The 72,089-nt window shown below is 34.2% G+C and overlaps 2 pseudogenes; both read right to left on the reverse strand.

The window, feature by feature from the left end:
• Positions 1-23,251: 23,251 nt before the first annotated feature.
• On the reverse strand, positions 23,252-24,175 carry LOC119520813 (annotated as a pseudogene).
• Positions 24,176-27,386: 3,211 nt separating this feature from the next.
• On the reverse strand, positions 27,387-28,301 carry LOC119520773 (annotated as a pseudogene).
• Positions 28,302-72,089: the final 43,788 nt, after the last annotated feature.

Here is a 72,089-nt window from a genome sequence, read left to right on the forward strand (position 1 = left end):
GACTTACTATTTGGGCAGGTCAAGTCAAGAGCAGAACTAGGAGAGCTCTGAGACAAAACGCAATAATCCAGTGGCTGAGAAAATTCACTAAACACCACAACTTCCCAAGAAAAGGGGGGTGTCCGCTCACAGCCATCATCCTGGTGGACAGGAAACACTCCTGCCCATCGCCAGCCCCATAGCCCAGAACTGCCCCAGACAACCCAGTGTGACGGAAGTGCTTCAAATAACAGGCACACACCACAAAACTGGGCGTGGACATTAGCCTTCCCTGTAACCTCAGCTGATTGTCCCAGAGTTGGGAAGGTAGAGCAGTGTGAATTAACAAAGCCCCATTCAGCCATCATTTCAGCAGACTGGGAGCCTCCCTACACAGCCCAGCAGCCCAGAACTGCCCTAGGGGGACGGCACTCACCGGTGACATAGCACAGTCATCCCTCAACAGAGGACCCGGGGTGCACGGCCTGGAAGAGGGGCCCACTTGCAAGTCTCAGGAGCCATACGCCAATAACAAGGACTTGTGGGTCAGCGGCAGAGACAAACTGCGGCAGGACTGAACTGAAGGATTAGACTATCGCAGCAGCTTTAAAACTCTAGGATCACCAGGGAGATTTGATTGTTAGAGCCACCCCCCCTCCCTAACTGCCCAGAAACACGCCCCATATACAGGGCAGGCAACACCAACTACACACACAAGCTTGGTACACCAATTGGACCCCACAAGACTCACTCCCCCACTCACCAAAAAGGCTAAGCAGGGGAGAACTGGCATGTGGAGAACAGGTGGCTCCTGGACGCCACCTGCTGGTTAGATAGAGAAAGTGTACTCCACGAAGCTGTAGATCTGATAAATTAGAGATAAGGACTTCAATTGGTCTACAAATCCTAAAAGAACCCTATCAAGTTCAGCAAATGCCACGAGGCCAAAAACAACAGAAAATTATAAAGCATATGAAAAAACCAGACGATATGGATAACCCAAGCCCAAGCACCCAAATCAAAAGACCAGAAGAGACACAGCACCTAGAGCAGCTACTCAAAGAACTAAAGATGAACAATGAGACCATAGTACGGGAGATAAAGGAAATCAAGAAGACCCTAGAAGAGCATAAAGAAGACATTGCAAGACTAAATAAAAAAATGGATGATCTTATGGAAATTAAAGAAACTGTTGACCAAATTAAAAAGATTCTGGACACTCATAGTACAAGACTAGAGGAAGTTGAACAACGAATCAGTGACCTCGAAGATGACAGAATGGAAAATGAAAGCATAAAAGAAAGAATGGGGAAAAAATTTGAAAAAAATCGAAATGGACCTCAGGGATATGATAGATAATATGAAACGTCCGAATATAAGACTCATTGGTGTCCCAGAAGGGGAAGAAAAGGGTAAAGGTCTAGGAAGAGTATTCAAAGAAATTGTTGGGCAAAACTTCCCAAATCTTCTAAACAACATAAATACACAAATCATAAATGCACAGCGAACTCCAAATAGAATAAATCCAAATAAACCCACTCCGAGACATATACTGATCACACTATCAAACACAGAAGAGAAGGAGCAAGTTCTGAAAGCAGCAAGAGAAAAGCAATTCACCACATACAAAGGAAACAGCAGAAGACTAAGTAGTGACTACTCAGCAGCCACCATGGAGGCAAGAAGAAAGTGGCACGATATATTTAAAATTCTGAGTGAGAAAAATTTCCAGCCAAGAATACCTTATCCAGCAAAGCTCTCCTTCAAATTTGAGGGAGAGCTTAAATTTTTCACAGACAAACAAATGCTGAGAGAATTTGCTAACAAGAGACCTGCCCTACTGGAGATACTCAAGGGAGCCCTACAGACAGAGAAACAAAGACAGGACAGAGAGACTTGGAGAAAGGTTCAGTACTAAAGAGATTCGGTATGGGTACAATAAAGGATATTAATAGACAGAGGGGAAAAATATGACAAACATAAACCAAAGGATAAGATGGCTGATTCAAGAAATGCCTTCACGGTTATAACGTTGAATGTAAATGGATTAAACTCCCCAATTAAAAGATATAGATTCACAGAATGGATCAAAAAAAAATGAACCATCAATATGTTACATACAAGAGACTCATCTTAGACACAGGGACACAAAGAAACTGAAAGTGAAAGGATGGAAAAAAAATATTTCATGCAAGCTACAGCCAAAAGAAAGCAGGTGTAGCAATATTAATCTCAGATAAAATAGACTTCAAATGCAGGGATGTTTTGAGAGACAAAGAAGGCCACTACGTACTAATAAAAGGGGCAATTCAGCAAGAAGAAATAACAATCGTAAATGTCTATGCACCCAACCAAGGTGCCACAAAATACATGAGAGAAACACTGGCAAAACTAAAGGAAGCAATTGATGTTTCCACAATAATTGTGGGAGACTTCAACACATCACTCTCTCCTATAGATAGATCAACCAGACAGAAGACCAATAAGCAAATTGAAAACCTAAACAATCTGATAAATGAATTAGATTTAACAGACATATACAGGACATTACATCCCAAATCACCAGGATACACATACTTTTCTAGTGCTCATGGAACTTTCTCCAGAATAGATCATATGCTGGGACATAAAACAAGCCTCAATAAATTTAAAAAGATTGAAATTATTCAAAGCACACTCTCTGACCACAATGGAATACAATTAGAAGTCAATAACCATCAGAGACTTAGAAAATTCACAAATACCTGGAGGTTAAACAACACACTCCTAAACAATCAGTGGGTTAAAGAAGAAATAGCAAGAGAAATTGCTAAATATATAGAGACGAATGAAAATGAGAACACAACATACCAAAACCTATGGGATGCAGCAAAAGCAGTGCTAAGGGGGAAATTTATAGCACTAAACGCATATATTAAAAAGGAAGAAAGAGCCAAAATCAAAGAACTAATGGATCAACTGAAGAAGCTAGAAAATGAACAGCAAACCAATCCTAAACCAAATACAAGAAAAGAAATAACGAGGATTAAAGCAGAAATAAATGACATAGAGAACAAAAAAACAATAGAGAGGATAAATATCACCAAAAGTTGGTTCTTTGAGAAGATCAACAAGATTGACAAGCCCCTAGCTACACTGACAAAATCAAAAAGAGAGAAGACCCATATAAACAAAATAATGAATGAAAAAGGTGACATAACTGCAGATCCTGAAGAAATTAAAAAAATTATAAGAGGATTCTATGAACAACTGTATGGCAACAAACTGGATAATGTAGAGGAAATGGACAATTTCCTGGAAACATATGAACAACCTAGACTGACCAGAGAAGAAATAGAAGACCTCAACCAACCCATCACAAGCAAAGAGATCCAATCAGTCATCAAAAATCTTCCCACAAATAAATGCCCAGGGCCAGATGGCTTCACAGGGGAATTCTACCAAACTTTCCAGAAAGAACTGACACCAATCTTACTCAAACTCTTTCAAAACATTGAAGAAAATGGAACACTACCTAACTCATTTTATGAAGCTAACATCAATCTGATACCAAAACCAGGCAAAGACGCTAGAAAAAAGGAAAACTACCGGCCAATCTCCCTAATGAATATAGATGCAAAAATCCTCAAAAAAATACTTGCAAATCGAATCCAAAGACACATTAAAAAAATCATACACCATGACCAAGTGGGGTTTATTCCAGGCATGCAAGGATGGTTCAACATAAGAAAATCAATCAATGTATTACAACACATTAACAAGTCAAAAGGGAAAAATCAATTGATCATCTCAATAGATGCTGAAAAAGCATTTGACAAAATCCAACATCCCTTTTTGATAAAAACACTTCAAAAGTAAGAATTGAAGGAAACTTTCTCAACATGATAAAGAGCATATATGAGAAACCAACAGCCAGCATAGTACTCAATGGTGAGAGACTGAAAGCCTTCCCTCTAAGATCAGGAACAAGACAAGGATGCCCGCTATCACCACTGTTATTCAACATTGTGCTGGAAGTGCTAGCCAGGGCAATCCGGCAAGACAAAGAAATAAAAGGCATCCAAATTGGAAAAGAAGAAGTAAAACTGTCATTGTTTGCAGATGATATGATCTTATATCTAGAAAACCCTGAGAAATCAACGATACAGCTACTAGAGCTAATAAACAAATTTAGCAAAGTAGCGGGATACAAGGTCAATGCACATAAGTCAGTAATGTTTCTATATGCTAGAAATGAACAAACTGAAGAGACACTCAAGAAAAAGATACCATTTTCAACAGCAACTAAAAAAATCAAGTACCTAGGAATAAACTTAACCAAAGATGTAAAAGACCTATACAAAGAAAACTACATAACTCTACTAAAAGAAATAGAAGGGGACCTTAAAAGATGGAAAAATATTCCATGTTCATGGATAGGAAGACTAAATGTCATTAAGATGTCAATTCTACCCAAACTCATCTACAGATTCAATGCAATCCCAATCAAAATTCCAACAACCTACTTTGCAGACTTGGAAAAGCTAGTTATCAAATTTATTTGGAAAGGGAAGATGCCTCGAATTGCTAAAGACACTCTAAAAAAGAAAAACGAAGTGGGAGGACTTACACTCCCTGACTTTGAAGCTTATTATAAAGCCACAGTTGCCAAAACAGCATGGTACTGGCACAAAGATAGACATATAGATCAATGGAATCGAATTGAGAATTCGGAGATAGACCCTCAGATCTATGGCCGACTGATCTTTGATAAGGCCCCCAAAGTCACTGAACTGAGTCATAATGGTCTTTTCAACAAATGGGGCTGGGAGAGTTGGATATCCATATCCAAAAGAATGAAAGAGGACCCCTACCTCACCCCCTACACAAAAATTAACTCAAAATGGACCAAAGATCTCAATATAAAAGAAAGTACCATAAAACTCCTAGAAGATAATGTAGGAAAACATCTTCAAGACCTTGTATTAGGCAGCCACTTCCGAGACTTTACCCCCAAAGCACAAACAACAAAAGAGAAAATAGATAAATGGGAACTCCTCAAGCTTAGAAGTTTCTGCACCTCAAAGGAATTTCTCAAAAAGGTAAAGAGGCAGCCAACTCAATGGGAAAAAATTTTTGGAAACCATGTATCTGACAAAAGACTGATATCTTGCATATACAAAGAAATCCTACAACTCAATGACAAAAGTACAGTCGGCCCAATTATAAAATGGGCAAAAGATATGAAAAGACAGTTCTCTGAAGAGGAAATACAAATGGCCAAGAAACACATGAAAAAATGTTCAGCTTCACTAGCTATTAGAGAAATGCAAATTAAGACCACAATTAGATACCATCTAACACCGATTAGAATGGCTGCCATTAAACAAACAGGAAACTACAAATGCTGGAGGGGATGTGGAGAAATTGGAACTCTTATTCACTGTTGGTGGGACTGTATAATGGTTCAGCCACTCTGGAAGTCAGTCTGGCAGTTCCTTAGAAAACTAGATATAGAGTTACCATTCGATCCAGCGATTACACTTCTCGGTATATACCCGGAAGATCGGAAAGCAGTGACACGAACAGATATCTGCACGCCAATGTTCATAGCAGCATTATTCACAATTGCCAAAAGATGGAAACAACCCAAATGTCCTTCAACAGATGAGTGGATAAATAAAATGTGGTATATACACACGATGGAATACTACACGGCAGTAAGAAGGAACGATCTCGTGAAACATATGACAACATGGATGAACCTTGAAGACATAATGCTGAGCGAAATAAGCCAGGCACAAAAAGAGAAATATTATATGCTACCACTAATGTGAACTTTGAAAAATGTAAAACCAATGGTTTATAATGTAGAATGTAGGGGAACTAGCAATAGAGAGCAATTAAGGAAGGGGGAACAATAATCCAAGAAGAACAGATAAGCTATTTAACGTTCTGGGGATGCCCAGGAATGACTATGGTCTGTTAATTTAATTTCTGATGGATACAGTAGGAGCAAGTTCACAGAAATGTTGCTATATTAGGTAACTTTCTTGGGGTAAAGTAGGAACATGTTGGAAGTTCAGCAGTTATCTTAGGTTAGTTGTCTTTTTCTTACTCCCTTGTTATGGTCTCTTTGAAATGTTCTTTTATCGTATGTTTGTTTTCTTTTTAACTTTTTTTTTCATACAGTTGATTTAAAAAAGAAGGGAAAGTTAAAAAAAAAAAAAAGAAAAACAAGGAAAAAAAAAAGATGCAGTGCTCCCTTGAGGAGCCTGTGGACAATGCAGGGGTATTCGCCTACCCCACCTCAATGGTTGCTAACATGACCACAGACATAGGGGACTGGTGGTTTGATGGGTTCAGCCCTCTACCACAGGTTTTACCCTTGGGAGGACGGTTGCTGCAAAGGAGAGGCTAGGCCTCCCTATGGTTGTGCCTAAGAGCATCCTCCCGAATGCCTCTTTGTTGCTCAGATGTGGCCCTGTCTCTCTAGCTAAGCCAACTTGAAAGATGAAATCACTGCCCTCCCCCCTACGTGGGATCAGACACCCAGGGAAGTGAATCTCCCTGGCAACGTGGAATATGACTCCCGGGGAGGAATGTAGACCCGGCATCGTGGGACGGAGAACATCTTCTTGACCAAAAGGGGGATGTGAAAGGAAATGAAATAAGCTTCAGTGGCAGAGAGAATCCAAAAAGAGCCGAGAGGTCACTCTGGTGGACACTCTTACGCACACTTTAGACAACCCTTTTTAGGTTCTAAAGAATTGGGGTAGCTGGTGGTGGATACCTGTAACTATCAAACAACAACCCAGAACCCATGAATCTCGAAGACAGTTGTATAAAAATGTAGCTTATGAGGGGTGACAATGGGATTGGGAAAGCCATAAGGACCAAACTCCACTTTGTCTAGTTTATGGATGGATGAGTAGAAAAATAGGGAAAGGAAACAAACAGACAAAGGTACCCAGTGTTCTTTTTTTACTTCAATTGCTCTTTTTCACTCTAATTATTATTCTTGTTATTCTTGTGTGTGTGCTAATGAAGGTGTCAGGGATTGATTTACATGATGAATGTACAACTATGTAATGGTACTGTAAACAATCGAAAGTACAATTTGTTTTGTATGACTGTGTGGTATGTGAATATATCTCAATAAAATGATGATTAAAAAAAAAAAGTAATGATAAAAAAAAAAAAGAAGGGAAAGTTAAAAAAAAAAAAAAGAAAAACAAGGAAAAAATAAAGATGCAGTGCTCCCTTGAGGAGCCTGTGGAGAATGCAGGGGTATTCGCCTACCCCACCTCCATGGTTGCTAACATGACCACAGACATAGGGGACTGGTGGTTTGATGGGTTCAGCCCTCTACCACAGGTTTTACCCTTGGGAGGACGGTTGCTGCAAAGGAGAGGCTAGGCCTCCCTATGGTTGTGCCTAAGAGCCTCCTCCCGAATGCCTCTTTGTTGCTCAGATGTGGCCCTGTCTCTCTAGCTAAGCCAACTTGAAAGGTGAAATCACTGTCCTCCCCCCTACGTGGGATCAGACACCCAGGGGAGTGAATCTCCCTGGCAACGTGGAATATGACTTCCGGGGAGGAATGTAGACCCGGCATCGTGGGACGGAGAACATCTTCTTGACCAAAAGGGGTATGTGAAAGGAAATGAAATAAGCTTCAGTGGCAGAGAGAATCCAAAAGGAACCGAGAGGTCACTCTGTTGGGCACTCTTATGCACACTTTAGACAACTGTTTTTAGGTTCTAAAGAATTGGGGTAGCTGGTGGTGGATACCTGTAACTATCAAACAACAACCCAGAACCCATGAATCTCGAAGACAGTTGTATACAAATGTAGCTTATGAGGGGTGACAATGGGATTGGGAAAGCCATAAGGACCACACTCCACTTTGTCTAGTTTATGGATGGATGAGTAGAAAAATAGGGGAAGCAAACAAACAGACAAAGGTACCCAGTGTTCTTTTTTACTTCAATTGCTCTTTTTCACTCTAATTATTATTCTTGTTATTCTTGTGTGTGTGCTAATGAAGGTGTCAGGGATTGATTTGGGTGATGAATGTACAACTATGTAATGGTACTGTAAACAATCGAAAGTACGATTCGTTTTGTATGACTGCGTGGTATATGAATATATCTCAATAAAATGAAGATTAAAAAAAAAAAGATCTACATGGTGCATTTGACTGATAAATCTATGGTTCTTTCAACAACAACAAAAAAAAATAAAATAAAATAAAATAAAAATAAATGGGCTATGAAACCTTAAAAAGAGATGGAAGAATCTTAAATGTGTATCTGTAAGTGAAAGAAGAAGTTGGAAAAGACTGCATACTATATGATTCTAAGTACATGACTTTCTGGGAAAGGTAAAACTATAGGGACAGGAAAAAGTGGTTGCCAGGCATTCTTTGGTTGAGGAGTTGAAAAGATAGAACACAGGGAATTTTAGGGCATTGAAACTGTTCTGTTTGACACTGTAATGGTGAATACAAGACATTAGGCCTTTGTCAAGGCCAGAAAATAGGACAAAACAAAGAATGGACTCCAATGTAAACTATTGACTTTAGTTAATAATAAGGTATCAATGTTGGTTCATTAATTTTAATAAATGAGCCAAATTAATTCAAGGAGTTGATAACAGGGTAATCTGGTTTGGAGATATGAGAAGTCTCTCTACTTCCTGTACAAGTTTGTTGTAAACCTAAACATGTCCTAAAAATTCAATTGGCCATAAGTATGAGGGTTTATTTTTGAATTCTTAATTATATTCTGTAGGCCTATATGTCTTCCCTTGTGCCAATATTATGCTGTTTTTTTAACTGTCATTTTGAAAGAAGTTTTGAAATCCAGGAAATGTGAGTACTTAAGCATTGTTCTACATTTTCAATATGGTTTTCACAATTAAGGGTCCCTTTCTCTTCAAAATAAATTTGAATATGGACTCTTGCATTTCTGTAAAGGAGGCTATTGAATTTTGAATGGAATTATGCTGAATTCTTAAAATGCTTTGGGTAGAACTGACACTTTAACAATATGTAGTTTTCCAATCCATAAAGACTGAATTTCCTTCTATTTATTCAGTTGTTTGTTTTCACTCAGAAACATTTGGGTTTTTTTTCTATGTATAAGCCTTGTATATCATTGCTTATACTTATTCCTACATATTTGATCTCATAGTTTCTATTGTACATTACATTTTTCTTTATTTACTCTTCAGATTATTTATTGCTAGTTCATAGAAGACAACTGAACATGTTTGTTAGACTTAGTTGTTTTTTTTGTGAATTGTCAAGATATATGTGTGTGTGTGTGTGTGTGTGTGTGTGTGTGTGTGTGTGTGTGTGTAATTGGGAAAGTTTTACATGATTCTTTCAATTGGTATGCCCTTTATTCCATTTTCTTGCCTAATCCTTCTGGCTTATATATTTGGTACAATGTTGAAAAACTGGTTACAGTGGAAATCCTTGTCTAGTTCCTCAGCCTTCAGGGAAATCTTTCAATATTTTACCACTGAATATGATATTAGATGTGAATTTTTCTTATATACCCTTTATCATTTAGAAGAAGTTTACAACTATTTATTTCCTAAGCATTTTTATCAGAAAGGAGTGTTGAATTTCATCAAATACTTTGTCCATGTCAATTGAGATGATTATGTGGGTCTGTTTCTCCCTCATTCTGTTAATGTGGTGAACTGCATTAATTTCTTTTCTTATGCTGAACACTTACCTTAGATAAATTGCACTTGATCATTACATATAATACTGTTCATTGATGTTAGACTCATTTTATTATTTGATTGAAGACTTTTCATTTATATTCACAATGGATATTGCTCTTTAATTTTCTTTACTGCAATATCTTTTTCTGGCTTTTTTTTTTTGTTAGTGTGATGTTGGCCTCATAGAATGAATTAGGAATTGTTCTCTAAACTTGAAATTATTGGAAATTTTTTAGTAGTATTAGTATTAATTGTTCTGAAAATATTTGGTTAAATTTACCAATAAATCAATATGTTCCTGGTTTTTGCTTGGGAAATATTTGTTACTGATTCATTTACTCTATTGTTATTGCTCTGTTGAGGTCTTCTATTTCTTCTAGACCCAGTGAAGGGAGTTTATGTGTTTCTAGGAAATTGTCCATTTCATCTAGAGTTTCTAATTTGTTGTACCTTTCTATAATATCTCCAAATACAAAATTTTATTTCTGTGGGGTTGGTATTTATGTCACCCTTTCATTTCTGAATTTGTTTGTATCCTACCTCTTTTTTGTCAGTGTAGTGAAAGGTTTTTCAATTTTATTGACTTGATGTCTTTGCTGATTTTCTCTGTTGCTGTTTTGTACTTTATTTCACTTATCTCACTTCTACCTTTCGTTATGTCCTTCCTTCTGCCTTTATCATGTAAAATTTTTCTTCTTATTCTAGATCCTCCAGTTGAAAGGCCTCATCTCTGTTTGGAGATGTGTCTTCTTTTTTTCTCTCTCTTTTTATTAATCAGTTTTATTGAGATATATTCACATACCATACAATCCATCCCAGGGGTACAATCAATGTATTTTAGTATAATCAGAGTTGTGCATTCATAACAACAATCAATTTTAGATCATTTTCATTACTCCAAAAACAAAACCTCCCAGCCCCTTAGCAGTCACTTCTCAATCCCTGTGTCCTTCCCCAGCCCTATGCAGCCACTAATCTAATTCTATCTCTGTAGATTTATTTATATATAAAGAACACTAAAATATTACTGTTAACTATAGTCCATAGTTTGCATAGGTATATTTTTCCTATATTCCACCCTATCATTAACTCCTTGTACTAATAACATGCATTTACTATAGGTTCATGAAAGAACATTCTTACATTTGTACTTTTCACCACAGACATTGTCCACCAAAGGGTTCACTCTATTATACAGTCTCATGCTTTATCCTGTAGGTTTCCTTCTAGTAATATACATAGCTTAAAATGACCCCTTCCATCCACATTCACACACATAATTCAGCACTGTTAATTATATCACAGTAATGTGCTACCATCACCTCTATCCATTTCCAAACATTGACAATCAAGCCTAAGTAGAAATTCTACACAAATTAAGCATCAGCTCCCCATTATCTACCCCCATTCTATCTCCTTGTAAACTTTATTCTAGATTCTGACTTTATGAGTTTGCTTATTATACTTAGCTCATATTAGTGAGATCATGCAATGTTTGTCCATTGTGTCTGGCTTATTTCACTCAACATAATGTCCTCCAGGTACACATGTTGTCACATGCATCAGGACTTCATTCCTTTTTAACAGCTGAATAATATTCCATCATATGTGTAGACAACATTTTGTTTATCCATGCATTGATTGATGGACACCTGGGTTGCTTCCATCTTTTGGCAATTGTGAATAATGCCACTATGAACATTGTTATGGTCATGTTCATGTGTCAACTTGGCCAGGTGATAGTACCCAGCTGTCTGGTCAAGCAAACACTCACCTAACAATTGCTGTGAGGATGTTTGAGGATGGTTAATAAACCAACAGGCTGGTTTATTAAATCATCAGTCAATTGACTGCAGCTGTGACTGATTACTCACCAAAGGTCATGCTTTCCACAATGAGAGAGTGCAATTGGCTGGATTTAATTCAATTAATCAGTTGAAGACTTATAAGTAAGACAGGTAGAGGACCTTCACTTCTTCTTTGGCAGCCCAGTGAAGCATTTTCTAAGAAGTTCATTGAAGTTGCTGGTTTTTTTCCTAAGGAGTTCATCAAACAAAGTTATTGAAGATCCCAGTTCATTTCCTGAGGAATTCATCAGACATCTTCCTTGGAGTTGACAGTTTGCTGAATGCTCTACAGAATTTGGACTCATGCATACCCACAGTTGCATGAGTCACTTTTGCAATATGATAGTCAGAAACACCTCTCATTGATTCTGTTTCCCTAGAGAACCCAACTAATACAAACATCAATGTGAAAATGTGTGTTCATGTCACTGCTTTCAGTTCTTCTGGGTATATACTAGAAGCGGGGTTGTCAGTTTATATGGAAATTCTATAGTTAGCTTCCTGAGGAACTGCCAAACTGTCTTCCACAGCAGCTGCACCATTTTACATTCCCACATTTCTTTATATATTCTGGATATTAAACCCTTATCAGATAAGTTATTTCTAAATATTTTCTCCCATTGTGTAGGCTGCATTTTCACTTTCTTGACAAAGTCTTTTGAAGCACAGAAATTTTTATTTTCAGGAGGTCCCATTTATCTATTTTCTTTTGTTGCTTGTGCTTTGGGTGTAAAGTCTAAGAATTCATTCCTTTGGCAATTTCTCAATTGGATTATTTCTCTTTTTATTGTTGAATTGTAGGAGTTCTTTATATGTTCTGAATACAAGTTCCATATCAGATATGTGATTTTCAAATATTTTCTCTCATTCTGTTGGTCATCTTTGCACTTTTTTGATGGTATCCTTTGAAGTGAAAACATTTTTAATTTTGATGAAGTCAAATCTATTTTTTCTTTTGTTTACCATGTTGTTAGAGTCAAATCTAAGAAACCACTAACAAATCTAGGTTCATGAAGATTTGTATCTGTGTTTATTATTTTTTAAATATTCATTTTATTGAGATATATTCACACACCATGCAGTCATACAAAACAAATCATACATTCCATTGTTCACAGTACCATTACATAGATGTACATTCATAACCAAAATCAATCCCTGACACCTTCATCACCACACACACAAAACTAACAAGAATAATAACTAAAGTGAAAAAGTGGAAAAGAACACTGGGTGCCTTTGTCTGTTTGTTTGTTTCCTTCCCCCATTTTTCTACTCATCCATCCATAAACTAGACAAAGGGGAGTGTGGTCCATATGGCTTTCCCAATCCCATTTTCACCCCCCATAAGCTACATTTTTATACAATTGTCTTCAAGATTCATGGGTTCTGGGTTGCAGTTTGATAGTTTCAGGTATCTACCACCAGCTACCCCAACTCATTAGAATCTAAAAAGGGTTGTCTATATTGTGCATAAGAGTGCCCACCAGAGTGACCTCAGCTTCTTTTGGAATCTCTCTGCCATTGAAGCTTATTTCATTTCCTTTCACATCCCCCTTTTGGTCAAGAAGATGTTCTCCATCCCATGATACCAGGTCTACATTCCTCCCTGGGAGTCATATTCCATGTTGCCAGGGTGATTCACTACCCTGGGTGTCTGATCCCACATAGGGGGGAGGGCAGTGCTTTCACCTTTCAAGTTGGCTTAGCTAGAGAGAGATGGCCACATCTGAGCAACAAAGAGGCATTCGGGAGGAGACTCATAGGCACAATTATAGGGAGGCCTAGATTCTCCTTTGCAGCAACAATCTTCCCAAGGGCAAAACCTGTTGTAGAGGACTCAACCCATCAAACCACCAGTCCCCTGTCTGTGGGCATGGTAGCAACCATCAAGATGGGGCATGTATCTTCTTTTTAAATGTAAGCTTTTAAAGCAAAAAAATTCCCTCCCAGAATTGCCTTTCTGCATCCTATAAGTTTTGGCATGTTTTGTTTTCATTTTCATTCACTTCAAGATGTTTTCTTATTTCTTTGTGATTCCATCTTTGGGCAATGGGGTTGTTTACATGTATACTTTTCAGTTTTAATATATTTGTGAATTTTACAGGTTTCCCTCTATTGATTTTTAGCCTTTATTCCACTGTGGTTTGAAAAGGAACATTATAGAATTTCAATATTTTGAAATACATTGACTTTTGTGAAATAATAAATGATCCATTCATGAGAAGGAGCCATGTGCATTACTGAAGAATGTGCATTTTTCTACTGTTAGGGGAATTGTTCTGCACATATTGCTTAGATATTGTTGGTTTAGATAATCATTGAAGTTTTAAGTTTCCTTATTGATAATCTGATTAGATATTCCATCAATTATTTAAAATGATGTATTGAAGTCTCCTATTAATAGAGAACCATTTATTTTCCCTTCATATTTGTTAGTATTTGCTTCATATATTTTGGGGCTCTGCTGTTAGGGTCATATATATTTATTATGGTTATGTATCCATGAATTGTCCCCTTCTTCAGTATATAGTGACCTTCTTTGTCCCTGAGGTTTTGAATTAAGGTCTATTTAAGTAATATTAGTCTAGCTACACCAGCTCTCTTTCTTTCTCTTTGTCTCTTTTTTTGCTATTTGAGTGCACTATTTTTCCATATTGTCACCCTGAAACTACTTGTGTCTTTGAATTTATGGTGAGTTTCCTCTGGACAGCATATATTTAGGACATGTGTTTCCATCCATTCTGCCAATCTGTGTCTTAACTGGGAAATTTAATCCATTTACATTTAAAATAACAGCTGAAAAGGCAAGCATCTTATGCCTTTTTACTGCTTGTTCTTTGAAAGTGTTATGCCTTTTTTGTCCCTAAATTCTTCCATTAATACATACTTCCATATTTATTAGATATTTTTGTACTATTATGAGTCCCTTTTCAATTGATAGCAAATTAGCTTCAATAGCATGAACATTGTCCCAATACTTCTTTGTCCCTCTACCTGTTGGCTGTACTTTTTACACACTATAACTTTAAACACTGTATATCCATAACAATAGATTTATCATTACTTTTTTGTGCATTTGTATCTTAGAAGCTGTAAGAAGTAAAAATTGCTGTTGCATTCAACTCTGGTTCTCTGAGAGTTTATCTTGCTTGGGGTTCATTGGGCTGTGTGAATGTGTATATTCTTGTCTTCCATTTAATTTAGTAAGTGCTGTATCAGTATTTCCTTGCATATCCCTACTATTCCTTTCATTCTTATCCATTTTGGGCTCCCATTATGCATATATTTGTATACATTTTGGGGTCCCACAGGACTTTTGGATTCTGTTCATATTTTGCATTCTTTTTTAGTCTCTACTCCTCAGGTTGAATCATTTCAATTGTCTTGACTTCATTCTGCTAGCTTTAATTTGTTGTTGAAGCCATTTAAGATATGTTCATTTCAATTATTATTGTTGTCAAATCCAGTATTTCTCTTTGGTTTCTTTTTATATTTCTATCTTGTTATTTAGTTTTTTTGGCCATTCATACTTTTGCTAGCATCCTTTAGTTCTTTCTCCTTTTCCTTTCTCTCCTTGAGCATATTGAAGATCATTTTTCAATGCTTTTTTCTTGCAAATCTAAAGTCAGGTGATCTTTCTTCATTGTATCATTTTTTCTTGTTCTTTTGAATGGTCCATAACTTTCTGATTCTTTGTTTATCTTGTAATAATTTCTTGCAATTGTAAGATTTAATATTTTAATTATTAATTCTGGGATTTAGTCCTAGGGCTATCTGTTTCTTAACTTTGTATCCATTAAGTGATATAATAGGGATTTCCTTGAATGCCAGGGTCTCACAAAAACAAGTAACTAAAGCAAAAACATCTTTAAAGTCTTTGAAAATTTTCTCTCACTTGGATTATATTCTCTATCAGAGTTTAACCCCTGTATCTATATGAGTCAGAGGCAAAAGTGAAGAGCAGGGTCCTCATGGTCTTTTGTGAGCCTATGCCATATCTGTGCTTGTGCTGGCTTGTTGCCTTAGAATTCTTCATGTTCAGGAATCCTAACATCCTTTCTACTCCCTATTAAATAGAATTCCCCTCCCAGGAAACTCTATTTTATGTCTTAAGGTCAATAAGTTTTTGCTCCATGCTGCTTTGTCTTAATTGTATCTCACATTAATTTAGCTATGCACAAACTGCTTATGTCTTCCAGGCAAGTGTTTGGAGAAAATTGGGAATATATTTCCTGGTTTAGATTTTCAAGCTTTCCTTGAATCAATTGGCATCAACATATAGACACTTCAGTAGGCAAACAGTGGTTATTCTGTTCTCTCTAGAACAGGGCCAGGAACCCACAATGTGATGCAAAGCCTCCTCCACATTATACTTGTGTAAGAATTGAGGGAGAAGCAGGAAGTATGCCACAAGCTTCTCCAAATATTTTTAGAGCCTCATTTTCTTTTCTTTACTTGCCCAGTTTCTGCAACACTTTTTTGCTAGTTCTTCAAAGATTCCTTCAGACAATAACACTCTGGAGTGTCTTATGACACCATATTGGTTGATTGGAAGTCTAGGGTATTGATTGAGCTCCAACATAAACACAAATAAAATGTATGAAAATATATACAGAAGGAAATGTGAAGGGGCATACAATTATGTGGTACAAATATCAAATAATTATGAAAGTTAGCTTTAGTGGAAAAATTATTGGAAAACAATGATTTATGCCATGCAAAGACCAAATAACAAAATGGTAGAAGAAAGTCTTGCATTTTCAGTGGTTACTTCCAATGTAGGTGTATTAAATTCTGTTCTAGTTTGCTAAAGCTGCCAGAAAGCAAAACACCAGAGACGGATTGGCTTTTATAAAGGGGGGTTTATTTGGTTACACAGTTAGGTGTTAAGGCCATAAAGTATCCAAAGTAACACATCAGCAATTGGGTACCTTCACTGGAGGATGGCCAATGATGTCCAGAAAACCTCTGCTAGTTGGGAAGGCATGCAGCTGGCATCTGCTCCAAAGTTCTGGTTTCAAAATGGCTTTCTCCCAGGACATTCCTCTCTAGGCTGCAGTTCCTCAAAAATATCACTCTTGGTTGCACTTGGGATATTTGTCCTCTCTCAGCTTCTTCAGAGCAAGAGTCTGCTTTCAAAGGCTGTCTTCAAACTGTCTCTCATCTGCAGCTCCTGTGCTTTTTTCAAAGTGTCTCTCTTGGCTGTAGCTCTTCTTCAAAACATCACTCACAGCTGCACTGAGTTCCCTTTGTCAGCTCATTTATATGGCTCCAATGACTCAAGTTAGACCCACCCCAAATGGGCAGAGCAACATCTCCATTGAAATTATCCAGAGTCATAATCCACAGCTGGGTGGGGTGAATCTCCACAGAAACACTCAAAGAATTACAATCTAACCAACACTGATAACATCTGCCCACACAAGATTACATCAAATATAATGGCATTTGGGGGACACAATATGTTCAAACTGGCACAACTTCCATAGTCAAAAGACATGGATTGGCAAAATGGATAAAAACACTTGACCCAGTTTTATGTTATCTAGCAGGTTCTCACCTTAAATTCAAAGATGTGGGTTGGTTAAAAGCCAAAAGAGGGAAAAAAATATTTCATGCATATATTAACCAAAAGAGAACTAGGGTTGCCATACTAACATTTGTTAAAATAGAGTATAAGCTGAAAACTCTTAAATGGGACAAAGAAAAAATATATACTGAGAAAATGTCAATTCTTCAAGAAGAGATAAAATCTATAAATATATATATTCACTTAACAGCAGTGGCCCAAAATATATGAAGCAACTATTTACAGAGTTGAAGAGATCAATAGATGGTTATACATATATAGTAGGAAACTTCATAATCTATTTTCAATATTGTATAGAATGTTTATACATAATCTCTATAAAGAAATAGGAAACTACAAAATCATTATAGAGTAGCCAAAACTAACACATATATAGAGAAAATTTCATCCAATAACCACAGCATACTTTTGGATTATTGGCACAGAATTTCTGTTTGGGATGATGGAAATGTTTCAGTAATGCTTGGTTGTGATAGTAGTGCACACTGTTGCTGTAATAGCACCAGTAAATTCTATATTTTAAAGGGGTTAAAATGGGAATCATTATGTTATATGTATGTTAACAGAATAAAAATTAAGAAAAAATAGTCCAGTGCACAGCATAATGTGGACCCTAATGTAATCTATGGAATACAATTAATAGCTCAATTATGATAATATTTTTCATCAATTGTAACAAAGATACCACACTAATGCATCATGTTAATAAGAGGGTAAGTTGTGTATGATGGGGTGCAGGGTATCTCTCTATTTTCTACATGACTTTTCAGTAAAACCACAATTTCTCTAATGCAAAAAAAAATATGTTTTAATGAAAATAAATAAATTCAGTAATGAATTTATAACTAAGGGTCAAATATCTAAATTTCTCAGCAATCATCAGATTACTATATGTAATGAAATATAAATGTTATGAACACAAAAATTACATCTTGTAAAGTGGTTTTATGCTTGATACATACGAACTTCTCAAATTAATAGAACAAAGATTTATGTGTTTGCATTTCTGTGTGTTTATGTGATTTTAGCTTACAGTAGATATTAATTTGAATTGTACTAGATATTTTCTAATTTTCATACTTTATTTGGCTAATTTTTTATAATATGAGCATAAACTTGTATTCATAACTGGTTAAAATTTGGTTTTGTTGATTTAACATCTAATGCTAACCAGATGACTATTCAACTGGGATTATACAGATTTACAGGAATAAAATAATAATGGAGATGAATAGTGACTGAATTCAAAAGAGATATGAACAAATCCACTATTATAATGAAAATTTAAAACACAATAACTGTAAATTATAGATCATGTGGACAAAAATATTGAGAAAAATAAATTTAGACACTTTTAAAAAACTTACTGTTAGTGCTTTTCTGTATATATTACTCAAAGAAAATATATAAATATCTTTCTTTCATATTTACCTATTCACTATCCCACAAAAACCACAAATGTCAGAGATTTTATAGCATAAAACCATTTTCTCCAAACATAATATGAGTAAGTGAGAGAGCAATAGGAATATAACAAGAAAAAAAAATGTTTATAATTTTAATTAAAAAGTCTAGATGAATCATATGCCAAAGAAAAAATATTAGTGAAAATTGAAAAATATTTATAACTAAGTTAAATGAAAATGCTACTTTTGAATATTAGTGGAAAAAGGTAATTGGGTACACTATGATCCTTCTGTAACAATGACAGAGAAAATAAGAAATATACAAATAAGAAGAAGGAAAGACATTCAGAAGGAAAGAAGCAGAAATAACACAAAGGCAAACTTACCTTATATAGTATTGCCTACTCAAAATATTGTTTCTTTAAAAAAGACTAATTCAATTAACAAATTTCTTGCAAAATTTTTCTAAAGTTACCTTAGTTACTGTAGCAAAATTCATTTAGAAAATAGTTAAATATATAATTAATGTAAATCAACTAAGATATATATGTGATTATTAAAAACTTACTGTCATTAAACATATGTAGGGCCATAGAAAAATGCACAACTTTGTTGCATAAGCTATTATTTAAATAGTGTGTCCCATTTGTCTAGAAATAAACAGCAAATGAGAAATGGAAATTTCCTATATATTTGGAAATTAAATAATTCAATTTTAAATAAATCATGTGTCAACAAAAAACCACTAATGGAATTTTAAAAATATATTGATTGAAATTAAAGTAAAATTAAACATATTAGAATGCTTTTGTGTAAAAGTCCATGGATCGATGAAAGAGAGACAGGTTCAGTTTTACAGTATCACTTATGTTATTTAAATGCACTTAGAGGAGCTAAAGACCTACATGAAAAGAATACACAGTTTATATATATGTACATAGGTATTAAAAGGAAAAAAATGTTGAATCTTCAGGAATTAGGACAGTATCATATTGGGTAGTGATAAACAAATATATAAAAGAAACAGAGCAGAGATTTCAGAAACCAATTTATATTTGATTACTCACAAATATAGAAATATGGAACTGAAGGCCAGTGGAAAAGTATAGCCTTTTCAATAAATGATGCTGGATAAAAGGAAACTTTATCCCTATGTCACACCATGCAAAATTAATGCTAATATTTCAGTTAGGTTGAAAGCAATTTGAAAGTTAAAAAGTAAACAAGTACATAAAATTTGTAGAAGACATCATAGGATAACCTTTTCTTGATTTCATGGAAATAAAGTTTTATACACAGGAAATAAGCCACTAACCATGAAAAAAATACATTAACAATACATTTTAAAAAATAATCAGGACTTTTATTTATCAAAAGACACCAAAATAAAAGGAAAGTTTGGGACACATAGTAAAGTATAGTATATTTGCAAAAAAAATAAATAACAAAAGTCTCCTATCTAGACTACATCAACAACTTCTAGGAACCATGAAGAAAAGACAAACAGCTCATTAGATAAATAGGCAAGAAACTTGCATGGGCAAACCAAAGGAGAGTATCATGGCCAGGACAAATATTAAAAGTATTAACCCTCTTTAGAAATTGGGAGAAGCAAACTAAAACCCCAATGAAATACCACTGCACACAAACATGCAGTCACACATACAGAAGCATTCATGTATACATGCATACATCTCCACAATAGAGTAAATCAAGTGATTGATAATGCCAGGTGTTGAAATTGATGTGGATTATTGGGGACTCTAATGGCTGGTGGGGTTAAGCTTGTGTCACATTTTGGAAAATAGTTTGCAATTATCTACTTATTTTATACACAGAACTACATTCTTTGTGCCCCATAAAATAATGAAACAATTATCTGTTCCATCCTCCTTTCCTCCAAAATACAATGGTGATGAAAGTATAAGATCACCACAGCAAAAATTCAATTTTGGGAAAGAATTAAAGACATACAGTACTCCCTGTCCTTCACAGCTATGGAATATCACTGGGTAGAGGGAATGGAAAACTTAGACTGGTTGATGTGAGACATTTTTTGATTAGCCCCCACTTCTCCTTTCTTGAAAGATCTTCCCTAATGAGCAGTATTCTTGGCAACTTCCATAGTGGGTATTAGGAAGCATGCCCTCCTTGTAGACTTAATTCTTCCAGAATTAAATCCTGCTTGTGGAAGTTTAAGGATCCAATGATTATTTCACATTCAAGCAGTCAATGTTGGCTTCTCTGTCAATACCCATTTTGCTAAATCTTCAAAGGCTACTGAACAGTTTGATTATAATGTGTTATGTATGCAATAATCACATCCAAAATTGTACCCTAAGCACATATCTCAAATGAGATTTTTTCTTCCTTGTCTAAGCACTGTGCCCATTCTATCATCTTAATTTGGGATGCCCCAAGGCCATTCAGTTTGAATGAGAAGTCTACACCACTTATCAGTGCTGTTTTCTGAGTCAATTTATTCACATTATGATTAACTGGTTTTAAAAGAAACTAAAAAATATTTAATTCTATATCTTAGACTTTGCATTTTAAGCACAGCTGTATTTCAATATAAAAAATAAATTTCTGATCTTAATTCTCTTGTAGTCTGCTTAAAAAAAGTCAATTATTTTCTATAAAATTCTGGTTTGCATTTTCTTCCTTTATACCTTCAAGTTTAACAAGCACTCAGACCACTTCTAAGATATCAGAGTCATGGGATATGCCAGATAATTAAGTTTTCAGACCTATGACTAACTATGAAGATGGTAGTGTATTGTAAGAATCGAAATTAAATTACAGCCAGGAATATTGTGTGCCTAAATCTGGGACAGCTCGCACTCTTGAGCTTCAGGGATTTCCCATCTGAATCCTAACATTTTTTTAAATTGTATATAGAAGAATAAAACTCCAAGGTATCCAGGATGTATATGAAAAAGTAATACTTAAAAAAGGAATTATTTTTCTAAGTAAAATATGTAAAAAATTTGAAATCAAATTATGTTAGGAATTTATAAAGGCACTGAAAAAAATCAAAGAAACAGGAAATAAAACATGCAATTAATATTAATATATAATAATATATGTTGATTTAATATAGTAAAAAGTATCAATTCACTAGCTAAGGGAAGAATTTAATTAAATAATTTTTGAAAATTACTATCCATCTAGAATGAACAAATATGGGCCTCTATCTTACACCTAAAAATAAACCGTTTAAAATGGGTTAAATATATAAAACTAAAAACTGCCATTAAGTAAGTAAAATTAAGGAGCTTTGAAAAAATTTATGACATATGTGTTGGAAAAGTAATAATATTAATTCTAAATAAAGATTTCTTATACATGGACAGAAAAGCAAACATCTAAATAGCCATATGAAATAGAAACATGATCAACGTGCACAAGAATGTGCAACTCACAGAGGATTATATCCTTTTCACCAAAAGCCAAATTGAGTGTCTAGATAAGCAAAAAATAAATGACAATGAGCAACATTTATGCCTATGACTGGCAAAATATGAAACTCTCATTTATTGCTATCAAATATGGGGTAAAGGGCATTTATTCAAATGATATTTTTATAAAATGACAGTTTTTTTGTTTGTATCTTTCAACAATACAAACACATGTAATTATAAATACAGTAGTTCTATTCTGTAGACTGAATTAAAAGCCCTAGTATGTTCAAATGGATATGTGAGTATGCTAATTGTTTTCTTCAAATGGCAAAGGAATGTTGTCAGTGTCCACCAAAAATGGAGATACATACATTTATATGTTTAGTTCAATGTAATATTTTTATTATACTAGAATAGAGCATGCATATGATCATAGAAGAAAGTTTAAGGTATCAGAGGTCTCATAGAAAGTCTTTCACTAGCCATCAAAATCAGTATTGAAGATTAAGGAGAGAACTCAAAAATAGCTATAATGAAAGTAATATAAAATAGCACTTTTATTTCAGAATATAGATATGGGTATTTTTTAAATCACACATTTTTATTTTGTATCAAGAAAATATATTTATTATGGTAAAAATAAAACATCACTCTAATTAATATAAATATAATTATCAGATCTGAATTATAGTTTCTCTGTTTCCTTGAGACTCACATAAATTTCTCCAGCAAAATTCATTTAATGCACATTTTCAATTTGTCCTTTGACTGAAAACCCTAAACGATAATACAGGAAAAATCATACCTTACATAAGTATAAAATATTGAGTGGGATCACCATATTTACTTTTCAAACAACTCATCCTCCACAGTGATGTAGAAATAAGCAACCTAATGCAGTGAAGGAATTACATTAAGGTACAGTATTCAGGAATTGTTGAGATCATAAGTAAATACAGGTTTGGTGTAGTTTTTGTTGTTTTTTTTGTTTGTTTGTTTGCTTTGATAAAAGTTGATACAGTGAAGTAACGATTTCTAAGCAATCATATTTCCTGACATATAAAAAACAGGTATAATCCAGGTTCTGAAAGCCATTCAAGAAGGGGATTGTCTATTGGATTCATAATTATAGGGATTACAGAAGCTTATATAATTATAGAAAAGCATAAAAATTTTGTCCAATGAATAATGAAGGAGAAGGTTCTTTTTCAAAATATTTTACTGGTATGTTGGAGTTAAAAATGAAGGCAAGGCAGGTATATATTTGTAGATTATATTTGCTATTAATACAAAAGAAGGAAACTTTTATTTTTTGATGAACTTTCCCTCAATCAACACCCGCATAGTCATTCTCATTGCCTTGTTTCTTAGACTGTATATTATGGGATTCAAGGATAGGGTACCATAGTGTAGAACACAGAAATTACAAGGTCAGAAATAGAAGAACATCCTGAATTTGGCTTTAGATAAGCAATGAAGCCTGTAAAGAGAAATAATACAACAACCACCAGGTATGGAAGGCAAGTGGAGTAGGCTTTTGACTGGCCTTCTGTGGATGGAATCTTCTTGGCAGTGGAGAAGATGTAGAAGTAGGAAACAAGGATGAAAATAAAACAGCAGAAATCCAACACTACATTGATGACAATGGGCACATATTCTCTTATTACATTTTCTGATCAAGAAATAGCTAATAACTGGGGAATGTCACAGAAGAACTGATGAACCACATTGGACTGACAGTAGGATATGGATAAGGTACAAGCTGTGTGCATCACAGAAATCAGACCCACACCCAGCCAAGACACAACTACCATCTGCACATGTGTCCATTTTCATGATGACTTCATAGTGCAGAGGATGGCAGATGGCAGCATAGCAGTCAAAGAACATAAATGTGAGAAGGAACAGCTCAGCAGTTGCTGAAAATATCACCAGAAAGACTTGGATGACACAGCCAAAGAATGAAATTTATTTATTGTGGGTCAAAGAATTGACAATGGATTTTGGGATTGTAACTGAAATGAGGCAGAAATCCAAGAAGGATAAATTCTTCAATAAAAAATACATAGGTGTGTGGAGGTGCTGGTCTATAGATGTGGTCATGATAATGAGGACATTCCCCATCAGGGCACACAAGTAAATAATTGAGAAGAGCACTGAGTGCAAAATGTACACATTTTGATTTGTAGAAAATCCCATTAGAATAAATTCAGTCATAACCGTGAGATTTATCAATCATCTTTGACAGTCTATTTTTAAAAAAAAAATAAAGCATCATCAATAAGAAGTCTTTCAATATTAAATATATACACGGTAATCACAAAATCAACTTACCCAAAATTTCCTTACTTCATTCAGTGTATTGATTCTCAGTCATTCCTAGTTAATTTAGTTTTATTGAGTCAATTTAGCTTCAGTACACATAAATCTGCTGTTATAATACTCTCCAAATATATTCTGTGAAAAATGCTGAATTACTGAAAAGATTCCATGGACCATGCAAAACCTCCCCAATTATGTAGATAAAACCAAATGACAAACTAACAGCTGCTAAATACCCTTGCTGTCCCTACATACTCTCCAATGACTAATGCAACTTCAGATTCTACATACCATCCTAGGCATTCAAAAGTAAACAATTCTGAGAAAAAAATGAAAAAAAATATTTTTGAAATTCCTCATGTACTCTATAAAATCTTTAACTTGATTGTTCTCTACAGAACATTCAGTTTAGAGTGGTTCTCATAATTTGAAATTTTAATGTCTTTTAGATGATTGCTGGCTTTATTTTTTCTCCTTCATCATACCCCATTTTTTTTCATTTATCTATTATACCTCTACTTCTATAAGGCTCATCACCTGGTTGCTGTAGCTATCAAAGTTCCTACAATATATGAGCTGAGACTGTTGGCCTCATATACCACAAATTAATTTTATTTATTAGCTTCCATTTGACATTTCCCTGTATATAATAGGATTAGTAATTATGTTTTCCCCACAAGCTCTTTATTCTCTTTCTATTCACACTTCAATTATTTCAGCTCTTGAATTATCTACTGTACATCTGAAATATTAAAACTATTGTATAACAACTTTCATGTGACTCACACTCCCAATTACCCTGCTTTATGTTTCTTTATCCTCTCATAAGATTAATATAAATATTTTAGCAGGGGAGAAGGGATGACACAAGGTTGTGGCTTAATTCATATGGTCTCAATGTGATGAATTAGTGCAGACAAAGATTCCTTTGCAGTAATAAGTTGATGCCTCTATTTACCAGTTTCTTTTCTTTCTGTAATCTTCATGTGAATTTCACCTTCCCATACTCTCCCTTTTAACTCCCTGTAAAGAGCATGCTCATTCTCTCTCCTTTGTGGAGGGTAGTGAAAAAATTCCAGAATATTTGTTGGTCATTGATTTAAAAATTATAATAATTTATCAGTTTATTAGGGGAAGAAATTCTACATATTTTATTAAAGAGAAAAATAAATAAGGACAAGGATATATTCCAGTCAAATATGTAACAATTTTTGCGTGATTTAAATTTTTAATAATAGTAAAATATGCTGCTGTTCTTCTTTAAAAACTATCATAAATTAATCATAAAGAAATCAACCATAATTCCTGCATATTTGAGTAAAATATTCATGGTCATAGGTGGATTGATTTCTAATTTATCCATACCTATCTGCCTTTTTTGGTGTAAGGAAAGTAAAATGGTCAGAGAAAATTATCTCAAAGATAGGGACTTTAGTGATGCTATCTGACTCAGTAATTGCCAATAATATTTTACAGGCTGAAAATCATACCTCCTTCTGTCAGAAAACAATATCATTATTTTAAATTTCCTTCCTTCATTACTTCTCAGCTATGATTTTTTAATCACTACCATTCCATTTAATATTAAACACACAGCTTATTAAGCTAAATATTAAAATACATAACTAAAATTTTTAAATACTATTGTATTCTTCAGGTTACCTTTATATCTGAAAGTGAATTTACTTCTAAAAATAGTGACATTAGCATTCCTGCAGACCTGGTACATGAAGATTCCATCTGTGTTCTGAGGATTGCTACTAGAAAAACATGTCACTGATCACAAAGACAGAGATTGTCAACTTTCATTACACTACAGGTAATAGAATGTGTTGATTTCTTTGAAAACTCACATGATGCTTCCATAATCTGGATCCATTATGGTCTGTGTTGTCAGAAACTAGGGAGCTCAAAAGTATGATCATTTTGCCTCAGGTTCTGGTATCCCATGAGCTCAAACATTGTTTAAAAATTAAATTTATCAAACTGTTTGATTCCAATGGGAAAATAGTGTTTCCTTTGTCTACATTGACTTTCTTAATTGGTATCAGCTCATAATAAAATCTAACTGAGTAATAAGTGAAAGCATTATGTCATATATTTTTTTTCTGTCACTGGTTTTCATGGCTATGGATTTAACTATAATTAACTGCAGGTTCCAATTATTCATTCATCATAGAGTGACCAAAAGAGGTCAGTGCAGCCCTCTGAAGCAAGTAGATCCTAAAATGTGATGAGTGAAAGAGGAAATTGTGGGCTAATCACACTGTTGATCCTGGGAAATATCTTTTATTTGCATCATTACTGGGAGGAAAACTGCATATTATTTTAATAGAGGAGGGAAATGAATCAACTTATATTTGAACTTGACCACTCTTTCACAGAATTAGACTAAGGAAGCTGACTGTAAAGGAGGGCAGAAAAGCATTTCATGGCTCCTATTGTGAGGTTGTGGAGTTGATTAGGCTTGGACAAAGGAGTTGGTGGCACAGTTTGGAGTGAAGTTCAACTTCTGAGTTTATTTTCTACTGTGAAGCCTAAAATACCTCTTTAGATTTAGCAATAATTTATTCTATTTTTATGCTTAGCATACACTATTGGAATGAAATATTTGTCCAGATAAAGAAATTATTTTGCAACTTTAATTTTTGAGAGAAAATAGGTTTCTTTGTTTCCTTTAGTGTTCCTTTTAATGATTTTATTAGTATGGCCATAGATTTGATATCCACAGTACATTGTTAATGTAAGTGAATAAAAATTATTTAACATAAGTACATGTAAGTGTGGCAAGTTTTAAAATGTCAACTTGGAGGAATCAAGCATTTCTCATGCATTTGCATCTGCATCCTCATGTTGCACAACTCAATCAGTTCTTATCCTCACTGGGTCTCCATATGCACCTCAGCTAGGTTGGGGCAGGAGATGTTGTGCCTTTTCTCAGACCTAGATTTTCCAAGAACAAGGGTGCTGAAATCAGACATTCCATGGACTGGGTATGGCTCTCATTCAGATAAAAATGCATTTGCCAACTACTGCTGTGAGATCCACCTGGTCCCCCAGGACTTAGGCTACCAAAAAGTTTACATTGATATCCTTGCATGAGGCTGGCAGGTAGTTTCTAAACCCACATTTCCCCCCACAGGGCAAGAGTGTAGATGTGAGATGTGCAGTCTTCCAACATGCTGTCAGTGATATAGCTGGAACCAAGATGGGATTTGTAGTAACTTTTTTCTTCAAAGGTATTGACAGTCCAAGCAATGACCTGAATTCCTTTAGTTGATGACTTCTTCCAGTAGGCTGGGGATACAAAATCCTTTTGCATAAGGAAAGCTGAAATTCTCCATAAGTACAAGATATGCATGCTCCAATTGAGCATAATGTCGATTATGACAAGCAGGGACTGCTTCCAGAAACAATCAAAGCAGGATGTCCCATCTCCTGTGTAGCTGAGGCTCCATGGTCAATGAATTAAAACCATTACTACATTCTGATCAGTTTGTCTCATCTTAGAGATAACTTCAGCAAGAAAGAGCAGATGATACTATTATTGTATACTTGAGGAAACTCCATATAAACTTTTTTTTTAGAGCATCAGCAGCCTTAACCTGTGATTAGCTGCAGGATTAAGTTTCCTAATTTGTTCAAATGTCAAATCACAAAACTGACCAGTCCCATCAGTCATCCGGTCTATTGTGCTGTCATGTATTAAGACAGGAATTCCATCAAACATAAACTCAATGTCCAGCTCCACACCAGTTACTCCATTCTTAGCTGCTGAATGGCTGCCAGGGTGTTCTCATGCACATCATGCCCACCACCATGGTGGGCAGTGGTGGGAGATGTGACCTTGGGGCTTGAGCACCAGTAGGGCCCTGTGTGAAGGCACAGGCTCAAAGCTGAAGAAGTGCAGCAGGATGTAGAATCTGCTGGTGAGGAGGCAGGAATTGAAGGGGCTGTGTGTAACCACCAGCACCAACACCAGCAGAAAGGAGAAGGGGCCCAGTAGGCCCCCCTGCTCCTCCCACAGCCACATGCCTGCACCTGCACCAGCATGGATGGGAGTCCCAGACCCACTGAGCTCCCAGGACTGGAGGGTAAAAGTTGAGGGTGAGAGCCTAAGGTGCTCACTGCAGCTAGAAGAATATAGTTTTAAACCTATTATTTTACAACCAACAAAATAATGTTCCAAGTTGAAGGGTCAAAGCAAAAAACAAGCAACCCTATATAGATATGTGGCAATTCTACCCACTAAGCTGCTTTGATTTTGTGAAGAAATTACGTTGGAAATTGATTTTCCTTAGAATATGAATGTCCCCCCCCCCATTCCTTCCCCCAACACAGGTATCTGTGTTTGGGGCTCATCCCAATAAAATTCACCATCATTAGTATTTTCCTTTTATTCCCCCTGTTACTGAATGATCTCATAAAAGTCTCTCTATTTATGAATATTTGGAATTCCACAAAAATGTGCTATAGTGTACTAGTTTTAGATCTGTTTATAACAAAAAGCTTCAGTTTTCACCAGGTGTTTCTTTTTAACTCTTTTCCTATGTTCTGAGGAATGTTCTTATGATTTAGTTCTTTTGATATCTTTCCTCACTTTCCTTTTCCTTTAATTTTATTATCATGTTTTCCTTCATTGATATCATTTTCCAATCTTTCTCATTAGGCTCCAATTTCTTTATTACTTAGCTTTGTTCTTCATGGAGAGTACCTCATCTGTTCTTCCAAAATTCCTATGAAGTGATTTTAACACTGTTACAGTATTTTAGAAGATAAAAGCAGCTCTTGTTTTATCATTTGGACAGAAATTTACCAAATAAGGAGAACTTTGATTCCAATTTGTTCCCCTATTTGTGCTGTTAACCTTGACTACCATTTTAAGATGTTGTCTGCCAGGTTACTCAACTGTAAACTTACTGTTTCTTCTTGTAATTAATAAGTACTTTGTAGAAAGACTTCATATTTTCTTCAAATGCTATGCAATATGCTTGGCAATTTCTTGTAGATCACTTGTAAGGTTCGGCTATTGTTTCCTCAGATTTGTATATTTTCTATATGACTTTCATATTTAATTTTCAACTTCAAATGGTTGTGAATGTTTTCTTCATATGATATAAGTGACCCCCATTCATGTTTAAACTGCAAGGCCACATCTGATTGCCACTGATGACTTCTTAATTGTGCAAGTCATCAAATTACAGATCCAAATTTTAACAGGCACATAGCACTGCCATATGTGAACATTGAGCATGCCAATATCTACCAGTGATTTCATTAGATTTTTTACTTAAGCAACAATCTGTTTGCAGGTAAAGTTCCACATAGTTCTTTTCAAATCTTTATGGCCAATCATTTCTTTAATTATGGCACTTTTTTAGCTTTTGAAATAATTTTAAACAGATAGAATATAGTCCCTTATATTCCAAGTTCAGCAATGCAAAATATGGATTTGCACATTGAAAAACCATTTTAACAAATCTCAACAAAATAGTTGGAAAGCATTAACACTTATAATTAACATGAAATTCCTTATGATCCCATAAAAGAGTCAACAATATAAAACACTGTAATTACTCAAAATAAGAAAAAATCTGAAGTCAATATAATCATATGATTACTATAAAATAAATTTCATTCAACAACACTTTGAGGTATTTAATATTTTACTAAATTACTAGAATATTTTAAAAATTCAATATACAACTGTACTTGACAAAAATGTTTGTTCTGAATATTGTTTCAATAAGTGTTTAAAGCATGGTCTAATATATTTTTTATTCAAAGTATTGGAAAAATTAAAAAATGGATAAAGAAAAAATTTATTCAAGGTATTGGATAAAAAGTGCAACACTTTTGTAAGTTAAATTTGAATAGTGGCATTTATATTAAAAATCATAAATAATTTCAAAGCCAGAAATTTATGAGTTTCAATCTTTTAAAATGAAAAATTACAGTATGGCAAATGTCAATATTTCACAAGATCAATATTTTTTTATTTCCAGTAATTCATAGATGTTTTCCATGTCAAAATCTGTATTTGACAGAAGTCAAGGTCAAAGATGAATATTGCTGTCTTTGGAAAACTGTTTGAGCAAGAGCTAATAGTATCTTAAATATAACTAGAAAAATGTTTTTTTATTCTGATAACTTTATCAGTACCTATTCATGTATTTACTATCACAGAAGGCAAATCAACTCAATTAGCCAAATTAACATCTAGACAGCTTCTTTGTCAACTTAGGTTAGGGAGAAGGGGAGCTATTGTGAGAGTATTTTTCCCAACATTTTATTCTTTCCTCATAGTGTTTACACTTCTTCAAGTGTACATTAAATGATAATGCCATTTTTGGTAGTACATACTTGATTATCTCTGTTGATGTGAGAAATTAGATAATGTGCATTTAATTTATCATCATAAACTTAAGTATACTCTGACAAAACATTTCATTTAAATACTCAGACCTATATGTAATTTAATAACTGAAAGTAATACAAACTTAAAGTATCATGTGATGTTATGAATGCTATTCAACAAATATCTCTGGAAAGATACGTATTATTATATAATCTTATATACATTATTTTGTTTTTATCATTATTAACTAATTTTCTCTTAATTGCACTCAAAATATTTTAATATTTAATAGGTTTTTTAAAGTGTTTAGTGATGCTTTGTTATTGAAATTAGTATCTTTCACAAACATAATTAGCTTATTAGTGGCTTTGCTTTTGCAATAAATATAGTTTTATATATTTAAAGAATGTTAGAATTTCCATATATCATTCATATATATTGTTTTCATGCATGTTATATCTAGAACTATTTTCTATAGAAGAAATTATTATGCAGATGCTAACTACAAATCACAATGCCATGTCTTATATATACTACTGTCATTACTCTCTACTGAAATTCTCATGCTGATTAAACTAGGTGACAATCTCTGTGAAGCCATAATCTTCCATCACACAAATGTTAAGGCTATCAATGATATTGACAAAGAAAGTTACTAGCCTTCAAAGCCTAAAGAAGGTAACTGAAGCCAAATAAAGAATTTTGGTTGAATACTGAAGCTTAAATAATATATTTTTTTCCATCTTGAAAAAGAGCTACTAACTTATGTGCATTAATCTTGTATCCTGCTACTTTGCTAAATTTGTTTATTAGCTCTAGTAGGTGTATCATCGATTTCTCAGGGTTTTCTAGATATAAGATCATATCATCTGCAAACAATGACAGTTTTACTTCTTCTTTTCCAATTTGGATGCCTTTTATTTCTTTGTCTTGCCGGATTGCCCTGGCTAGCACTTCCAGAACAATGTTGAATAACAGTGGTGACAGCGGGCATCCTTGTCTTGTTCCTGATCTTAGAGGGAAGGCTTTCAGTCTCTCACCATTGAGTACTATGCTGGCTGTGGGTTTTTCATATATGCTCTTTATCATGTTGAGGAAGTTTCCTTCAATTCCTACCTTTTGAAGTGTTTTTATCAAAAAGGGATGTTGGATTTTGTCAAATGAAGGGAAAGTTAAAAAAAAAAAAAAGAAAGAAAAAAGACAAACAAGGAAAAAAAAAAAAAAAGATGTAGTGCCCCCTTGAGGAGCCTGTGGAGAATGCAGGGGTATTTGCCTACCCCACCTTCATGGTTGCTAACATGACCACAGACATAGGGGACTGGTGGTTTGATGGGTTGAGCCCTCTACCATAAGTTTTACCCTTGGGAAGACGGTTGCTGCAAAGGAGAGGCTAGGCCTCCCTGTATTTGTGCCTAAGAGTCTCCTCCTGAATGCCTCTTTGTTGCTCAGATGTGGCCCTCTCTCTCCGGCTAAGCCAACTTGAAAGGTGAAATCACTGCCCTCCCCCCTACGTGGGATCAGACACCCAGGGAAGTGAATCTCCCTGGCAACGTGGAATATGACTCCCGGGGAGGAATGTAGACCCGGCATCGTGGGATGGAGAACATCTTCTTGACCTAAAGGGGGATGTGAAAGGAAATGAAATAAGCTTCAGTGGCAGAGAGATTCCAAAACGAGCCGAGAGATCACTCTGGTGGGCACTCTTATGCACACTTTAGACAACCTTTTTTAGGTTCTAAAGAATTGGGGTAGCTGGTGGTGGATACCTGAAACTATTAAACTACAACCCAGAACCCATGAATCTCGAAGACAGTCGTATAAAAATGTAGCTTATGAGGGGTGACAGTGGGATTGGGAATGCCATAAGGACCAAACTCCACTTTGTCTAGTTTATGGATGGATGTGTAGAAAAGTAGGGGAAGCAAAGAAACAGACAAAGGTACCCAGTGTTCTTTTTTACTTCAATTGCTCTTTTTCACTCTAATTATTATTCTTGTTATTTTTGTGTGTGTGCTAATGAAGGTGTCAGGGATTGATTTAGGTGATGAATGTACAACTATGTAATGGTACTGTAAACAATCGAAAGTACAATTTGTTTTGTATGACTGCGTGGTATGTGAATATATCTCAATAAAATGATGATAAAAAAAAATACAAAAAAAAAAAAAAAGAAAAAGAAAAAGAGCTACTAAAATGGGAGTCAGCAGAGGAAAAATCTGGCAGGAAAGTCTATACTCATTTCCATTTGATATACAGAATCAAAAAGAGAGGATATTTTAGAGATATTAGAATATAAAATCAACTATATTCCATTATTATTAAAACTGAATTTAAAAGAAGGTGAATGAGTATATGTAATTATAGAACAACGCACAGGCAAACCTAATGCTAAATTTGAATATTATTGAGATCTTTAATGCTGGTACCTTTTGAAGATAACTGATATCTCTTTTTTTAATTTATTTTAAAAACCCAGGCATGTGTAAGTGATAATAGGGTCTAAAAATATAATATATATCATCCTCAAAAACTGAAGCCAATTATTTCTAAAGAATAAATATTTGGAAAATAATAAAATCTATAGCTTTTTAATATACCAATGGGTAGAATTAGCTGAGAGAAATCACTGAGTTAGTTTCTAACACCTCTACCATCCTTCATTTCCTTGTGCCAGAATTTGAACAAGCAGTGCCTAAAGTAAATTCTGACAAACCACATGTCAAACAATTCTCTATTTGTCAGTTATTTGTAAAACTCAGAGAAAATAGAGAATTAAAAATGGTATCTGTTTTTAACATGTTAGAATTAAAAATAGTATATATATTTTAAATGTTGAGTAAGAAATAGATGGCAAGGATAAATTAAAAAGAATAAGAAACTAATTGCCCGAACCTATTCAAATTTTATAAAAAAGAACAACTTTTTTATGTTTCATTCATATTGAAATGATATAAACAAACTAGAGTAGTAAATGTTAAAATTTATTTAGGGGGAGGAAAACCACATAACTCTTAGGATGAGTAAATTTCCCAATAAGAGGTGCCCCTCCTTTTTTTTTCTCTCCAATGACATTTATTAATATACTTATGAAACAGAAGTAAAATTTTATTGTCCATTGTGCCAATTATGAGATTTAGGTAACAGAAAGAACTCACAAAACTATAAATATATACCCAAAATATTTGTAACAGGAAGATAATATATTGTTTCAGGGTAGAAAGCTTAATGCAACATTTGGGAGGTAGAAACCATCCAGGCACAAGTTTCAGTGACAATTCTCAGTCCCTCAGGACTTCTTTCCTATTGGAGCACAAACCAAGATGCCTGGGAGATATTTAGTCTCAAGGAAGTCACAGTCTCATTCTTTTATGATTCCAGTCATATAGCCAAAACCAGGAAGTGTGAACAGGTTCAAGAAACAGAATCCAAGGTAGCCTAACAGAAAACAGGGACAAAACACCATTATGCACATTTTCTATGCCATTTTCTGAAGCTGTCATGTTTTGGACCCACATATGACTTCATTATTAACTAGTAGATTTCATTCCACTTTGGCCTAAGACTGGCACCATGTTTCCAGGTAACACTGCAGTTAATCACAGAGTTGCAAGAGACCAGCTTAGATTAGCCCTCTACTTAAATAAATGTTAAGAGGTGAATAACTATCCCAGAGAAAATATGTTTATTTTCTTTTCTTAAAAGCTTTCTAGTGATGAACTTCTCCAAACCTGTCTTCATGGCCTTGTTTCTAAGGCTGTATGTGATGGGATTAAGGGAAGGGGACAACATAATATACAAAGCAGATAGAGTGAGAGCAGTGAATGACTTAGATGCTAAAATGACTTTTAGGTAAGTTGTTAAAGCAGTTGTGAAGAAAAGTGAAACAATCAAGTCTGGGACAAGTGGAATAGGATTTTGACTGTCCCTGTGTGGAAGGAATCTTTCTGACAGTAGAGAAGATGGAGATGTATGAGATGGGGATGCAGATAAAGCAGCCAAAATTCACTACTGCAGTAATTAAAAAGAGCAAAATTTCTGAAGCTATATATTCTGAACTTGAAATAGCCAACAACTGGGAATATCACAGAAGAAATGCTGTAATTTGTTGACCCCACAGTAAGAAAAATAAACAGTGTTTGCTATGTGTATAACCAATATTAAGCTGCCACTGAGTCAGCACATGGCTGCCATCTGCACACACATGTCCCTGTTCATGATGACTTCCTAGTGCAAAGGATGGCAGATGGCAGCATAGTGGCTGATGGACATTGCCATGAGAAGGAACAGCCCTGTCACTCCTGAAAAAAGCACCAGAAAGATCTGGACAATACATCCAAGGAATGAGATGTAGTTGCTCTGTGTCAAGGAGTTGACATCAGTTTTGTGCACAGCTGTAGAAATGAGGCAAAGATCAATGACAGACAGATTCCTTAGGCAGAAGTACATGGGTGTGTGGAACCATGGGTCCAGGGAGGTTACAGTGATGATGAAGCCATTTCCCATCAGGGCTGCCAGGTAAATTACTATAAAAACTACAGCTTGTGGTAACTGAAGCTTCCATAGGCTGGCAAAACCCAAGAGAAGAAATTCTGTCACCACTGAGATATTATTCTTACAATATTCTACAATAAAAAAGAAAAAATAAGTTATTATTTATGAGATCAAGACTTCTGAGTGTTCTTATTTAATGTTCATCAGGATCTAATCAATGTTTGCTGCCAAGGTGAATGTGTGTGTTTGCATATATGTGTGTTTGAGAGTATGTATTGGTTTGTGAGTAACTGAGAATGTGTTTGTGGCACAAATATGACATTAACAGTAAATTCCTACATGAAAATCCAGTTTATTACTCATGTTCCATAAGTGCTCTGTTTTATCATGCTTTTTCTTACTATTTATGAACATCTAAATATTTTGATTCTATTCAGCCATACAAAGAAATTAATTATCGTGCTATTCACTCATCACCAGATGGTAATGAAACCTAACCTGTGTGGCAGAAAGAAGGATATTAATTTATGTGTGACAGGGAAGAACAACAGATTTGTACTCTCATGTCTACCCATGGCATAGACTATTCCCATAAGGATTTGCAATTTCTGTTTGTCAATTAATAGTTTATTTGATTTATAAGTATCTTTTATTTTTCATTATTTGTCTTATGAATATATCTAATGAAGTCCTCAACATTCTTCTGACTTTGAATTAAATTTCTTTCTCCTCTATTTTAACTTCTCTTACATCTTCTGAGATTTTTAGAATATCAAATTTTTAGAATATTGTTATATCAGCTAAGTGTCATATTCCAAAAGTCACATCCTTGGGGTCTTAATTCCTCTATGCTCTCTCTTTTCTGTCTGATTCCTTTCAGTTATCTACTTTCACATTTATGTCATAATTTCATACATCCTTAAAATCATATGCATTTCTATAACTATGTGTATCCACATCAGTTTTAATTTGACATAACAGTGCTATTCAATATAAGGAAATGGAAAGGAATATATTTCTAAATACAAATCTGTCTTTATTTACTTTCTCTGTATTCTAATTTCTAATTCTCCTGTTTCTGAATCTCTGATGGACAGTTTACATAACCCATCTGTCAGTTCCCCCAATTTTATTGTCTAAATAAAATTGTATATTAAATGAATAATTCTACACATTTTTCTACTTTATTTACACATGTGAAAACTTTTTGGAAGGGAACATTTGAAAACAGTTTATAAAAGTGTATATATTTATGCTTATATGCTAGCATTATAATTTTCTAATACTACAGTTGAAAATAATTTCTCAATGTCTAAGTCTTTCTCCACAATTAACAATCTTTCTCTACCTATTTAAAAATTCAGTGAATGCAACTTATTGCACAATTATGAAGATTGTGCAAATGTGAAAAATTCACTCTAAAATGTGGAAAGCAGCTCACCCCTGGTCATTTAAAATTACCATGTAAGCAGCAATAAGCTTTTGATATTATTCTTTCTCCCATTCTTTATTGCAAAATTATACTTATATGCTCTTTCATTTAAATCTAACCTCTTTAAGTTGTGTCTTTTGTGTATACTTGCCCCAGCATTCCTATCTTTTCTTCCAATACTTTGCATTCATTTTCTATACATCTTGATTTTATAGTTTAAATAACAGAAATTGATGTAAAATAAATGAACTTATGAACTATTGTGACTGTGTCTTTGGAAGAAAGCAATATTTTTGCTCTCATACTGTATTGGAACAAAATCCATCAAAACCATTTTTTCCTTAAGTATTTCCATTTAAGAATTATCAATCCTTCAAGTATGGGAAAGGATTTATTGCTGAATTTTATAATGGGATATCTTAATTGTCTTTGTACAGGCTCTAAACACAAAGAATTCTTTATGGTTCCCAGATTATTTTGTTTCAAAACAAAAACTATTTTGACAATATCCTAATCATCATATAGATCAATTAGAAGAAGAATTGATCAATGATACTGTACCCTAAAATACAAATATATTAACATTTAAATATCAACATTTTACAAATTAATCATAACTTTTAAGTTCCTAATTCATTTTTTCTTCAAACTTTAATAGATTCTTCTCATAATTAAAATAAACTTTAACATTTTCATCATTTTTATTTATCATTTGCAGTTTGTTAAGCACACTGTTCTTTATTAAAATACAGATACATATTATGGAAATAACTGTTTCAAAGTCTTATACATCCCTGAACAAGACTGTGACAACACAACCCCATAAAATAAATACTTTCTGAGCACATAGAGTATGAACTAAAATAGTATTTTTATTCTATGTATCCCATTTAGAAGAGGCAAATATCCTCTGATTTTAAAACAAATATTTAATCACTCTAGACTTTTTTCTTTCAAACCTATGACTTTATATATGTAATTATAAAAAGCAACCAGAAAAATTAAAAATTAATACTCCCTGAAAAATCAATCTGTCATGTGGAAGTAATCAACAGGTTTATGATTTAGTTTCTGGTACAATTATTAAGCATTAAATCCAGGTGGACAATGTTAAATCTGGCTTTTGAATATTTAGAAACTCATTCCATAAGAAGCACTTTGCCTCTTGGATCTTGATGTTAGCAAAGAGAAATATTTGGTCAGAATAAACTCAACAAGGATAGTGGTGGTTTAATTTATTTAACCTTCCCTAAAATGCTTGAACTCCTAAATATTCCAAATGGAATTATTGGCACTGCAGTTGTAATTGACTTGCCAAATGTCTTCTTATATGTGGAATTCTCTTGCATGTAGGAATGGAGTATCATAATTGGTTGTTACTCATAAGTGACTTTAAACATACACAGATAATTATGATTCTTTATAATTAGTGAGACAACATAAAAATGTATTGTTCCAAACATTCCTCCAATCTTAATGGAGAAAGGGCCACATGTCTGACACACTCTCAAATCCAATTACTTCAATAACAGCACAATTCCATGTTACCAAAATTAGTTGCAACCACAAACTTGATTTCTTCTGTAAAGCTCTACTGGCTACTATGATTCTAATGGGTTTCTAGTCTATCAATAAAATAAGTATCAAAAAAATTTAAAAAAGTCTCCACAACATACACACAGTGAGACATATTAAAGATAATTTAACCAACTAAGCATAAGTTAACTTATACTTTGATATAGATAAACTGCTTAAAAAAGTAGTCAATATTTGTTAAGTGTTCAATACTACAGAGAAGAGTATGCTTACAAATTCCTTGAGACTGATTACAATGTAAACACGTATCAATTTCAGTGTCTGAAAGATTCCAAATGGATAATATGTTGTTGGATAAAGTTTTAAAAAGTTGAAACATATATAAATTGAAACAGTATATACTTGAGTGAAGGTATTTGTTTAATTAAACTGCTACCAACATGAATGCATTTATACTATATTTATCATATATTTTGAAACTTGTAATAATAATGTTTTGTGTCAGGGAGACAATGAAAGATTTGCAAATCCTCTTTTGAAAGACTCAAAATCTGGGTAAAAGTTTATGTGTTAACTTAAAATCATTGAATAGAATTAGAAATTAAAAGCATAAAAAGGTATGAAAAATATATTACTCAAAATGTAATCCATTAGCAAACCAATGAGGATGGAAATTTAATGAAACATTCAGTATAAACTGAACATTCTTTAAACAAAGACATATGAGTTAAGATTGAAATCTTCTAGGAGAATTGACCCCTTTAACATTATTCAATGCCCCCATATATCCCTGAAAATTTTCCTCATCATAAATTCTAATTTCTCAAATTTAATATACCTACTCCAACTTTTTTTTTGGTTAGGGTTAGCCTGGCATATCTTTCTCCATCACATTGCTTTTACTACTCTTTCTCTTTATAATTAAGTTTGGTTTCTTATAGATAACATAGAGATGTGTCTTGTTTCATTGTCCAGACTGAAAATCCCCTTATTTTAACTGGTGTATTTTACCATTGAAATTTAAAGTAGTTATTGATAAACTTAAATTAATATTTACCATTTTTTTGTAAATGTTTTATATTTGTTTCATGTCTTTTTTGTCATCCATTTCACTGTCTTCTCTGGTCTAAGTGAGCCTTGATATGATTTCATTCACTCTCCTTTCTAGCATATAAATTATGCCTTTTAAAAAATATGTACCTTGCCTTAGAGTTTCCAATACACATTTGCAAATAATCTATGCCCACTTTCAAATATTGTTATACATCATCTTGGATAATGTATGCACCATAAAACATAGCAATTCTAATTTCTCTTTCATCCTTTTCACACTATTTCCTAAATTTCAATTATTTATGTGCCATAATTTCATGGTACATTATTATTATTGCTTTTAACAAACACTTATCTTTTAGATCAATTACTAATAAAAAGAATAAAATAATTTTACATTCATTCATGGCTTTTCTGATGTTATTGCTTGGTTTATGTGGATTAAATATTATGAACTATAATATTCTCCTTCACTCTGAATAAGTGTGCCAGTATAATTGCAAAAGTAAAATTATTCACTTTTTTTTGAGAAAAAATATTTATCCTTCACCTGGAAGGTTATTTCACTAAATATGGAATTCTAGGTTGGTTGTTTCATTGTTGTTATTGCTTTCTTACTTTAAACAATTTAAATATTTTGCCTTTCATGGTTTCTGATGAGAAATCCAATGTAATTCTTCACATTTTTTAAGTAATGATTTTGTTCCTATGATATTTCAAAATTGTTGTTTTGTGTTTCTGAAATACAATGTTTAATTGAATATTATTTTGGTAATTATTCTCTGATGTTCTCTGAGATACTTGTATTTTTATTCTGTATTAGCAATTAATTTCAGAAAATGTTTGGTCATTATTATTTCAAATATTTTCTGCTCTGTTCTTTCTTCCTTAACCTTGTATTATTCTGATTACACTCTTTAAAATTGATCCACAATTCTTGGATGTTTCATTACATATTTCTTAAATCACTTTTTTCTGTTTGTATATCAATATGGGGAAACTCAATTGATATATCTCAAGATTACTGATATTTTCCTCAGTCAAATTCAATCTACTGCTGAACCCATCAAAAGCATTCTTCACTCTTTACTCTTAACATTATTTTTGGTTTATAATGTTTTTTGGTTTACTGCATTACTTTTTATTCTTTTTAGAGTTTCAATCTCTATACTTATAAATCCAATCTGTTCTACTTTTCTCATTTTTCCATTAGATCCCTTAATATATTAATCATGATTGTTTTAAATTCTGTCTGATAATACTAACATATGACCTACAAGCATGCTTAAAATATATCTTAAATATAGAAAATCTCAGGTAAAATATAGAGTTTTAGCAAAGAAAGAGAAGACATAAGTAAGAACCAAGTGGAAGTTTTAGAACATAAAACTATACTAAGGAAGCTTAAAATCACTGGAAGGGCTCAACTACAAATGCAAGAGACAGGGTAAAGAATTGGTGAATTTAAGATAAAACAATAAAAATTACCTAATATCACAACACAGAGAAAATAAAGTGATGAAATATATTGAACATCAAGCTTCTCTTAATTGTAAGTAATGGACTAATATTCATAATATTGAGACTTGAAAGAAGAGAAAAAGTGTTAGGCTGAAAACTTATTTGTATAAATAATGGCATGAAGTACCCCCAGATTTGTAGAGACATAAGCCAACAGAAACAAGAATATTAGAAAACATCAAGGAGGATAAATCCAAAGAATTCCACATAGAGGCACATCATAAACAACTTCTCAAAAGTAAAACAAAGAAGCATGAGAGAAATAGCACTTTATCTGTAGGTATAAAGTTATTCAAATGAGAGTGACTCTCATTAAGAATTGTAGAGGCCATAAGACAGTAACACAGCATTTAATAAATGCAAACAAATAATATCTGTCCACCAAGTATTCCATAACCAATGAAAATATCTTTTAAAAATAATGGGAAACAAGACATTCTAATATGAAGACCATTAGAATGCACCACCAACAGGTCTTTAAGAAAATAATCACTAAAGAACAGTATATTAACAGAAAGGAAATGATAAGCAATGTTGGAACATCAGGAAGGAAAAGTAAACTGGCCTGTAAATATTTTAGTATAACAATATAGTTTTCTTCTAATACTTATGTTAAATTACATCAAACATTTGAGACAATAACTGTAAAACTTGTGGTTCTAAAGGGCTTTAGAGTAGATAGTTTAGGTGATTATGCTATAAATGAGGTTAGAGAGATGTATAGGGAGGTAAGACATCTTCATCTCAATTGAACCATTAAAATGTTGGCTCCAGTAGACTATAATAAATAAATTATATATATTAAGTAATGCGTAAAACAACTGCTAAAATAAGTGTACAAAGAGATACATGGAAATACTATAAATGAATCAAAATAGAATATGAAAACTCTTCATATGCTCTACAGGAAGGTGGCACAGAAAAAAATAAATGTAAAATAGAGAGCATAAAGAAAAAATATAACATAAGCTAATGAAATTAAGCCTATATATATAAAAAATTGAATTAAATGTAAATGGTCTAAGTTAATTAAAAGACAGAAGTTGGATCAAAAATATGATGCAAATTCTTGTTCTATACAAGAAACTCACTTCAAATATTATTCAGGTACATTCAAATAAAGGAGGTGTTGTAGTTTACTAGATTGCATAAAGCAGATACCATGAAATGGGGTGGCTTTTTAAAATATTTAATGCAATTTTATTGAGATATATTCACATACCAAATACTTATCCAAAATGTACAATCAGTGGTTCACAGAATCAGTGGTTCACAGAATCATCATATACTCATGCATTCACCACAATCAATATTTTAATTTCATTTTTTGAGATATATTCACATGCTCTACACTCATCCAGAGTATAAAATCAGTTCACAGTACCATCATATTGTTGTGAATTCATCACCAAAATCAATTTTTGAGAGTTGTCATTACTGTAAAAAAATAAAAACAAAAATAAAAATATAAGGAAAGAAGATCACCCAACACCCTATCTCCCTTTATCTTTATTATTCATTTAATTTTTGTTCCATTTTTCTTCTCATCTGTGCAAACATTGAATAAAGAGAGTGTGAGTCACAAGGTTCATACAAACACACTATCACCCCTTAAAAGATACATAGTTAAACAATTGTCTTAAAAAATCAAGGCTACTGGGTTGCAGTTCACTAGTGTCAGGTATTTCCTTCTAGGTATGCCAATACAGTAAAAACTGAAAATTCATACCTATAATACAGATAAGAATAACCTCCAGAATGACCTTTAAAATCTATTTGAAATCTCTCAGCCATGAAACTTTATTTTGTTTCATTTCTCTTCTCCATTTTGGACAAGAGAACTTTCTCAATCTCATGATACTGCAGCCAGATTCATCCCTGGGAGTCATAGCCCGCATTGTCAGGGAGATTTAAACCCATGGAAGTTAAGTCCCACACAGGGAACAAGACAGTGAGTTTACCTGCTGAGTTGACTTAAAGAGAGTGACCATATCTGAGCAACAAAGAGGTTCTCTGGGGGTGAACTTAGGCACAATTAGAAGTAGGCTGAGCCTCTTCTTTGCAGTAGCAAGCTTCATAAGGTCAAGCCCCAAGATCAAGGTCAGAGTTCTAAATTTGAAGTTTCCAATGCTTGTAATAATATAAGTAATACCCCAGGTGGGAAGATTAATATTGTGCATTTTCCCCCAGTCACTCAGGGAGACTTTGCAAATACATTTTTATTTTCTGCACAAATTATTATAGGATGAATCAGGATTTCAACCTAACCTGTAAAAGCCAAGAAGATCTCATTCCCTAATCAAATTTCCAATAAAAATCTTTTTTGAACAATTTCATTACTCCAGACAAATAAAAATAAAAAAGAACACCCAAAACATCACATACCCTTAACCTTCCTATTATATATTTAATTTTTGTTTTTGTTTTATTACTCATCTCTCCATAAACTGGAAAGATGTGCAAGGTCCCGACAATTACTGACTCATACCATAAGAGCTACATAGAAATATAATCATCTTCAAGAATCAAGACTCCTGAATTGCAGTTCAAAAGTTTCAGGTATTTCCTTCTAGCGATTCCAATACCCCTCTCTTGTATCATCCTTTTATAGATATTTAGCTTTTGTATATTGCCTTTGTTACATTTGATGGGATTATACCACAATGTTTTTGTTAACTATTGACTCTAATTTGCATTGATTTTATTTGGCATATAGCCACCCCATTTTTAACACCTGGCAGTGTTGACATTCATTTGTTCTCCTTCATGTAAAAATAGCCTTATATTTCTACATTTAATCACCACCATTGTCCACTCTAGGTTTCATTGAGTTATACAGTCACAGTCCTTATCTTGCATCTGTCCTTCTGGTGTCAGCCATTCCTCTATCCTTCCTCTTCCAAACCTACTCATATTCAGCTTTCTTCAGTGTACATATATTGTGCTGTTGCCTAAAATTTTGTGTTTTGGATTTTATATGTCCTATCTTATTTTATTTTATTTTTCCTCTCTCTTTTTTATCCTTAATGATGGTCTTCATTTCTATGCTCTTCTCCAATCATCTCTCTCCTGTATTTTCATATCTGCCTGTAGTGCTCCCTTTAGTATTTTTTGTAGAACAGGACTCATGTTCACAAACTCTCTCAATGTCTGTTTGTCTGAAAATGTTTTAAACTCTCCCTCATTTTTGATGAAAAATTTTGCTGGATATAGAATTCTTGGCTGGCAGTTTTTCTCTTACAGTATTTTAAACATATCTTACCAGTGCTTTCTTGCCTCCACAGTTTCTGTTGAGAAATCTGCACATAGTCTTATTGAGCTTGCCTTCATGTGATGGATCACTTTACTCTTCCTGCTTTCAGAATTCTGTCTCTGTCTTTGACATTTGACAATGTGGTTATTATATGTCTTGGAGTAGGTTTATTTGGGGCTATTCTGTTTGGGGTATGCTAAGTTTCTTGGATCTGTACTTTTACATCTATCTTAAGAAATTGAAATTTTCAGTGTTTATATCTATTATTCTTTCTGCCCCTTTTTCCTTTTCTTCTCCTTTATCATCCCCACAATGCAAATATTCATGTGCTCATGTTGTCATTCAATTCCCTAAGACCCTATTCATATTTTTCCATTGTTTCCCCCTGCTTGTTATTGTGTGTAGGATTTCAGATGGCATTTCTTCTGACTCACTAATCCTTTCTTCTGCCTATTTAAATTTGCTGTTGCACATCTCCATTGTGTTTTTCAATTCTTCTACTGTGCCTTTCAAGCCCATAAGCACTGACATTTCTTTTGTCAAACTTTTGAGTTCTTCCTTATATTTGCCCATTTTCTTCTTTATATATTTCATCACTGTTGCAATATCTTCCCTGCACTCACTGACTTGATTTTTGAATTGAAGTAGCATATTTATTTGAACATATGTAATTAGTTGTTTTACGTCCTCTATCTTGTTTGAGGTATTAGTTTGTTCCCTTGATTGGGCCATATCTTCATTTTTCCTAGTGTGACTCATAAATTTTTGGTGTTTTCTATGCATCTGGTTTCCTTGATTAGTTTTTCTAGAGCTCATTTTCATTCTTTACCTAGGGTTTTCTTGTAGGTCACCTTTGTTGTCTGTTGTTTGGCATTCAATTCAACTTACTCTAGACCTATAGCATAACTTTTGTTTAACTGATAAGTGTTTTTCATGCCTGTTATTTTGGCCCTTGCCTTGCCTATATGTGACCTTTATTTTTCAGTTGAGTCTATAGAGATACAATTGACCCAAATTGGATTTTCCAGCCCAAGGAGACCCATGTCTCAGGAGGAGGATGTAATCAGTATCAAGTTTCCCTGAGAATGAGACTGAGTAGGTTGTCAGATTTTCTGTGGGGCCTCTAGACTCTGTGCTTTTCCTATTCTGTCCAGCAGTTGGCACCTGTCATCCCACAGTTCCCCAATGGTATAAAGAGATGTGGTGTCTGTAATTCTCAGCACACACTGTATCTGCCAGGTACATGGTTATGGCAAGCTTAAGCTCTTTATATTGTTGTTGTTTTCCCAGCCTCTGTGGTCTGAATTCTCAGAAGGAGAGACACCACTTTTGTTCGGCTCCACCACCCTTTTCTTTGGGACAATAAGCCCTATAAGAAATTATCTCCTTCACTTGACTCCTTACTTTGTCTCTCAGACCTGTTATCTCCACCCTTGCCTGGGTCAGTACTGAAAATTGAAAATTCCTGAGGTTTCCTCTAATGAGCTATTTAGAATAGTTTTTACAAAGGGAAGAAAAAATCCCCTTTTCAGAAACAGTCCCCAATTCCCTCAGTTTCACCAATCAAGAGCCAGAGTTTGTGCCTGTGACAATGTGTCTCTTTTCTTGGATGCAGTCACTTTACAGGGCTCAGACAACTATAAAATCCTCTGCTTTATTTAGTTTTATTTTTCTGTCAGGCTGACCTCTTCTCTGCCTAGAGAGACTTCAGTATTCCTTACTACTTGATCTGGGTTTATCTGTGCTTGAAGCTTGTATTTGATGGTCCAAATTTGTTAATTAAATCTGCCATTGTGCCTGCTTGAGCTAACCTCCCTTGCTTGCATCAGGGACTGGTTCTTTATCCCACAGAGGATTGTTCCAGCTCAGACTGCTGCACCAATGGAGGAGGAGCACCAGCTCTGCAGTTTGTGGACTGTACTTACAGTTCTATGCTGTGGTCTCAGCCTTTTTACCCATTCCTGACTAGCATACAATGTGTTTCCAGTCTTAGATGTCTCTCAAACTGTTGTTCTAGACTATTTGCTAGTTGTTCCTTGCAGTTTACTTGCTAGTCATTAGGACTAACTAAATTCCACACTGTCATATTGCCCCATCTCTGAGTTGACTATTAACAATAAGAATTTGTTAGCTTACAAGGTTGTAGTTTTAAGGCTGTGAAAATATCCAAATCAAGGCATGATCAGGACAATTATTTCTACTGAAGATTAGTTTCAGGCAATCCTGGAGTCACCTACCACATGTCAAGGCACAAGGTTGGGTCTGCTGGTCTTTCTTCTCCTCTGGGTTTCACTGACTTTAATTTATTGTTTCCATGACTTACCCTTTCTTTGCCTGAATATAATTATTTTATAAGTACCTCCAGGAAGAGTATTTAGACCCACTCTTGACCACACCTTAACTGAAGTAACCACATGAGAAGGTCCTAGTTACAATAGGTTTACTCCCACAGGAATGGAATAGCTTTAAGAACTTGATATTCTAGGTTACATGCAGTTTCAAACCATCATCTGCTACACCCCATAAAGATCTATTCTTTCCATATGCAAAATATATTCATTCCTTCACAATATCTCAAAAGCCTTAAATCATTTCAGAAAGAATATCAATGACAAAGGCTTATTAAAATTTGTTATACATATGGTCCATCCTGGGGCACAATTCCCCTTTGTGGACCTGTGAAACCTAGAGAAAAAGTTTTCTGTTTCCAAGATATAATGGAGGAACAGGCATAGGATAAACATTGACATTCTAGAAGGAAGGAAAACAATGGCCAGATGTCTCAAGTAATTCCAAAACCCTACATTGCACACTCCATTAGATGTACAGTTTGAGAGTCATCTAAAGAATTATGCTTTTTCCTCTAGGACTGATGGAGTGGCCGTCCCACCTCTTCCAAGTACTTGTGCAGTGGCCATGTTTTCCTGAATAATTGGATGCTGCTATTCCTGAATACCAGTGTGAAAATTCCACTCTATTCAAGCATTAGAATACTGGCCAGGCTCTAGGCTCCAACACTTAGCAAGCATTTTGGTGCCAGCCAGATTCTCTTCAATTCTCCAGGCATCTGAGAATACTGGGGTTGTAACACTCTTTCCAAAAAATGGGGTGAAAGTTCTGCTGTCTCCATGTGGCAGGGAATACTCACCCTTTCCATGAATACAGGTGGGCTCATTCTCTTGACCCAAGAAGATATCCTTGGTCCAGACCTCAGCTTCCATTTTCTGTCTGTGAAGTAGTTTTCCCTTCAAGCTGTCCCTCTGAGTCCAGACTAGCAGTGTTTCCATTCATATAGATCTCACAAAACACTTGTCTGTTTTGGATATAGTACACAGGGTTCCAAACCATCAGTTAGTATTCACAGGTCCTTTGTGAATAACTGCATGTCCAATCCTGACTTGCACTGAAATGGTTAACTTCTATGTTTAGTTAAACCCTCACATGGAGCACTATTCTCTTGGAGATTTGCTTTCCAGAAGCTCAGAATTTTCCAAACCATCAATATCTAGTTTCTTTTTGACCAGGAGTTCAGTTCCCACCTTATCCCTTCCTCTCACATTTTACTATAAGCAGCAAGGAGAAATCAGGCTGCACTTTTCACATTTAGTTTAGAAATCTGTTCAGCTAAAGTGTCCAAGCTTGTCACTTTCAAATTTTTCCTTCTACCTGCTACCAGAATTTAGTTTTGGAAAGTTCTCTGCCACTGTAAAACAGCAGCAACCTTTCTTCCATTTTGCAATTCATCAGATCAGTCTAAGTCTTCATCAGAAATATCAGTAGCTTCCACATTTCTAGCAACAGTCTGCAAAGAAGACTGGACATTTTTACCAAGCACCTCACAATTCTTCCATCCAATTATAAAACCATTTCCACACTTTTAGTATTTGCATTAGAAACACACCACTCTATTTATACCAATATGTTTTAGTTTGCTAGATTGCTTAAAGCAAATCTCATGTAATTGACTGGCTTTTAACAATGACAATTTATTGATCACAAACTTCAAGTTTTGATGCTGTGAAGATGACCAAAACTAGGCAATGTCAGGATTGTGCTTTCTTCCTGAAGACCAGCTGCTGTCAATTCTGAACTCCTCTGTCACATGGTCAGTCACATGGTGGCTTTAGATTGTCTCTCCCTTCTCTTCTAGGTTTAGTTGCCTTCAGTTTCTTGCTTCCATGGCTTTCTCATTCTTTGTCTGAAATTCATTCTTAGAATGGACTCAAGTAAGAGGATAAGTACCCACATTGCACTAAGACTTAAACTGAGGTAATCTCAGAAAATTGTACTGACAGTTGTTTTACACACAGAGGAATGAATGAGTTTAAGAACATGTTTTCTGGGTTACATACAATTCCAAATCAAAACAAGATGGATAAAAGATATGCCATGAAAACCTTAAAAACATAAAGTACATGTAGCTCTGTTAATATCATAGAAAGTAGACATCATAGCATAGAAAATTACTAAGAGTGAGAAGAGAACCATAATTATAAGAATATGAATTCTCCAGGAAGATAGAAGAGTCCTAAATGTTTTTACCTCAAACAACATAACTGCAATGTAAATGAATAGAGAAATCACAGAATTTAAAAGAGAAATAGACAAATACACTAATATAGTTAGAGAATTCCACAATCCTCTTGCAAAAATTAATGGAACTCCAAGAAGGATAATAAGGAAAAACAGAAATTCAACCACAATATCCCCCAACAGGATCTGATAGGTGTTTATGGAAAACTACAACAAACAAATCAGAGTACACATGCCCTTCATGGGCCCATGGAACATTCACTAAAATACACCATATATTCAGCCATAAAATTACTGTCAGGAAATTTATAAGAATTGGGAATAAACAGAATATGTACTCTGACCATAATGAAATCAATGTAGAAGTCAAATATAGAAATATTACTGTAAAATGTCCAAACACTTGGAAAATAAACTACCCAGTTTCAAATAATACATAGGTCAAAGTGGAAGCCCTTAGAGAAATCACAAAGTATATTAAACTGAATGAAAAATTAATATACAACACACTGAAAATATTGGGCTTCTCTAAAGAAGTGCTTAATGACATTTTAGCAAAGTAGGAGAAAATTCTGTAATAAATATGTTTTATACACCTCAAGAAATTAGATCAAGGAGAACCAAATACAGACAAAGCAAGCCAAGATAAGGGAATACTAAAGCATAGAAAACAATAAAATTGAAAACTGGGAAATAGTGAAAATAACCAATGAAGCAAAAAGTTGTTTCTTCAAAAATTAAAAAAAAGAAAAAAATTAGGAAGATTTCAACTAGATATGAAGAGAGAAGACAAAATTCACAAATATTAGTAATCAAATAAGTTATCATGATATACTCTACAGTTATTAAATGGAAAATGTTACCATACTAGGAACAACTTTACAGTCCTAAATTTGACAAAACAAAGAAATGGACTAACATCTTGAAAACCAGAAACTACCAGACCTTACACAGATGAAATAAGCAATTCAGATATCTTACTAAAAATTGATAAAATAATTTTTAAAAACCCAAAAGAAGTATCCTAACCCATATATTTTCACAAATATCCACACAATATTAAAAGCATCAATATAACCAATTTTATATAATCTCCTCCTAAAAATATAAGAGAGCACTTACCAACTTATGTGAAATTTCTAGCATGACCTACTATAAAAAGAAGACAAATATGCTCACAGAAGCACATGGACATGCACACACAAAAGGAAACAAAAGAACTAAAAACAAATATGTTGCATGAATTTAGATATAAAAATCCTCAGAAATATATTGGAAATTTTAATTTGTTATTGTGTACAAAAACATATACTCCATGATCAAATAAAAATAATTCCATGTATGTAATACTATTGTAACTTTCAATAGACAAACAATGGATATCTGCTATATAAGCAAGCTAAAGTGGAAAACTCCTTTGATTATCACTTGGCACAGAGAAAAGCCTTAGACTAAAATCCAAAACCAAATCATCAGAAATATTCTCAGCAGAACAGGAAAAGATGGGAAATTCTTCAGCTTTATAAAGTGAATCTACAAAGAAATCATAGTGGTAACTTCATATTTAATGTTGAAAATTTTATTGTCTCACCATTGATTGGGAACCAGGCAAGGAAAATTGCTCCCATCATTCTTATTTAAAGTATTGTAGGAAATTCAAGCCACTGTAATAAGACAAGAAAATAAAGTAAAAGACACACAAATAAAGAAAAGCAAAATGTATTCAGAAAAAAATCTAAAATTTATAGAAATTTTATTCATAATAGCTCCAAACTGGAAATAACTTTGATATACTTCAATTGAAGAATGATTCAACAATCTGGACTTCCTCCATACTCTGGAAAATTATTTAGGATCTCAAAGGAAGAAATTATTGACACATGCAATAAATTGGATAATCATTCAGGGAAACATGATGAGTGACAAAAAGCCAATCAGAAAGTTTCATAGTGTCAAATTCCAAATTTATACCAATGGTGAAATGTCAAAATTTTAGAAAGTAAGATTACTTATTGCCATGTATCATGCATTTGGAGTTGATGTATTGGATGTATATGTGTTATAAGTTGTTATCTTGAGAGATCTTTGTGCAATTAAATTTGTATATATCTTAACTGGTGTGGTGAGTGCATAAACTTAACCATGATAAAAAAATTATATAGAACTTAATAGATACAAGTATACACTTACCAAACATAGTTGAGTATATGTAAAATTAGAGACATTTTAATAAGAATGGTAGGTTACATCAAAGTCAAAATCTTCATTTTAATATTGTACTATAATTTTAAAGTGTGATACCACTGGAAGAAACAGGATGTAATGTAATCAGGATATGAATATACAATTACCTCAACACCAAATTTTAAATTTAATAATAATCTATATCAATACCTATATCATGAATATTCTGCAAACTATATATGACATGATAAAAATTTATAGATAAATTAAGGAAAGGTAAAATGCATCAGATATCAGTGTTAAGTATTGTAAGCTTAGATAAGCACATACCCATGGCCATTAAAATAATGAGAATAAAATATATCTCTGGAGGAGGATATAGACTGGAGGAGGACCCTGCAAATGCTGAATTAAAGAGAAGGAATATCAGGTAATAATCTTCTGTCCCAGACCAGCCAGTCCTCTCCCCTTCCCCTCACTCAGTCTCAGTGTGGGAAAGGCAGAGAATCAACAGATGGACCCCCCACAATGGACACAAACTATTAAAATCTCTCACAGCAGTGAGACATACCCACAGTATTTAAAGACCTGGGGGCAAGAGGACATTTCAAACCCAGGTCAATATGGAACAAAGGGACTGAGGAAACATGGACAGAGACTGTGTTTCCAGCCCTGGGTCTGAAAGCCCTTCCCCTACCATTGAGTGAAGCAGCACCAGGTGACTTTTTCCTTGCCTGAAGGTTGGCTGTAGTACTGGGTCAACTGAGGGAGTACCCTGACAAAGATGGAGCTTCATACTGAGCCAGATTTGGACCAGCAAAGTGAGTGCATAGTAATCTCACAGTTTCAACCCACCTGTATAGATGCAACTTGGCTCAGAGACAAAGGAGTTTCTGAGGATGATTAACTTACTGAACAATGCCACCTGCTCAACAGTCCAGAAGGTGAAAGGGAAATAAAACACTTTTAAGTACATGTTCCAGACACTTTCTTAGGACCACAGGAGCTGTTCTACATGCCATGTATGGAAACCTGGCCCTGTTTTGGAGGAGAAATAAGTAAGACTCCACTACTGAAGCAGAAATGTAATCAAACCCAGGTCTTTCTGGCTGGCAAAAAACAGAAGACCACGGGAAACCAAGATTGTATTACCACACACACAGTGAACTTGCTGGGGTATGCAATTCCTGCTCCTTATACCTGTGACTGGCCACAGTGGGCACCTGATTTTTGGGGAAAGACCAAGGAGAAGAGCCAATCTGATCACTGGCCAGTGAGAGAAACAAAGAAAACATTGAGATCAAAGACAACCAACTATAAAACCCAAGGCAACAGAGAGAAACAATTTCCAGAATAAACTAATCAAGAAAATCAGATGCCTAGACAGCACAAAATCATGAGCCACATCTGGAAACTTGAAGAGGAGCCACAACTGGAAACATGAAGATATGGCCCAGTCAAAGGAACTAACACCTCAACTGAGATTCAGGAGTTGAAACAACTAACTAAATACATTCAAATGAATCTAAATCAAAGCATCTAGTTGAAAGACAATGTGACAAAAGAGATGAAGGATATAAAGAAGAAACTGGGTGACCATAAGGGAGAATTCATAATCTTAAAGAAACAAATGGCAGAACTTATTTAAATGAAAGGCAAAATAGAAGAGATGGAAAGTGCAATGGAGACATCAAGCAGCAGACTTGGAGAGGCAGGAGAAAGGATTACCAAACTAGAGGACAGGACATCTGAAATCCTACATGCAAAAGAACATGTAAGGAAAAGAGTGGAGGATTATGAGCAGAGCCTCTGAATGACAACATGAAATGCATGAATATATGTGTTATAAAGGTGTCCCAGAAGAAGAGAAGGGAAATGCAGCAGAAAGAATAATAGAGGATATAATAGATGAGAATTTCCTAACTCCCATGAAAAACAAAATTACAGGTCCAGGAGTTGCAATGAAACCCAAACAGAATTTATCTAAATAGACCTATACCAAGACACTTACTAATCAGATTGTCAAATATCAAAGACAATAAGGGAATTCTGAAAGCTGAAAAAAAAAAGCAATCCATCACATGTAAGGAAAGCTTGATAAGAATAAGTGCAGATCTCTCTACAGAAACCATGGAGGTGAGAAGGCAATTGTATGACATATTCAAGATACTGAAAGAGAAAAACTGTCAACCAAGAACCCTACATCTAGCAAAACTGTCCTTCACAAATGAGGGAGACTTTAAAATATTTACATATAAGCAGACACTGAGAGAGCTTGTGAACAGGAGACCTCCTCTACAAGAAATACTAAAGGAAGTGCTACAGACAGGAAAAGACAGGAGAGAGAGTTTTGGAGAAGAGTATAGAAATTAAGATATCATGAGAAAGAAAGAGGGTAAAGAGCAGGCATTTGATCCTGAAGGAGTATAGAATGTTCAATAAGAATGATTATATAGATGCAGAAATGAATGACACAATAATGTGTGATGGTAGCACACTATTTTAAGTACATTGAACAAAGATGACTGTGAGTACAGTTGAAAGAGTAAGGTTTGGGGTATGTATGACACCAGAAAGTAAAATAGAAGATAAAGCCTGGGACTGTAAAACTTAGTGAAATCAAGTTATATCTTCTGACTTCCTTGATGAATTATTATACTTTACTTACATTAAGTGTTTTTCTATGGTCTGTAAAGTTCTATGGCTTCTTAAAAATATACAATGCCATGTATTCATGTAACAGTATCATGAGAAAAGCTTTAGCTTAGAAATTCACCCATTCCAGCCAGTTTTTCTCCATTTTAATCTGCAACAAGCCCTTATATTTTTCCTATCTTTATAATTTTGTATTGTCAAGAATGAAATATAATTGGAATGATGTGATGCATAAGCCCTTCAGACATGTCTAGCAATATATACATGCATCTTGATAGATTATTTTAAAATTTTTATTGTAGTAATATATAGATATATTATTGTGGTAATATATAAATATATATATATATATAACAAAATTTTCATCAGTATTGTAGCATGTGGTAGAACTCAATTCCTTTTCATGATTGAATGATATTCCATTTTATGTGTACTCCACATTTTGTTCATTATTCTGTCAGTAAATACTTGGGTTGCTTCTGCCTTTTAGCTAGGGTCAAAATGCTACTATGAAAATTGGTGTGAGGTTAACTGTTTCAGTTCCTGTTGTCAATTCTTTGCTTCTTTGGGTATATATCTAGGATTGGAATTGTCAGGTCAAATAGTAATTTTGTGTTCAATGCTTTTGCAAACTGTCAATCTGTTTTCCAGAGTGGTTTCTCTGTTTTATCATGCTACCAACAATATATGTGTTCTTATTTCTCCACTTATCACCACTTATTTTCTTTTTTTTTTTTTTTTTTCAGTAATAGCAATTCCAGTGGTCTTGAAGTGATATCACATTGTGGTTTTGAATAGCGTTTCCTTAATGACAGTTGAGCAACTTTGTGTATTTTTATTGGTCATTTCTGTATCTTCTTTGATGAAATATTTATTCAAGTTCTGCAAGTATATTTGAAGTGATTTTTCTCTTTTGGAGATTGAGTTTTAGGATTTCTTTATGTATTCTGATATTAAACCCTTATAAGATATATAACATGCAGATACATGCAGATATTTAATTCAATTTTATTTAACATATAATATATATAATATTACATAATAGATATATAATCTTTTCACTTTCATGCAATGTCCTTTGCTGCAAAAATATTTTAAATTTTGATATATTCCAATTTATCTATTTCTTAAAATATTTTTGCTCATGATTTTGCTGCCATATCTAAGAATTAACTACTCCTATGTTTAGGTTTTTGTCCATTTTTAGTTAAATTTTCCTTTTTTACAAATTGGAGGTCCAACATGCACTTAGAAATTCAGTTTTCACACACCATTTGTTAAACAGAAGGTTCTTTTCATTGAATACAGTCGTGACCCTTCTAAAAAAGAAGTTAGAAATATAGGTATATATTTGTGGGATTATTTCTGCAACAATGGAGTCTAATCTGTTAGTCTACATGTCTATCCTTATGCCAGGACAAAACATTTTTTATTACCATAGCTTTTTAGTATGTTTTGGAATTGAAAATTGCTAGCCCTCTATTTTGTTCTTTTTAAGAAATATCACATGGATTATTTGGGATTGTCTTCTTTTCCTTTTCTCTTTTTTATTTATTAGAGAATTTGTGGGTTTACAGAACAATCTTGCATAAAATACAAGATTGCCATGCACCACCCCACCAGCAGCTCTCTGCAATGGTGTGGAACATTTCTTAAAATTGATGATAGCATATTTTTTATAATTGCACTATTAATTAAAGTCCATGCTATAACTTAAGGTTCACTGTATAGTGTAGTTCCATGCATATTTTAAAAATTTTTATTCTGTTGCCATATATAAAATCTAACATTTCTCTTTCTAATGACATTCAGATATCTACTTAGTATTTTTTGTTTGCTTGTTTGTTTGTTTGTTTTTGCATTCACAATGCTGTTGTCACTGTCAAAATTTCCATCATTCCAAATAGGAAACTTGTATATTTTAGCCTGAACTTCCCATTTTCTATCCCCAACTCATCAACTGGCAACCCATATTCTAGATTCTTACTCTATGAGTTTTCTTATTCTAATTGTTTCAAATCGGTTAGCTCATAAAATATTTGTCCTTTTGTGTCAAGCTTATTTAACAAAACGTGATGTCTTCAATGTTCATAATGTTACATGTATCAGGACTTCATTATGTATGAGCACTCATTCATTGCTAAAATGGTGTAGCCATTGTTGAATACAGTTTGGCAGTCCCATGCAATACAAACAGTGAATGCTGAGTCATAGTCTGGACTTTAATAGAAAAATTATAAAAAGTATGCCATATATATATACTACATTTAAAGTATCCATTCATCAATTTATGGATACTCAGTTTGCTTCCAACTCTTAGCAATTGTAAATAATGCCCCTCAGAACATCTGTTTGAGTCCCTCCTCTCATTACCTTTGTGTATATTCCTAGTAGTTGGATTGGTAGGTCATATAGTGGTTCTATACTTAGCTTTATGAGGAAGTGCCAAACTATATTCAACAATGGCTACACCATTTTACATTGCCCCCAGCAACAAATGAGTGTTCCTATTTCTGTAATCCTTTCCAACATGATTATTTTCTGTTTTAATAACAGCAACCATTATAATGAAATACAGATTGGCAGTTCCTCAGAAAGCTAAGCATTGAACTAACATATGATATCTCATTGTAGTTTTGATTTGCATTTCCCTAATGGCCAAAAATGTTGAGCATATTTCCTGTGTTTTCTGGCCACTTGTATGTCTTCTTTGAAGAGATGTCTGTTCAAGTTTTTTGCCCATTTCTAAATAGGGTCAATTGACTATTTGTTCTTAAGATGAATGATTTTTTTTATGTATACTGGATATTAAAACATTATTGTATTCCTTAGGTGCCCATAGAAGAGGCACCCAAGTCTCTGAGACTAGTCAGGCAACATCCATCTTTGTTCATCTAAGTACTTATCTGTTTCTGATTGAGAATCTAGAGAAAGACAGTTGTCATTAGATCTATTCACAATGCAACTAGTGGAATTAGTGAACTTGAAAGATACATTTATGGACTTCACCTGAGAAGGCAGGACCCAGCTGGAAACATCTCAGTGTGGGATGTGATGTTCAGAGATGCGATGCTGGAGAATATCAGTCATTTATTCTCAATGTGCTGGAGAAATGGTCTAAATAAACAAGAAATATTATTCATGCAACATATTTGCAGGAAAGACATATCTATCCTCATGCCATTGAAGAAATTTCATGCTCAAAAGAATGGCATTAAATATCATTAACTGCAAGATTTCACTCACAGATCCAGAGTTACTCAACATAGGAACAAAAGCCTACTTCAGCAATCAATTTGGAAAATCCCTCAGTGATCAGACAACAAAAACTAACTTATGCTACAAGTAAATCATATAAATATCATCTAATTGGTAAATCCTTGAGTCAAAGCTCTTGCCTTACACATTATAATGGAAATCACATCACAGAGAAACCATATGAATGCTTCCCATGTGGGAAAGCCTTCACTCACTGTTCTAACATGAGACAATATAAGAGAATTCACACAGGAGAGAAACCCTATGAAACTCATCTATGTGGGGAAAATTTTCCTCCTTGTTCTTCCCTTAGAGAACATGAGAGAACTCACACTGGACAGAAACTATATGAATGTCACATGTGAGAAAGCCTTCATTAATCATTTTAACCTTATATAGCATGAGATAATGTGCACACTGGAGAGAAACCTATTGAATGTCATTTTTGTGGAAAAGCCATAATTCATTGTTCTGACTTAGACAATACAAGATATTACACATGGAGAAAAAAAAAAACCTTGAATGCCAAATATGTAGGAAAACCTTCACTCAATGTTGTTCTCTGAGAGAGCATGAGAGAATTCACAATGGATTGAAACCATATGAATACCATCTTTGTGGGAAAGCCTTCACTCATCATTCTATCTTTACACAGCATGAGAGAATTCACACTGGACAGAAACCCTACGAATGCAATTTGTTGTGAGAAAGACTTCTCTCATTGCTCTGGCTTTTGACACTGTGAGGCTGGAGATATACCATAAGAATACCATCTATCTGGGGAACCTTAGTTTATTTTTCTACGCTTAGACAACATGAGGGAACTCAAACTAGACAGAAACCCTATGAAGGCTACATATGTGAAAGATTTCAGTCAATATTATGATCTCAGATCACATGAGACAACTGAAGCCATGAATGTTTTGAATATAGAAGAGGTTTCAGCCCCTGAGTGAAATTTTTAACACACTTGATAACTCGTACATTGAAGAAACACTGTAGTCAACCTGGTAGAGCCTTTAGTCATCCTGACTACTGCATCAATCTAAATCAAGCCATACTGGAGAGAATTGACATGAATGTCACCTATGTAGCAAATCCCTTGATAGCTGTTCTGATGATATCCAGCATGAGAGGACACATACTATAAGTGTAATGAATGTGGAAAAGTCTTTGTCCACTGCTCAAACTAATAATCTAACCAGAGAAATCACATGTGAGAGAAATTCTATTCTCTTTAATCAATATGTCAATGCATTCTTTTAAAATTTATCCTTTAAACAAGTCTGTTCAGTTATCTTTAAGTGTTTAAGCATATACTGTGAGAACATCTACTGGATAAGCATATATTGTGAGAACATCTAGTGGATAATGTTTGAAAACCTCAAGTGTATTTTAAAATAAATGGCATATTAGATTAATTCTTAAAATATAGTTTAGTGAATCATTCAAGTAGGTCAATGAATCTTAATCAAAACATTCATTATGTCTCTCCATAAACTGAAGTGTTAGTGTCATGTTCTGTCAGAAATAAAGACCATTGTTGCGTTTTTTTACACTTAGATTATATAATTCTACTTTCACTATACAATGTACACTGTCTTGTTCTTTTTGCCTTACAAGTTAAAGATTTGAGAAGGCTAGGTGAATTTTAAGTAGTAATTAGTGTGGGGTGATTGGAAAAGCACTTGAAGACATCTTTATATGTCATATTTGGTCTTGAGAAAATAATTTAAATGTTCTAAGACTTCATGTACTATTTTATGTGCAATTGTATTAAAATTTAGGCTGTTCAGCCCAAGTACTTTGGAATATTCATTTGTCCATCCCCATATGCATCCAATTCTTCTTTAAACAGAAATGTTACTTAGCAAATTCTCTTTAACAGTCTCTCTGATAGACACTGGGTATTAAAAGTAAGTACAATGATGATCTTCCTGATCTTCCTGTCACCTGGGGGCTTATTGTTCCTTGAATTTAGTTTAATGATATAAAACATGCTGCTTTTGATGAAACTGAGTCAATTGAAATACGACTATAATAGCTTTTTTCCATCATTAACTTAACATCAGATATTCAAATATATTCCATGAAGTAATTTTGAAACAAAGTTTCATTCATATTTAAAATTTATTATATTACTTCATTATGCATCTAATCCAAGAAAAATTTTGATTTGAAAGTCAATTGAAAAATACTGGCCCTTTAGATTCATTACATAATTTATTCTCAAAATAACCTTATGAAAGTCTTATTTGTGCTATCATATAACTTTAGAAGTTACTATATTTTCTTAACAAAACTTAGAATTAGAAAAGGAATAATAGGAGGAAACTATTGTATTTTCCTAGTAAAGACATTGCTGCTAAGTTTCCATCACTAAGAAAAACAACTCAATTTATGTTTTAGTCAGCAGAAATAATTTTTCATTGTATAATGTATTCTTTAAAAGTCACATATGTCTAGTTATCACATATTAAAGAATACTTTATTCAGGGAATCAGTTTTAGGCATATGAAAACTAAAATTATGTAAGAAAACTTGCAGATTTCGTCTCCTCCAGTGAGTTTTCTTATGTGAATTGAATCAATTACAGCACAAAATGTAAACCACCATAGAATATCTCTTACATAATATCTCATCATGTTTAAAAAAAAGAAACTTCTCCTATTTTCCTTTTTGTAACATTTCAGAATTCTGAAGGTATTTGGACTATATGTAAAATATTTAATTAAAGAGAGCTGTGCCTTGTCTCTGAATTTTTCTGCAAACACTTTCCTGCTTGCTCCATAAAACTCATTGATTAACATCTAAATAGTAATGCATTCTTTTATGTTTAGAGTCAATTAGTTAAGGTGGAAATTTATTGTGATTGTATATGTTATGAAAAATTCAATGTCTAGAAAACATTAAAAATGTTTTGAAAAAATGTTTTAAATATAAACAACAGTTATGCCCCTACCTCAATATTGTACCATGGATGGTTTCTTAAATTGCTATAGTGAAGCCTGGTGAAAGGCAAATAGATTCATTTACTGAAATGAAAAGATGAATAACAGGGATGAAAATGGATCTGAAATCTGGAAATCTGTGAATGATTGAATTTAGTGAAAGTGTCTACAGATTGTAATGGTCTTTGAAATTTTCTCCAAAGTTACAGATTAGAAATAAGAGAACAGCAAGACAGAACAATCAGATATTAAGGACTGCTTTCATCCTTCTTGGTCTATTTCATTGCAACCAGCCTCCATGGGTCCTCTTTGCACTCCTCATGCTGGTGCTCCTATGGCCCTGTTTGGCAACATCACAATTATCATGCTGTTAAGGCTGAGCCTCAACTCCACTTTCTGCTCAGCCAGCTGTCCCTCATGGACCTCTTGTATATCTCCACATCTGTTCCCCAAAAGGCCATCAACATTCTGTTAACCATCACAGCTCCTTCATTGGCTGTGGAACTCAGCTTTTTCACTTCATGACCCCGGTAGCTGTAGAGTGTCATGGCTGGGCACACTGATCAATGCTCAAATTCATGTTGTCTTTACACTGACTCTTCCTCACTATGCCTCCAGGGAAATCTACCATTTCTTTTGTAAGAACCCAACACTGTTGAAACTAGCCTGTGCTGAAACTTTCCCATATGAAAAGGGTCTATTTGTCAGTGTTGCTATTTTTGTCCTCCCTCCCATCTCAGCCATTATACCCTCCAATGGAATAATGGTGTCCACCCTGCTGGAGATAGGCTGAAGTTTGGAGTTCAGGAAAACCTTGGGACACTTTCTGTTCTCACTTGGCCATGGTGTCTCTATTTTATGGACCTTCATAAATACTTTCTGCCAAAGTCTTACCACTCGTTTCAGCAGGATGAAGTGGTCATGGTCTTCTATACCATCTTTACACCCATGCACAAACCTCTCATCTACAGTCTGAGTAACAAGGACATTGCCAGGGCCCTCAGGAAAGTTTTCAAGAAATGAGGACTGTGAAGTCATATTTAGCTTCCTCTAAAAATCCCAAAACAATGAAAACATTTACATTGATATGGTGTTATTTCGCATGTGCATATGTATATACATATATTTTACATATACATGGCAGATACTTCAAGAAATCAAGGACAAAAACTTATAGCCCCATACATAAAGTTAATATATAACACTATTTTTTCTTTATTTTAATCATTTTTATTATTTTACTCAACAGTGTATAATAGGGATTTTATTTACTCATGTAAGATATCAAATTAATTTTTTTCTTATTCTTATGGAATCATCACATTTGTTCAATTTTTTTAAAATGCACACATCCCCAAGAAGAAACATGATTTCTACTGGTAATTGTTTCTACTAAGAAAGTTGATTTCTTCCAAAGTATCATTGTTATGATATAAAAATGTATACTTTTAAAGTGCATAATTTTATTAAATTTTAAGTTGTATCCTTAAGTAATCCTAGCTCTAATTTCTTGACATTGAACTGTTAAATCAAAATGTGTTGATACTCTTACAAGTTTTAAACATGACTTCATTAAATGAGGTTTTCATTGCTAAACATCATTTAAAATTATTTTCTGTATTCTGTTTTGAGGTTATTTCTTAAACTGATAAAGGTAACTGCTTTCATATTTCCTTTGAAAATCAATATTTGGTATTTTTGCTATAAAATATAAATTTTAAGGAAGACTTGTCATTTATATTCATTGGATATAGAATGTGTAATATACCCTCTATTTTTACTTTGTTAGAATTAGTTTCATACTTTTGTTTAATATTTTCTTTAGAAAAATGCTTTGGGTGTAAGTTTTAGGAAACAACATCCTACAACATCTTTAAGATATTTCCCTACATTTTCTTCTAAAAATTTTATTGTGTTAACTCTGTTTTCATGTTGATCTGTTTTGAGTCTATTTTTGTAAAAGGTGTGAGATAGGAGTCCTCTTTCACTCTTTTGTTTATGGATATGCAGTTCTCCAAACACCATTTATTGAAAAGGATGCTGTGCCTCTGTCATTTTGGCTTAACCACCTTATCAAAGATCAAGTGTCTGTAGATAAGAGGGCCTATTTCTGAGGATTTAATTCAATTCCATAGGTTAGTATATCTGTCTTTATGCCAGTATCATGCTGTTTTTTTCACTGTACCTTTATAATATGCTTTGAAGTTAGTTAATGTGAGACCTCCCACTTCATTCTTCTTCCTCAGGAAATTTTTGGCTATTCAGGGCACATTGCCCTTACAAATAAATTTGGTTATTTATCTATTTCTGAAAAGTAAATTGTTGGTAATTTAATTGCTGTTACTTTGAATTGAAATATCAATTTAGGTAGAATTAACATCTTAACTATATTTAGTCTTCTAATCCCATGTACAAAGTATGTTCTTCCATTTATTTATGTCCTCTGTGATTTCTTTTAGCAATTTCTTGTAGGTTTCTGATTTGTGAGTATTTCAGTGAGGATTTTCTTGTGATATCTTTGTCTAGCTTTCATATGAGGGTGATGCTGGCCTCCAAGAATGAGATAGGTAGCTTCCTCTCCTCTATACTTTTTTTGAAGAATGTGTGCAGGAATGGTACTAATCCTTTCTTGAATGTTTGGTAGTATTCACATGTGAAACCATCTGGCCCAGAAATGTTCATTTTGGGGAGTTTTATGATGAATGATTCAACATTTTATTTCTGATTGGTTTGCTGATTATTTCTATTTCTTCTCAAGTCAAGTTGGCTGTTCCTGCTTTTCTTGAAAGTTGTCCATTTCATCTAAGTTGTCCAGTTTACTGGCATATAGTTGCTCCTAGTATCCTTTCACTTCCTCCTTTGTTTCTGCAGTCAGTTGTTATGTCCCGTTCCCAATTTCTGATTGTATCTACTTGCATTCTCTCTCTCTCTCTCTCTCTCTCTCTCTCTCTCTCTCTCTCTCTCTCTCTCTCTCTGTGTGTGGGGGGGGGGTGTTTGTGTGTTAGTCTTCTTCAAGTTTCATTGATTTTATTGATTTTCTTAAGGAACCAACTTCTGGTTTTGTTGAGTCTCTCCTTAGTTTTCACATTCTTAATTTCATTTATTTCTGCTCTAGTATTTGTTATTTCTTTCCTTCTCTTCCTTTGGGATTATTTATTTATTTCCCCTAGGTGAAGAGTTAATACAAGTATTTTTCTTTCTTCTTATTTGATATGGGTGTTCAAGGCAATAATTTCTCTCTCAGCACTGTCTTTGCTGCATTTCATATGTTTGATATGTTATGTTTTCATTTTCAATTGCCTCAAGATATTTACAAATTTCTCAAGTAATTTCTTCCTTGACCCAATGGCTGTTTAAGAATGTGTTATGTAGCTCACATATATTTGAGAATTTTCCACCCTTCAGATTCTTATTGATTTTCAACTTCATTCCATTATGATCCAAGAAAATGTTTTACATACTATAAATATTTTAAAATTTATTTAGACATCCTTTGTGACCTAACATTTGGTCTATCCTGGAGAATTCTCCATCTGTGCTTGAGAAAAATGTGTATCTGACTGTTGTGTGGTGTAGTATTCTATAAATATCTAAGTCTAGTTCATTTATCATAAAATTCAACACCTCTGTTTCCTTATTGATCCCCTATCTAGATGTTCTATCAATTGATGACAGCCATGTATTTAGGTCTCCAGCTATTATTGTGTATGGGTCAAATTCTCCCTTCAGCATTGTCAGCTTGCTTCATGTATTTTGGTGCATTTATATTATAATTGTTATATCTTCTTGATGAATTGTCCCTTTTATTAATATATAGTGTTCTTCTTTGCCTGTTCTAATTGCTTTACATTGAGGTCTACTTTTTCTGATATTAATATAACTACTCCCACTCTTTTCTGGTTGTGATTTCCATGAAATACTTTTTTCCAAACTTTCACATTCAACCTAGTTTTGTCCTTATGTCTGAAGTGAGTCTTTTGTAGACAGAATATATGTTGGTCCTGCTTTTATAATCCATTCTGCCACTCCATGTCTTTTTAATGGGGAGTTTAATCCATTTACATTTAATGATATTACTGTAAGGGTAGTACTTTCTTATACATTTTGTCTTTCTGGTTTTTTATTTCATATCTTATTTTTCCCTTTCTCTCTCATTTTACCCTCCCTTAAAGTCTTCTTTTCTACACTCCTATCCAAGGTTTTTTCTCCTGTTTTTCCTATTAGGCTGTAGCACTCCTTTTAGTATTTCTTGAAGAGCTGGTCTCTTGTTCACTAACTCTCTCAATGTGTTTGTGTGAAAATATTTTAAAATCTCCCTTTTATGAATAAAAATTTTGCCAGATGTGGAATACTTGGCTGGAACTTTTTCTCTTTCAGTATCTTAAATATATCATACCACTTCCTTCTCACCTCCATGGTTTCTGCTTAGAAATCCACATACAGTCTTTCTAGCTTTCCTTGTATATTATATATCACTTTTCTCTTTCTGCTTTCAAAGTTACCTCTTTATGTATGACATTGGACAAGCTGATCACTCAGCAACTTGTAGTAGATCTGTTCTCATCTATTCTCTTTAGTGTATACTGTGATTCTTGAACCTGCAATTTTAAGTCTTCCATAAGAATTGGGAAATTCTCATTCATTATTTCCTCCATGATTCATTCTGCTGCTTTTCCCTTCTCTTCTTTTTCTGGGACACCCATAAAACATATATTTCTTTGCTTATTAATGTAATTGAATTCTCTGAGACCCTGATCATAAGTTTCCACTATTTTCCCTCTATGTTCTTTTGTGTGTATGATTTCAGATGTCACATCCCCTAGTTCACTGATCCTTTCTTCTGCCCCTTCAAATCTACTGTCATTTATTTCCATTGTGGTTTTCATCTCTTCTATTGTGAGTATAATTCCTATAAGTTCTGCCACTTTTTCCAACTTACATATTCTTCTTTATGGTCACCCAGTGTCTTCTTTATATCCTTCATCTCTTTTGCCACATTTTCCTTCAGCTTGCTGATTTGATTTAGAATAATTTTTGAACATCTTTATTTGTTTCAACTCTTGTATCTCAGTTGAAGTGTTTTTTCCCCCTCTGGCTGGTCCATGTCATCTGTTTCCTAGTATGACTCATGATTTTTTGTTGTCTAAGCATCAGAATTTCCTGATTAGTTCATTCTGGAGATCATTTTCACTCTTTTACATAGGATTTTCTTGTTTGTTGGCTTTGTTCCCCATCTATTCTTTGGCATTCATTTCAAATTATTCTAGACCTCTAGCTTAGCATCTGTTTTATTAACCAGAATTTTTCAGCTCTTTTTTTCTCATTCTTTTCCTGCCTATATGGAACCTTTCCTTGAGGGGTTTCTCCAGATATGATAAACCCCAATCAAATTTTCTCACTCTATGCAGGCCCAGATCTCAGAAGGATGGTGTAATTCACATCAAGTTTTCCTAAGAATGAAACTTAACTGGGTGTCAGAGCCTTCTGTGAAACCTCTAGACACTGTGCTTTTCCTATTCTCTCTAGCATGTGGTGCTTGTCCACTTGCAGCTCCCCACTTGTGTAAAGAGATGAGGCACCTCTAGTTATCAGCACATCCTTCTCTTCCAGGGCTGTGGTTGTCTCAACCTGTTTTTGTTTCCCAGCACTTGGGGTGTGAGTTCTCTGAAAGAGAGCCACCCTTTGAGCTGGGCCCCACTTCCCACTTTTCCTGGGGATGATGTGCCCTTTAGGGAATTATCTCCCCACTTGACTCATTGCTTTGTCTGTCAGGCCTATCTTAGCTCTGCCCTTGCTGGAATGAACTGTCAATTGAAAATATCTGAGGCTTTCTTTAATGAGCTATTGAGAATAATTTTAAAGAAGAAGAGAAGCTAAAAAAAGAAAGAGAAAGAAAAAAGGAAGAATAATGAAATCCCTTTACAGAGCCATTCCTCATTCCCCATGGTTCATCAATCAAAGGCCAGAGTGGGTATCAAGCTCTGTGCAGCCTCCATCTTAGGACACAGCCCATTTCCATTACACTAAGGTCAGTGGTCTCCAAATGCCTTCATCTTTATTCTTTTATTTTATTTCATTTTATTTCTTCCTGTCAGCCCAACCTCCACTCTGCTGGGATTAAATCCAGAGTTGTAGCTTGGTTGAGCTACTTTCCCTTGCTCCAAGACTACTTAAAGATATGCCCTTTCTTGAATTATCTCCTTCACCTGACTAGTTACTCTTTAACATACTATAATTCCACAATTGTCTACAGCAGTGCTGAAACTTGAACGTACCTGCAGCTCCAATGGTCTATTGAAAAGTTAAAAAAAATTAAAAACAGAGAGAAAGTGAAGAAAAAAACATTTTTGGCACCATATCCCAGCTCCTCAAGTTTGCCAATCAAGAGACAGAGTCGGTACCCATTTCTATGTGCACCTTTTTCTTGAGGCCAAGCCCTTTTCAAGTATTCTGAGCTTCTCCAACTCTAAACATGTGGGTTTTTTATTTAGGTTTGCCTCCTGCCAGGTGAATTCTCCCAGTTTCTTTCATGGTTGTTCTTGATTTACCTGTGATCAGCATTCTGAATCTGTTAATTAATTCTGCAATTGGAGACTCGTTGAGTCACCCTCCTTGCCCCCAGCAGAGACTGTTTCATTTTCCCTCAGTGAACCAGCTCCAAGACAGCCAGCTATGGCAGCTGGGAAGGTGTGCCAGCCCCCTGGCCTGGGAAATTCACAGTTCTTCTTTGAGATTTCAGCGATTCCACCCATTCCAGACTGGTATACAATGTGTGTCTGGTCACAGAATTCCCCCAAACCATTTTCTTCTAGACATTTCCTGGCTAATTACCAGATATTCTACAGGAGTAATTAAATTCCACACCTCACCAGGCTGCCATCTTGCCTTTCCCCTCAAGGCTAAGTACTTTTAAAAATCTGAATCCATTGTCTGTTAGCTTTGCAATGAATATGGGCAATATATCTATGCCTTGTACTTTTGGTAGAATTAAATTTATACAAATTATTGATCATTATTGGTATAATTTTCTAGTCAGTATTCTATTGCTCTTAGATCATTTAATGGAAAAATCAGTTTAATGCATTAGTTAAATAAAATGACTAGTTGGTAATAAGTTTCTGTAAATTATGATCTTTAATTTGTTATACTTGAAATTCTTGATGGTATTTTCATGTGCCCAAGTCAGATAAATTGCCACTAATTAAAAGACATATATATTGAATAGATTTGTAATCTTTGGAATAAAACTATCAGAATTTACTAGGGAGATTGAGTATAGATTAAATTTAAAACTAGGAAAAAATTATTGAGCAATTAAATATCCAAAATATTATTTGTGATGGTTTGAATCTGTTATATACCCCAGCAAAGATCATATTATATTGATCCTTTCCTATGAGTATAGACCAATTGTGGGTGGGACAGTTTTGTTAGGTTATTTCAGTTGAGATGTGATGCACTACATTCAAGTTGGGTCTTAATACTCTTATTGGAGTCCTTTATGTAAGAATAAAAGACACAGAAAGGAACTGTAAAGAAAAGCCCAACGGAAGCTAAGGAAAACATAACATAAGCTCAGAAAGAAAGCCACAGATGGAGTTGCCAGAAGTTGAAAGCAACCAACCTGGCAAAGAAGGACCAGAAGAAACTGCAACATTTCTTCCTATGTGGCTAAGGTGTCCCAGATCTCCAGGAGCCTTTCTTCAGGAAGAAGCTATCATCATGTTGATGCCTTGATTCGGATATTTTTCACAGTGTCAGATTTTATCATGTAAGGAAATAAATCCTGTCTATAAAAGCCAACCCATTTCTGGTCTAGTGCATTTTGCCAGCTTACTAAACCAAAATAGTATTACACAGAAGAATACAAACACAAAATTGACTATTACAAAAGGAAGAAAACTGACTTGCAAGCAAAATATTTTCTTTTACCTCCTTTTCCATGACTTCCAAATTCTAGCAATGTCTTAATTGTCTTCTTATCTATAGTGATTTACCTATGTTGATGCTAAAATTATGATTTTAAATAGAAAACTCATGTCTTTGTGATACTATCAGAATGCAAAATTATATAGAATGGTACCATGACAATTGACTGCTTTGAAACTTGTCAAATTTGGTACTCAGTGCACTGATGTGAAAATTCCATACAGGTACTCATAATATTTTGGTACGCAACACACAAGTTAGAACTTGGAGTCAGTTGCTTCATGACTCACTACACTTTCCAGCTGAAACAAAGGGTCATGCATTAGTCATAAAGTAGGTCTTGCCTGTAAACATCTTCTTATTTTCTTATCTTAGCTTCTGTTGTCATATTGTGTATTTTTGTGTTTTCTCATCACAGGTCTTAATAAAATGAGCAGTGATAGTGCTGATCAGAATACAAAATTACTTTGCACCACTATTGAGCAAAGAAGAGAAATAGGCAAATATGAGGGCAGTAGTTGCATAACTGATCTTGCTAGAGAATACAGTATGCCTAGAACAACAGTCTCCAACATCATTAAGAATAAAGATGTGATACAAAGGTTGATGTTGCAAAAGCAGTTAAAGTTTAGGAGTTAGTGGAGAAACATCATGAATAGCTCAGCAGTGAGGTGTTACAGAAACCACAGAAGAAGCAGCAAGAAGTGGCTGAAGAGATTTATCCAGGTGAGGAAGTGATAAGGGAGGATATCTGCAGTTCCTTGATAGAATAAATATGTGCAAAATGGGAAGAAGTTCAAAACTTTGTGGTAAAGTACCATCCTGAAAAAGCTCTGACAAGCAGAAATGTGAATGTATTGAATGACCAAATTCATGTTTCTGAGGAATTCTGAAAAGAAGAGAGAAGCAGTCCTCATTGAATATGTTTTTAGTGAAGGTGATAAAGAGTGTCAGAGCCTGCGTTGCAAGTGGAAAAATGGCAGAAAAAAGAAAGAACACCTGAAGTGCAAGTTCCTGATGTTCTATTGGAGGGGGATTCTCCTTTCAAGCAACAATCCATATCACAATTTCCTCTTCACCACTCTCCTCCCACCATCCTATTAGGCCATGGACTCATCTCAGTACAGGAAAAGTGAAGTTTTTATTTCATTTAGTCTAAGTGTCTATTACTTTTAATGTTTATTTCTCATGTAAAATCATGATATACAATCATGCATTATACATATTGCCTTAAAAATGTGCATGGTCTTTGTTTTGGGAATGCATTAAACATGTTTACATTATTCCTTATGGGAAAAAATTATTTGATACTCACCAGTTTTTGTTCTCATCACACCTCCTGAAACCAATTAATGATGAGTACCAAGGTACCATTGTACCCAACATTTTTCTCATAAAATCTTTAGTCTCAAAATATGACAAGGTTAGTTTCTCCTTTTGTGCATTTTTCCTATACTGCACATAAAACCTAAGCTAAAAACTGTAAATCTGTACTATCATAACACTGAGATGTTTAATCAATCTATTCTGTAAAAATAAAATAACAAATTGAAATTATTTATTTGACCAAATTGACTATTTTGACCTGATGACTGGGTCAGCTGGCATATAGTTCTTCAGAGTACAGGATATGTAATACAGAGTATTTGTTTAAAAAAATAACAGCTACTAAGAATTCTATAGCCATGTATTTTCTGGAGTTAAGATGGGAGAACTATTGTTAAACTATTGTTAAATATCAAGAAATTTGCATGACCTACTCATAGAAGGTAAAGATGGTGATATTCAGCAAGATGTATCTCAGTTCTCTTTGAGCAGGATGATAATGCATCAATTTGTTTGGATGGAGAGACTTCTCATTTAGTTCCATGTGAATCATTACATCAGTGCCCAAAGTTTTCCATATTGGGGGCAGAGCTTTGGCCTCTCAAATTATTTGATTAAAATATCTTTTTAGTGTGCCTGGACTGCATAAGGCTCAAACTGGGATGCCAAAGATGTTCAATATTCATGGATATTGAATGAATTTGAAATGTTCAAAATGTTTTCCTACAGGGTTTCAGAAAGCTGGGAATAATTAAAATAAAAAATAATATTTTAGGAGTTGATGGGAAGATAAATAACATCCTTGAAAGTGGTTGATAATTTAAAACACATTGAGGAGTGTACTAATGTGATTCTGTAATTACTAGTGAAAATTTGAGGAAGAGAATTTAGTGAGGTATTAAAAGTTCAGCTATATTTCAAATATTTAAAATCACAGGAAGCCTGTAGTAGAATTCAGCTATTTTGATTTAATGTTACAATATAAATATCAGCTTGTTTCTATGTAATAGAAATATATTTATATATTATAGGTTTACTTGTAGTGAAATATTAAAAGTAATAATAAAAATAACAATAACAGCACATTACATACATCTGTCAAGAACTTTGCAGTGTGACATATCATGGGGCTACAATTAATGATTTGGTAATTTTTTTCCTTGACAGTTGATATACAATATTACTGAGATTTGGACTCCATTGTTTAACAGTTCTATTAGCCTATTAGTATATATAAATCACAGAAACTTCAACTCTAAAATGAAAGTAAAAATATGTAAATTTTGATGGGCAGAATTTCCCCAGTACAATGCCATTGTTTAATCCAGGAGGGTTGTAATAATTCTATTGAGTTTGATTAGAATGTAGTACAATATAGATCATAGTTATGTTATTGAATTTTCATTTTGAATATTACTAATATGGTGAACATTATTCAGATTTAGGATATGATCAGTAACATGACTGCAGTCTACATTTAATGTCAAGATATTTTATATCCTGTCAAAACCCTGGGTTCCTAATTGGGTGAAGGTGTATATAGCAGTTATAAGTAGTATGCAAGTTTTCAAATTAATATGGCAGTGGGAGTAACATTAATTTAAAATAAATATTTCATAATTTACTCTTCTAAGTACAGTTGTGCATCAGGTCACAAATTGAAGAAAATGAAGCTCTGGTGTCCCAATTTGCCATTTTCAGTTGAGGAAGAAAGATAGTTTTTGCCCAATGTAGATAAAACCTTTTGTATGATACCAGGCCATGTGGAATTAAGGCCAAACAAGCTCTGTTTCAAGAAAGAAAAAGGATAAAAAAGTCAGAATTGCAACCTCAAAAAGAAAGTACAGAGAAGTTTGGGATCTGATTTTAGATTTAACAAAATGACTATTTTGTAAATTGGTGGGTAAGATGGATGTGAACCAAAGAGGATCTACACAGGACTCCCATGGTACTCCTGAAGGGACATGGGCAGGTAATAGTTCACAGAGTTCCTGTAGACTGCCATCTAACACTGGCTGTGACCCTGGCCAATCAGAAATCAGAATTAAGGGGACACTTAGATGCCATTCACTCATATTGACCTATTGCAGGAGAAAGAAGGTGGAACATTTGTTGAGGATGCATCTCTAGCAACAGAACACTCTACTAAAACTATTGGGTCCTTGATTTTCTAATTCCAGCAAAAGGTACAGTATCATTCAAAAGTTAGCCAATAACAACATTTTGCACTTAGGCTGTTTCCACTTATTAGCTAATGTGACTAATGGTGCTTTAACAATGGTGCAAAATTAACCATTCAAACTCGTTTTCAGTTACTTTGGATGTATAATTAGAAATCAGATTGCTGAGCAATATGATGATTCTACATGTAACTAATCAAGGGACACCCAATTCTTTCTCTAAAGTAGAGGCACCATTTTACAAACCACCCCAAAATGCACAAGTTTTCTAATATCTATGCACCCTTCACAGAACATTATTTTGATTATTTGCTAATAATTCCCATTCCATTATTTTGATGTTTGTAGTGTGGAGAGTATAGTGCTATCTCATAGTGGTTTTGATTTGCATTTATTAATAGCTTATAATGTTGGACAAATTTCCCTATGCTTATTGGCCATTTATATTATTTTTCAGAGAAAAAATATCTATCTGTTCTAGTTTGCTAGAATGCAAAACACCAGAGATGGATTGGCTTTTATAAAGGAGGTTTATTTTCTTGCAGAGCCATAAAGATTCCAAGATAAGTCATCAACAATCAGGTAGCTTCACTGAAGGATGGCCAATGGTGTCCAGAAAACCTCTGTTAGTTGGGAAGGCATGTGGCTGCTGTCTGCTCCAGAGTTCTGGTTGCAAAATGGCTTTTGCCCAGGATGCTTCTCTCTAGGCTGCAGTTCCTCAAATATGTCACTCTTTGCTGTTCTTGGGGCATTTTTTCTCTCTTAGCTTCTCCAGAGCAAAAGTCTGCTTTCAATGGTTGTTTTCAAACTGTCTCTCTTCCCAGCTCCTGTGCATTCTTTGAAGTGTCCTTCTTGGCTGTAGCATGCTCACTCCTTCTGTCTGAGCTTATATAGTGCTCCAGTAAACTAATCAAGGCCCATGCTGAATGTGTGAGGTCATATCTCCATGGAAATTTTCCAATCAGAGTTATCACTCACAGTTGGGTGGGGCAAATTTTCATGGAAACAATGTAATCCAAAGGTTCCAATTCAATCCCCACTAATACATCTGCCCCCACAAGATTGAATCAAAGAACATGGCTTTTCTTGGGGGACATAATATATACAAACCAGTACACTATCCAAGACTTTTATACTTTTTTATTTCAAGGATTTTCTTGT

Source organism: Choloepus didactylus, chromosome 26, assembly GCF_015220235.1.
Source record: "Choloepus didactylus isolate mChoDid1 chromosome 26, mChoDid1.pri, whole genome shotgun sequence".
NCBI lineage: Eukaryota > Metazoa > Chordata > Mammalia > Pilosa > Megalonychidae > Choloepus > Choloepus didactylus.